Here is a 60067-nt window from a genome sequence, read left to right on the forward strand (position 1 = left end):
GCTCCGTTACACTATATGATGATTATAATTTTTGGATGCATTGCTAAATACAACTCATACAACCTATAAGGGATTCATTTACACCATTTGAGATATAAATCAGTACATGCTTTGAAATAGACAAACATAAATGATTACATGATCTAAATCTATAGTTTAACAAATTAAATTCTTCAATGCTCCCATGACAGGTTTTTGAATCTCCTTCGATTCCTTTACATGGACCTGAAAAATATTAATGGAAGAGGTGAGCACGAAGGCTCAGTAGAAGTCGCCTAAGGTGTCAACTTTGGACTCCTTGGAGTCACACAACATATAACAGGATAAGGGAGAACTGTGATCGTACTTGGGGATTTCTTAACATTTAATTTACAAACTAATCCCAATAGTGGTAATTTAGCATTTTAATACAAGTATGCGTAGAATGCAATGCAATGACTCGTGATTCCCAACCTTGGACTCAACCGATCCCAAACTAAAACCTTTACTGGCCCTAAACTTGGTCTCTATCGGCCCTAAACTTCCCATTTAAAGAAAAACGCTAATCGACTTTACCGAGGTGAGATTGATAACTATCCCTAGTTCCAAATCCAGCAGACATTTGGGGCCTAGTATCAACTTTTTCAAATCCTACACCAGAACGCGTTCCCTCTAGGTCAAGTTTGCACCGGAATCGTGAAATCCGATTCATTTTCATAAAAATCATTTTAAAATACTTTTCTTATTCCCATTTCCCGTCGTGTCATGCATATACATCAATCTCATCATTTATTTTCACTTTCATCAACATAACAATAATAGAATAACCATAGCATTTTTTTATAACATTATCATTACATGGCATTGACTAGAAAATGAACATAAGTATGGCATTGTTTATACATCAACTTCAAACATGCTCATCATAGGCTTCATATCATTACAATCATGATATTTTCACACATAGTCATCACTTCTACATATAAGTAGCAATACAAGCTCCTGTAGCATGAATTAACATATTTTTCATCACAACTAGCATGCTTAGAACACATTGTCACATAATCATCAACTTAATCATATACTTGTCATTCAATAATGAAATTCAAGATGAATCATATAAGAATACTCAAATAAAAGGTAAAATATGAAACATTAGACAACCCCTACCTTAAATAAGCTAACCAAACAAAGCCTTAAGGAATCCTTAATTTCGAACTTTTCCAAACCTTAGCAAGACCGGCCTCAAAAGATGGCCCTCGGCATGTAGAAGAAGACTCCCTTCTTGACTTTCTTCAAAATCACACCCTAACCGTCTCAAATATAACTTACATGTATGTGTGTAGAGATATAGAGAGAAAATAAGATTTTTAGAGAGAGTGTGTGTGGAAGGAAAAATCCCCCTCCAATGAAAGTCATCCACGTCAACAATAAGGAAATATATTCTTTTATTTGTTAATGGATTGTAAGAAGCCCAACATAGTTTAAGCCCAAATAAAACCGCTACTAGCCCAATCTTGCTAAATATGACGTTCTCAGCCTATTTAGCTCAGCCGATCCAAGATATATCCGGCCCAATTCCGTATATGCGAAACAAGTCCTATTACGCTAAGGATCTTGCATAAAAGGAAAGTCCTACAAAAGGAAGAATCTTACAAGGGAGATAATGCGAAAAAGTCAGTACACTAATTAGAAAGGAATTGTATATGGAATTAATTGGAGGACAAGCAAGGCGAGTTCTACCATAATTTCACCATCTTTTTGTATATAAATAGAGGCTCGGACCTCCAGTAAGATCATTGAGCATTATACGCTTTTCTCTGAGTATTATAATTGCTTATTTTGAGTGAGTTGTATTTTTCTTTTTATTTCTTTTAATAGAGAAAAATTTTGCACCTACACTTTGGCGCCGTGGGCACCGTATAGAAATATACTCCCACTTTTGTTTCAAATCAATTCTCTTATTACGATCTGGAATGTCAAATGGAGGATCTGCAACAACAGCTGATCAACAGATGGAGTTGATGTAAAAGATGCGAGAAGAATTCTTGCACCAGTTCGAAACACTTCGTCAGGCGAACAAAGCTAGTATAGCCCAGATTGCGTTGCTTCAACAACAAAATGACACCCTTCAAATGGCAATGGCTTAGTTAACACCACAGCCACCACCAGGTGATACGGCAGCGCCTCCCCCCATCCAAAACATTTTTCCAGTTAATGAGCCTCAAGCCAATGGGGCATGGCCCAAAGAGGCTTGGCCTAACGAAGTTCAGCAAGAGCAGAGGACAAGAACCGAGGCGGTATATTCGGACAATCTCCTTCATTGTATGTAAGACGAATAGGCCGAATCTAGCCATAAACTTACGGTATCGACTAATGGTATTCCGGATGGAGCTGGCGTCCAAGATGCCTTTAATGAGAAGAGGTTCCTAAGGATTCAGACTCTCGCCGAGATGACCAAAGAGTATAAGAACTCTTTGGTGAGGACTCTGTTCATCGACGACATATACCTCGTTGATAGACCTAAAAAGTTTACCATGCCTTCTTTCACTTAATTTAAAATAACAGGAGATCCTTCTTGTCAACTCGACCACTATGCACAGAAGATGGCTCTGGACGATCACAATGATCTGTTTATGTGTAAGGTTTTTCGACTACTCTAACGGGAGCTGCACTAGAATGGTTCAGGAATAGGCCATACAAATCCACCCCGGACTACAAAACTTTATGTGCTATGTTCCTGGCACAATATTATAGAAACAAGAAACAGAAGAAAACCATCGCTAGTCTCTTCACCATAAGGCAAAAGAGAGGAGAAACGCTACAGGATTTCTTGTCCAGGTTTAACATAGAAGCCTCGAAAATAGCAGATTGTCATTCTGCAATAGCAATAGAAACATTCAAGCTTGGTATGATTCAGGGAACTAAGTTCCATACCTCATTAGTTAAATATTCCCCTCCAGATATGCAAACTCTCAATGTTAGGGCATAGATCTACATACGACTTAAGGAGAACGTGGCTCACCGAGCACAGTATGCCACCCTCGTGACGGTGGAAAATAAGCCTCGGGAAAAAGTTGCAAGCTCAAAAAGTTAAAAAAGCTAGCATGCCTCGACACCGGTCGTTCAGGTACTTGAAAAGAAGCAAAGGACAGAGGAAAGGTTTACACCTCTCTGCACCACCTTGGCTCGGCTATTCCAAGAAAACAAATCAAGATTCGCAGCCCCTCAGCCAATGAGGCAACCCTTGGAGCAAAGGGACAAGAGCAAGCATTGCGCCTACCATAGGGATTACTGGCATACAACGTAGATCCCTAAGGCGACAAGTGGAAAACATGATAACCAGGGGTGAGCTAGTGGACTATCTCGCGCCAAAGGAGCAGGTAAGGCCTAGGGAAGTCAATCCTTGAAAAGTAGAAGGAACCCAAGTAAAAGTAATTCATGCGATACATGGGAGGTCCGAAGATGATCGGGAGTCGGAAGAGGTATACCGATCCAGACTAAGGATAGCCCACAAACTAAGGAAATTGTCCTCGATAAATACTATCACTTCAAGTAGTATCAGTATTGGGTTCGGCGATGGAGATTTATCTAGAGTTCAGCTTCCCCACGAGGATCCACTTGTCATTAGTCTTCTGGTGACAAATTGCATGATAAAAGGGTTTTGATAGACCCAGGTAGTAGCGCCAATATTATCACAAAGACGGTCTTTGAGCAGCTGGAGATCTCGTCATCATCAATTCGGCCCACCTCCGTCCCTTTATGGGATTTGATGGCGCGAAGGTGGACCTCCTTGGGGTAATTGACTTATCCGTCACTGCGGCAAAAAGGACACTGAAGGAGAACATTGTTCTAACAGAGATCTATTCGTCTTATAATCTCATTATGGGAAGAGGCTGGATACACCGAATGAATGGGGTTCTATCTACCCTTCATCAGGTGATGCGATGCTTGTCTCCAGACGGTAAGGAGGTCATTAATCTTTGGGGAGATCAAGTCGCCGCAAAAGAATACTACATGCTGACACTAAACGAAGCAAAGAAGATGAACAAACAGCCTCAACCAGATGCAATTCCTAGAGGTACGTCTAAATAGTAATTACAGAGCCCTCTGCCCAAGTATCTTAAAGCAGAGAAGGAAGCCGAAGTTGCGAAACCTACCAAGGAATCTCTCGAAACCGTCAAAGTTGTCCTCGGCTGTCATGCCCCTAGACCATAGTTTCGGATTGTGAACACAACACACAAACAATCATAGTCTCAAAATCAAGAATATCCCTGTAACCTATCTCAACCACACATCCACCTATCTATTTCTCTTTACAAAATAAGACTGAAAATAAATAGATAAGATGCAAATATTACAACTTTAAAGTTTTAAAGTCTGAAAGAACATTTATTACACACCAGGAATATTCTAAAGAAATATAATACAAAACATAGTCTATTATGCGGAATAAATCTTTGTAGTCTATCAAATGGAATTTCAAGCCTCCAAAGTCCAGAAAAAGTGAAAATAATAGACTTATAAGATCTCCAAATTACTTATAAGTTTTTCTGAAAGATGAAGTCTGATTTATATTTAAAAGACTGACATGGCCAATCCATCTCACGAATGAGTGATTATTTCAGGATATTTTTGGGTCTGTTTGGTTAGTCAGAATTTGATGGTAGAAAGTGAAAGGAAAAGAAAGCGAAGTAAAGGAAAAAAAAAATTTTAATTTCTATTATGCATTTGGTTAACATGAATTTTTTTAAAGAAAATTATGAGAAAATATTGTTTCATTAGTTTGGATGGAAGGAAAGTAAAAAGAAAATGATTTTATATACAAAAACTACCCTTACTAATTTAATATAAATAAATAAATATATATATATATATATAAGATTGGGTTATGAGAAAATGATTATATATATATATATATATATATATATATATATATATATATATAAGATTGGGTTATGAATAAATAAATATATATGTGTGTCCAAAATACAAATTTGGTAATTGAATAATTTTTTATTTTTTTATTTTTATTTTAAAATTATATATTAGGACTCTACTAGTGTATGAGTGTAATTTTAAGAATCATAAAACTGAAATTTAATAACATAATTTTAATATATCAATGAAGAAAGAAATGAATGAATAATCAATTAATAATGGTATAATAGGAAATCAAAATATAATTATACAACTTTCGTGGGAAACTAAAAATTTTTAGTGTTTTTCTAGAGAGAACATTTTCAAAAAAATCAACTATTCTTAAAAAAATTCGTTAAAAAATTTAAAAATTTTAAAAATTTTCTGTTACTTTTCCTGCTAACCAAACTAACCTCTTATCATTTTCCAATCTATAAAAGATCGTGCTTCCTCTTTTCGGCAGGCTGCAGCCGTGTCCGTCCGGCCACTGTCCCACTCTCTCTCCACGACCCCACCACCGTTTCTGCCGCCATCGACTCTCTCTCACAAGCACTACTCTCTCTCTGTCTGTCTCTCTCAAAAGTTTCTCTCTAATTATACAAATTGAGAAGGCTTCAACACTTCTCTTTCTACACACCTTCCTCTCTCTCTGTTGTTGTTTTTCCCCAATTCTGGAATCAAATCACCTACACTGGTCAAAGCTCTGCCATTTGGACTGATCGAGGACAAGACCAGACCAGACCATTCTCGGACTGGAAACCAACCTCTGATCCGTCGCCCAAGATGTGGCAACGAGCGTTGAAGTCTAGGGTTTTGCAGATGTCTGTGTTTGAAAGGGGATTCATTGAAAGAACAACACATAAGCTTGTGGTCTGAGATCGAATCGTCATCCACTGTGAATTGTTAAAATGAGAGAGTGATAAATTAGTGTTTATATTGGTCTTGATAGTGAATTGGAGTGGAAATTATTGATTCACTTCTCAACTTTTCAATTCGTATATACACACATCAAATCTACCAATTTCTAGGGTTTCAACTTGCTGAGGTCAGTATAAGCCTTTTCGATTCCTATTTTTTTATTTTCTTTTTATATTTTAAAATACTTTGATTCATTCTCTGATCGTGTACTACATTTTGTTAGTATACCAAACAAATTGTAGGGTTTTAATTGCTCTGATCGTGTACTACATTCTGTTTGGCATGTGCTGTACATAAACACACACAGACGCACAGAAATGAAGATGGAGAGAGAATCAAATGAATCAGTGCTCTGATTCGGGGTTTTGGGACCAGCTCGATTTTCAAATATATAGATACATATATACACATATATGTATATATAATAGGTCTAAGGGTACTGTCGATAAATTTTAGACGGTCAACTAACGATTTGGGGTTTTGTTATTTCTTTAGAGAGAAGAAACTACAAAGTTCAATGTGTTTAATGCAATTAAACCAAGAACAAATCAATAAGCTCTTCACTCACAAGTCCCAGTTGAGTTGAGAGAGGTTGAATAAAAATCGAAGTGGGGCAGTCGGGCTAGAGCTGGGTGTGCCTTTTGACCCATATTCGACTCCACATTCAAACGTCGAATCACTTTTTTTTAGGTTAATTTCACAGACACCCCCCTCAGGTTTAGCCAAATATCACCCTCAAACGTCTTCCGAAAATAACTATTACTAGCATCACAAACTTTTCTCTGTTTTTCATTAACACACGATTAGTTGAACTGTTATGACACGATGTAAACTGACTTAATCACCCTTTGAATTTGTCAAACCAACCCTTTAGTTTAGCTTAAAGAATTAGATTAAAAGACTAAAATACCCCTAAAAAGTTGTAAAATTACAAATTACATATATATATACACAGACATATATATACACACATTACACACAGAGCTATAAAAAAAACAGAGGATCATTTACTTCCAACAATTGGAGACATCAAAGATAATAATTACATGGAAAGAGGGAATGTGCTTCCAAAATGCATATATACTCATAAGAAATGCAGAGATGATGAAACAAGTACAGACCATAAAGCACAATTCTTAATTAAAAGAATTCAACAATTATATATATGAAAAGAAAAGGGTTTAGTTCACCTCACTTCACCCAATTCAGAACTTCTTAGCAAATCCATTCCTTCACATGCGATTGATACATTCCACCCCAAAAACTTGTATTCCATCCCTTCTAATCATTGTTTGAACTTAAGAACAACCCATTTAAAAACATTGGGATATAAATAGAAATACAGACTACCTTACCAATAAAACGTAAAGTACTCTCATTTTTCACTATTTAAAGAAATACAGACTACCTTGCCAATTAAGGGGTAAAGAACTAATCCGCCGCCGCAACCCACACAGACATCCACCATCGCTGTCACCGCGGCCGCCCACACAATCCCAACGCATCACCAATCGTCGCCGCCACCACCCACACAATCCCAACCCAATACCCATTAGGGTAGAACTGTGAAGTCCATCTTATTCATTGATCTCCGTAAAACTCCATCTTACCCATCAGTTGCAATGTTTGGGTTGGTAGGTGGGTGTGGGGTATAATGGTCATTTAGGTAATATGATATTTTGGAATAAAAGAGATTAAAAAATTAGGTGTAAAGTTGTCTTTTCCCATGTATTTAACAGAACATTTAACGGAAAGTTAGAAATGGACCCAAGTGATAGTTATTTTCGAAAGATGTTTGAGGGTGATATTTGGCCAAATTTGAGGGTGTGTCAGTAAAATTAACTCCTTTTTTTTATATATATAAAAAAGAGTCTCAACATTTACATTTTTCACACTCAAAACAGAACGGAGTGTAATTAGCTTTAGGGATTCTAATTTTGTTATCAGCAAAAAAAATTCATGCCATATCTCTGAACCCATTGTTCATAGTTATTTGTACTCCTCTCCTATATATATATATACATAATTATATATGGGAATTGTTAGCTTCACTGATTTGATAGATGTATCAACAATCTTTGAGTTGTTTATCAGGAACATTTAAATCAGAGACATGGTGAAGGAGCACTTGGTGTCACATTTGCGTGCTTGTCTCAGTCAATTGAAAACAAGTTTTGAACATTGTCTTGGTAATGCTGATAATTATGCAAAGGTACTATTTACTTGAACCAAACCCTAGCTTCATCAATTTTGTTTTCTTCAATTTGTTTTTTAAGATAATTTTCACTTCATAAGATATAGACTGACATATGCTCTGTGTACCGCTTTCCCTAATTGCAAATCTATCACAATGTAAAAACATGCAATAACAGGTTATTGATGATTATTGGGTTAACTTATTTATTATATATACAGAAATTGAACCCATGAATCCATTTTCTATACTGCAGCCACTGGTAAAAGTTGGAAGTCATCAACACAAATGATGGTGTAAGATTAGTGTTAGGATTTCGTAAAGTGCAATCCATTTCGACTTCTCAATCTCATTTTGTAGTTCAATGATGGATTCTAGACATATATTAGATGTAAAAATCAATTGGACAGTCAAACTCCAACAACATGTTCAGACATGCTATAGATGTACCCTAGTATCTTTGGTGGACTTAATTAGCCTTCTATGATAAGAAATCTTTGATAATAATATCAGTTTGTTTAAACCTTTTCATGAGCTATTGACGTCCTTGCTGTCATATTTATAAAAACTTTTTTATGGCATAGAGGAACAAATCCAAGGAGGATTGCGTTAGTAAACTACCGGATGAAATGCTGTCTTCCATCATCTCGTTTTTGACCCTGACAGATGCTGTTAGGATGAGCCTAGTATCAAAAAGATGGAGACATATTTATGCATCCATGTCCAGCCTCAACTTCGATTTGTATACCATGTTTAGCGCACCTGATGATTGCAATTCTCAGCAACACTGTTCACATTTTTGCTTGCATTACAGGAATACATTTGTGCAAAGAGTAAATCAGTTCTTACAGCTTCATTCTGCTCCAAGGATAATGTCCTTCCGTTTTTCATTTTGCTTTGTAAGGGAGTTTGCTGGTGATGTTGATCGGTGGATCAGTTTTGCAGTTAGAATGGGTGTTGAAAAACTAGATCTGAACTTTGCATGCAGGGATTCCATTATTGTTGGTAGCATGTTCAGTGACAACTATAATGAGATGTATAATTTGTCCTGCCAACTTCTCTCTGAAGCTTCTAAGTTAAATCACTTGTGCTTAAGCTCCTGCACCTTGCAACTAGAATTCGGTTGTTTTAACAATCTAATTTCCCTTGATTTAAATCAAGTACCTTTAAGCTGCAATGAATTGCAGATGATCCTCTCTAGATGTTTGAAGCTTGAATGGTTGGGAGTGAGACGCTGTCCTGTTCCAGGTAAATTATGTATTTGTGGCCCATCCCTCAAGTTTCTGGAAGTATTCTGTTGTGCAGGCTTAAAGGAGATTGAGCTTTCTGCAGTCAACCTGACCACTTTTGAATTTTCTGAGATCTTAGAAACGAAGTTCTCTTTCTCCAATGTTCCCAAGCTGGAACAAGTGTTTTTTCGTGGTTATTACTACGATGCCATTGATTCTATATTCAGTGAGCTTACCAGAGATCTTCCTGAGCTCAAAATTCTATCACTATCCATGTTTACTCTCTATGTAAGAAGCTTAGCAACCTTCTTCCTGTTGCTTTCTTTAGTTATCAAGTTTTTGCATCATATTTATGATACTGCTTTTCATGTTAGGTACGTTACCCAAAATGGCCGACCTCATTTAGCAAAGTCAAGCAATTGGAGTTGTCTATTAATAATGATTTTGAGCCTGATCTTTTAAAGATTACTCCAATTCTAAGTGCTTGTCCCCTTTTACAGAAGTTCCATATAATGGTGAGTCACTACAACTCGTTAGTGCTATTGATAATTGTTTCTTTTATGGTGCAATGCTTCTAAATAAATTTTGTAGTTGTCTAATTTGTGTTATTTTTTCATCTCTCTCTCTCTCTCTCTTTCACACACACACACACACACACAAAAGCATGCTCACACAGAAACATCTGCGTTGGACATTGATAATTCTCGACACTTCATTCACATGTTCAGAATTTAAAAATAAATTTAATTATTGCAGGCTCTTAGGTAGACCTGTCAATTGATAATTCTCGACACTTCATTCACATGTTCAGAATTTAAAAATAAATTTAATTATTCCAGGCTCTTAGGTAGACCTGTCAACGGATCGGATTTGGACCGGATCATGGTCAATCCGATCCGAATCCGATAAGCATAATGAGTGATCCGATCCGGTCCATTAATCCGACGGATTTTTATTGAGTCAATCCGTATCCGATTTGTTTGATTATCGGATGTCCGATCCGATAGTCCGATCCAATACACACTTGCACAAATCAACAAAAAAAACCACACAGATTAGGGCATCTTGAAAACATAGAAACCTATCAAGTTCTATTCGTAAACAATAGAGGTACTATAGTACGAAATTTCAACATCACAAATACGAATTGGTGTAATTCAACATATAATATATATATAATGATTCAGACGGAGTTAGCTTGAAAGAGCTCGGTTTGAATATCAATTTCAGTGTTAAATCTCACACCATGTGTACGCACTGATCTACTGGTTCACCTTGTAGCCTTTTGGTTGGGGCTTAACTCTTAAACCACTGGCAAGGCTCGAAACTGGTTACACATAGAAGGGAAAATTTAATTACACCCCAGATTACTTTGAGGTATTTCAAAATACCTCTTCTTTTTTTAACTTTCAAAAAATATATATATATATATATGAAGAGGAGAGAAGTGAGATCGGATGAGAGAGAAAAGAAGAACACTAACTTGAGAGGAGTAATATTTTGCAGCCCGTCACCGATCGATGGGTTCATTTTTCTGATTTGTGTTGCAACTCTGCTACGTGGGAGTGTTTGGGGAAATCGTGGTTTTGGGGCAAGGGTACTGTGAGTGAGAGAACAGATAATGTTGTTGTGTGATATGGGTTAGGGTTTTGATAGATTAAAGGAGGAATGGGCTTGGGAATAAGAAGTGGGCTTGAAGATGAGTTTTGGGCTAGACTCATTTATATATATATATATATATATATATATATATAAAATTTTAATTCGGATTGGATTATTATCGGATCGGGTCAATAAAATCCATATCCGATTTGTTAAGATAAACGGGTTATCGGATTCGGATCATAAACGGGTTATCGGATTTTTTGTTCAATCCATATCCGACTAATCGGATCGGATTCAGATCAGAATCCGATCCATTGACAAGTCTACTCTTAGGTGACACTTTCGGAACCCTTGGCTGACACTCTAGACAATCCCGAACACAAGTCTTATATAATACGAACATTTCTAGAGTAACTATGTTCAGCAATCTTTGAAATATATCAGCACGTCTCAAATTGAAAAGTTTTTTTCTTTAAGGAAGATTGACATAATATACATGGCAACAAGTTAAAGCATAAATGATAACTTTTTTCGGATAGGACAAAAACATAATTGTAATAACAAAATAGTGAAAGAGTAGCATATATAATATAACAAATTAACTATCATTAGAATATTTGCATAACTCTATCTTCTAAAATATGTCACAGTAACCCTGCTATCGAAATTAAAAATGAATAAAACTTCTATAATAATCTTACTCAATAGATGTGTATATATTATATATGTGTGTGTGTGTGTGTCCATGTCATATGTGTCATACTTTTTTAAGGTATAACGTGTTGATGTATCCATGTTGTATCGTGTCCGTATCTATACTGCTTAGGTGTAAATTCTTTCTGGCATGAACAATAAACATGGGGTGCAATTATTAGCCTTTTAGCCCTGGTAATTTGGTACTAGAGGGTCGAAACAATCTGTGATGCTTTTTATACATATACTATGTGTGGATTACAAAATGACTTATCAAAATAATAATAATAATAAAATATGTGTAGATTACAAAATGATTCCACGTTGCATGATCCATTCAACTTAAATCCTCGTAAATGTAGATTCCATCGTATACAATTTGATTCCACTTTGCATGATCCATTCAACTTTACTCCTTGTGAATGTAGATGAGATCATACACAAGACGTAGTGAAGAAAGCACGAAGGAGCCCCCCAAATGTGTTCATACTCAACTGAAAGAAGTAGAATTTGGTGGATTTTCCGGCACCAGGAATCAAATTGAGTTTGCTATATTTTTGCTGAAAAATGCCATCTCCCTGGATAAGATGATTATTGATGTGCATTATAAATTGTATTTTGGATGTGGCAAGTGGAAAAATGGATGTATTTCTACTTGGACGGAAGATAAACGTGATGAAATCCATAAACAATTGCAGGGAAGGGTCATCTCAGCAACTGCAAAGGTGATCATCCGATAAATTTTAGATTTAATTAATGTTATAAGAGAGTATTATTTCCCTTGGTAGTTAAAACTTCTTGACCCTCAGCGAAATGGATGTCAGCTCAAAAGTTCTCCTTTTAATGTGGTGTAAATCTAATAGAACGATAATTCCTTAGAAAAGAGTTTAGCTTTTAATTATTACTATCAAATCCTTGGCTTGAGTGGTATGCCCTCCACCTCTCCGAATAATCCAGTGTCCTCCAGTGCGCACTTAAAAGCTTCCTTGGGGCATGAAAACTGCGCGGGGTGCCACTTTTTGGACCAAGAACAAAAAGAATTTGATTCAACAAGTTTGAGCCATCACTCGATATTCCTCCTTGTATTGTACTTTTGGCTTCTGTATATAATATATTTGCTTGAATGAAGGATATAAACTCTGCTGTATGGTTCCTGCTCACTGTATATGATGATGAAATATTAAATGATATTGTGTATTCACGGCTGCTGGTTTGCCAAGATTTTGCTCAACCGGGTGGGAACAGTTATTCCTCCTTTAGGCTCAACGTAAAATATTTTTTATGAAAAATATTTTTCTTTTTCAGAAAAAATATTATTTTATTTTTACTTTATCGGTGTTTGGCAAAGGTTTACATCAAAGTTGAGGTCGAGTTCATCAGGCAGGACATGTAAAATAACTTGTCTAAAATTGATGGATAAATTATTTTTGTTTATAAATATTTTACGACAATCAAATACCAAAAAATAAAAAATATGACATCAAGGATTTGTATATTCAAGCCGTCAATTTATTCAATTGTCACTTCTTTTTTTTTCCGAAGAACCCATAAAATCCTTAACACGTTTTATTAAAGGTTATTGCTCCCATAAAATCCTTAACACGTTTTATTAAGGTTATTGCTCAATGGATAACTCTATAATAAGTCTTTCCACTAGAGTGAATTTTAACAGCTTATAAGCAAACACCATTTATGCATACTCGTATGGTTTACATATGGTAAATTAATTAGGGGAGCAAATCATGCGGATTGGACAGGTTGGAGGTATAAATTGGGCTCAACTCAACTTATAATGCTTATCGGGTAGGTTAGAGGTATGACTTGGATCCAACTCGATGTGTAATGTATAATTTGGATTCAACTCAATATATAACACGTTCAACGCTATAGATTATTCAGTAATCTAATTTACTAATACACTGGATTAATATAAATATAAGACACAGCTCTTCAAGTAAAATTTTACTTGCGTATGTAGCAAATTATAAGTTATTTCTGTTGAAGTTGGGATAATATCCGCTTATTGGCCCAAACCGATCGGCATGCAAACAAACCAGGCTGATCAAGCCGGACCAATTGACCCTGATTGCAACGTAGTACGAGGCTTGGTTTGCTGGGCCAATCAGGTCACACAATAAGCCTAACATCCGGGTCATGAGAAAGTCGTGAGAAATTATGGTAATGTAAAACCAGGATCCTTTACAACAATGGTGGATATTCGATCATAACCTATAGCACATTAAGCAAAAGATCAGGTATATGTGGAATTAATCAAACACAACAAGGATAACATTGTCCAAGATTGGCATTGCAAGGTATTCAACATTGAGAGCCTGAGGAGAAGGAAGCATCAACAACATCAAGGTTTTCGCGAGAAGGAAAAAAAAAAACAGTTTCATTGGATTTTTATAATGTTGTTATACAGTTTCAGATAAAGAGAGAGAGACACAATTGCTAATCTAACTGGACTGAAACAAGATTAACGCAACAATTTGTTTACGATGGCCAAATCGAAAGAAGCACTATAAGGGCAAGCTAACTTGTGTCCTAACAACAAATAAGTAAAAACTGAAGCTTTACATTGATATTTGCTGATGTTGAGGTAAAACTGGTCTTTTTTCCAACATATCGTAGTGGAGAACAAAATTATCCTGCAGCAAATTTATGTGATCCATTCAGGGGGCTAGAATTCAATGGTAAGTACCCAAATTTGGGTGGAAATGAATGATGAATAAATTGACCAAGCAATCAAAAAAAATCCAGACCTTGCGGATTGTTTCCCACGTGTTTGGATCAAAACAAATGTAAGATGCTCTCTCATACGTGTTCGTCTTAACAAGTGGCTCCATGTTGGCAATCTTCATAAACCACAGTCGCAGCTCTCTATGATAGAACCAACCTCTGGTATAACTGCAAACAACAGGCACTCCTCTCAGCCAAAAAACTGGAACCAAGCTTTAATGGTGAGTAAAGTATGGCAAAATGCTTTTTAGGTACTGACACAATTTCAAAAATGGAAAACAAGGACACTCTAATAAATTGCATTTTGAGGTAGGTAGACATAAGGCATAGCAAAGGAAACTGGGACAAAAAAAAAACAGAAAAAGAAAGAATACAACGAACATAACACAGTTCAAATGACCAAGAGAGCATACAGTTCATTCGCAGCATGCAACTGGGCTTCGTCTTTTGGCATGCTGCATAATACCAATAACATATTATTCATTGAGTTCACAATAATAAGATTCAAGATTAACAGGAAACCATTAAGAATTGTACCTGTAAAAAATATAAAACAAGGTGTCCAATGGGAACTTTGAGAAATAAGCTTGCTGCAGCCACCACAACAATTTTAAAGAGAGGAAAATCGCCAAAAACAGAGCAGACCAACAAGAACAAAGAACAACTCACATTTAGAGTAGGTGGCTGTTTAGCAAAATAACATTGTGGCACAGTAAACTCAGGGTCTCCCTTGGCAGGCTCGTCAGACCATGGGGAACCAAAAGTCTTGTGAAGATTTTCTGTTGAGTTCAAATTCAATCCAAGTGTTGTCAGATCAATCCCGAGTGCAAGAGACGTTAGATCAGGGTCGCTCATCCTTATTACACTTAACAAACCAAGCAAACCATATTGGTCAGGAGCAGCTTGTGCAGCCTGCATAGATTTCACGCCCTGGTCCCTATATGACTGATTTACAGCAGAAATTTGCTGCAGGCGAAATTGAGATTGATTCTGGTGCTGCTGATACTGCTGGATAAGCTGATCAAATGACCCCATCCCAGAAACCGTATTTGAAGAACCATGAGGTCTTAATCCCGTGCCTGGTAGTCCGCCCGTCTGTATTAACATGACCAAACAATTCAATATGTTAAACCATAGTGATTAAAAAATCATTATGATTTGCAAGACCACATTGTAAGATAAAGATAAACGCCTAATCAGTAGGTTGACATATCAATAAAATTTTCCATTTTGAAATTGAAATAAAATAAATAAATAAAATACTCCCTCCGTCCTTGTCCATCTTTCTATTTTGGGATGTCCCAAAATACATGCACCATTAAAAATGGATGTACTATTTTTTATAGCATTCCCATACTATCCTTTTGACATTGATTTGGTTAAACAAGTGCACTAATTATGGAGTACTCCTTTGTCTTTTACAAAGATAAATTTGGAAATTCACTCTTATCAATGCAATAAAAAGTATTACCTCCGTCCTTGTCCATCTTTCTATTTTGGGATGTCCCAAAATACATGCACCATTAAAAATGGATGTACTATTTTTTATAGCATTCCCATACTATCCTTTTGACATTGATTTGGTTAAACAAGTGCACTAATTATGGAGTACTCCTTTGTCTTTTACAAAGATAAATTTGGAAATTCACTCTTATCAATGCAATAAAAAGTATTAAAAACCCACTACCATATAAAGTTGGAGTTTCCAAACACCCCAAGAATTTTGGGAATGCGGGAGTACAAAAATTATTGTTTTGTTCCATGTAGCAAAACAAACCAGTTCGACTTCCCCATGATATCCAAAATGAGTTTTTATTCTGATCATTAATTTTTAACTGCAACAAATCAGCTTCCATGACTACAGTCAGAAAGCCAAAACTCCTTTTGGGAATTTAGTAATTTACTGGCACGGCGACAGCAGTCGAGTGGCACACTTCAGGTGCTGGAGCCTGGAGTAAAAAGCAGGTGGATATTTGGGTTTAGGTGAAATATTTCTTTCATATTCAAATACCAGGAGTGAAAAGAAAACCAAAGCCCTTAGTTACATTTGCTTCATTGTATCCATACACCCCTTAGTTACATCTGCATTAAACGATTTCATACATAACACACCTGTGATTGATAGGTGGAATGTGACGATGGGAATATATCTGAGCTGTGTAAATGGAGAAGATCCTGATTGTTTATATTTGAAAAGGAAACACCACTGCTGCTGACTGATGGTGTATGTTGCTGTTGCTGTTGCTGTTGCTGCTGCTGCTGCGGACGATGAGATGAGTATGTCCCTCCCAGGTTGAATCCAGCAGATCTCCCCATCTGCACATTGATACATACAAGAATGAGGGAAAAAAGTGCATAATGCATCTGATGATACTAGCGTAACATTAAAAAATTCTCAAATCTTCACAAGTTAGCACTCACAGATAAATGCTGAGACTGCAACATAGACACAGTATTGTCATGAAGCTGTTCTTTCTGGTGCATATCCATGGTATAATCCGCATTACCACCTGGGCAAATCTAATAGCAGAGTCAATAACATGGGTCTAAAGATGCAGCTATTTGAAAATGTGTCCAACTCCTAAGCATTAGCGATGCAAAAATAAAAATTTAAGCTATTAGATTAATTGAGCCTGTCAAATTCCTTCACAAAAGCAGGTATATACTGTATATACGAGGGAACAGAAGAAAACATTTCATGCACATTATCCGAAACACGGACAAACATGCTTACCAGATAACAAGAAAATCAACAAAAGCACAGCAACAAGCACACTTAATACCACCAGAACAACTAGCCATATGAAATCAAAGTTTTAGTTGTACTTATTAGCTATTCAAATCCCAACTTGATAAATGATTCCACCAACTAGCATCAGCCGAAAAAAACAAGCAGAATCTAGTGGGAAACTCGCCCCAAAAATATCATTAAAAAATCAATAGGACAAGCTCAATCAGGTAATGATTTAAACAAACTACGTGTACCTGAACTGTGCTAAATTGAGCAGAGGAGCTGATCAATAGAGAAGAAAATTAATATAATATTAATTGTAATGGAAACCTATACACCATGCAACAATCCCCCAAAAGGATTGCTTTAGGTTCAATAGAATGAAAAGCCTTGTAACTTTTAAAAATACAATTACAATTATCTGAGTTTAAAATTACATATAAAAGAATTGTAATTCAAACAAATAGATTGTAGTGGAATAATTACCAAAAATCCAAATTAATATAAAAAGTACTGTGCCCTCTACCTGCTGTGAGTGGAGGGCCCAAAATTATTCCTTAGGTGGGACTCCAGATTAAGGAGTTACTTGCAATGCTCCTGAGAGAGATATCATTATCCCTGTTTTTATATTCAGGAATGCACTAAACCAACTTGTAAACTTTCTTCTAGTCTCTCTTTTTGGTGTCATAAATTCCTCCCCACAAAATGAAGAATTCCCACGACAATAAGAAGGATTGGGAAATATAGGAAATTTCACAAAATTCTCAAATAATTATAAAATTATTAAAAAAATCACACCCCCCAATCCTATCATGTGAGTTAAACATCATCTTCATGTCAATCAATCAGTCCTGTCTTCCCAAAAGCTCACAAAGATGACAAGATGAAGTAATTCCGATGATATCCACCAGGAGTCTTAATGTAAGTGTAACAAGAGTAAAATGCAATACCACCAGGAATCATAAAGAGACGATGGACGGTGACGGAAATAAAAGAGGAGGAAGAAGAGAGAGATCCAGATCCTCCAACCTAGATCCACCAAATGGTCCAAACCGAGCACATCCACAGAATCATAATTCAATTTCTTTGTTCCTATTATGCCATTTGACTCGCTTCCATTAAACTCATTGTGAAAGCTGGACACCCCTGAGACCAGAACCTAAGTTCTAAATATTCCCCCTATGACATGCAACATGGGCAATTAATGGTACAATTCACTCAGCTATAATGTGCTGACATGGAACTGAAATTGAGGTTCAGTTAAACAAATAATTATCCACCATAAAATCAATGAAGAGATATCATACGTTTTTAAAGTACCAAATTGTGTAGCTAGTTTTTAGCTCATAAAACTAGCATCTTTCCAATAACATGCCATACACAAAAAGTATGCAATATCATCTACCTTCAAAGTTAATGGGCACCTTTGAGAGCATAGTGGGACTGAAAGGAATAAATAAGGGACTATAACCAAAATAATAATGTTTTCAATTGCAGCCAACTATTCAGGAGTAAGATGACGCAAATTGAAACTCCCAGGAACCATTACCTACTTATCACTTCTCTTAGTCTCCAGTGCTGTTAGATAATCCAATTCAGCACTTAATTCTGAATGGACCAAGTGATTATTTAATTAAGTGCGTTTATAACGCAATTTGAATATAACTTTAAAATGTAAGCGCCACTTAAAAATGGGATAACATTTTAAGGGACAAGGACATCACTTATCACTGAATGCTGACCGCTTAAAATTCAAAAAATCTTCATTTTTAATCACCACTTAAAAACTTCAGCACTTAAAATTCAGTTCTTAATATATTCAGTGCTTAACTTTCAGTTTCATCAAACAGCACCTCCATTCCTGAGTCGACAGCAAAGAAGCTAAGGAATACACGAGAAGATTTTCTTCTTCTTTTTTTCATAATTGAGAAGATATTCTTTAAGTAGCCCAAAAAGTATAAATGTGCCTGGACACAATGGGAGACGAAACAAACAGGGAATGGAGAAGACTGGATGTGACCTAACACCTCTAGACTTAATGAAAAGCTTTTCATTTAAATCTGATTGCAAAAATCAACATGTTAAATCTATGGAAAGTCAAAAATAAACATTGATCTGTGTTGCATAAAAGATCTTGAATCAATGAATAGCCTTCTGCAGGTTTGGTTTTTTAAGAAAATTTAAAATAAAAGGTAAAAGTGCCCGGCTTTGGCACTCATTGCTGGCAGATTCTGGCATGGAATGGAAATGAAGTGCACAAATATACGACATTTTTGGGAAAGAAAATAGAAAAATAACCATCATTAAGAAAGACACATGGATAAGAGATATACAATCCGAAAACCAACAAAACCAAACAGGATACAAAACCCATAAACCCGAGCAACCTAACCCTCCAATGCCCAGCTTCTACCAGGTAAAATAAAAGTCAATGGGGAGTAAAAGCGACCCCTAACTGGCATCAACGAAAATTCTCCCTATGGGAGTGAAAACAAGACATTTAAAAAACTGAAATCCGGGATGTTAAATAACATCAACATACAAGCCTTTTTCTTGTTTTCCATCAATAATTTTTTCCCAGTCCCTAGCCTCAGACTTTGAGGTATTGCAGCATTTTACTCTTGCAGATCACATGTGTTGCACAGATTTGTAGCTTTATACATTCTGCACCTTCCTACATAATTTCCATATAGAACTCTCTAACAAGTTAACGCTCTAACAGTGGAGAAAAGCAAAACAGAAAAGAAAACAATATTAAAAATAAATAAATACAGACCAAGACACAACTATTAAGCACAGTAAGCACACATATCTCAACTAATACCCCCTAAATCTTCATAAAACAAATATATAATTCTATGAACCAATTCGTGTGCTACTGCAATAAAGGATTCAATAAAAGTGTTGTTCAGGACTATTATCCACCTCACCAACCATCATATGTTAAAGATTATATAATAGCATTACAACACAGATATAAGTTAGACCCAATATTTGATACAGATTGCATTACAACATAACGAACATAACTTACACCTGGTATTTGATTTAGATTGCAATATAAGATAAGCTGGGTCAACAAAATGTGAGCACCTTTAAATCCTGGTAAAGCCGGAAAATCTTCATTTTGGATGCTGAACTCTTGATTTTGTTGAACAATGGGACTAACACCAAGACTTTGTTTCCGCAGTGAACCTGAATTTAATTTTTGTTAGAATAATCATCTAAAACCAGGGTCATCAACAAAGAAGAACTATCAAGAAGCAAAAAGGTTAAAATTTTAGTTACCCAATTGTCCTTGAGGCCCACCAGAAGAATTGGGACGGCTGGTCAACTGAGGGAAGTCATTGATATCAAAAGGAGAACCATCATTGGTATTCACATCGTTCAACATTCCCATAGAGCTTAGGTTATTCATTGCTTGTACATGGCTTTGAGAAAGTGGGCCACCAGCACCAGGATAAGAGTTTCCTAGCATCGACATCATCTGTGGAGAAGCTGAATCCAGAAAATGTAATTTATTGTAGCTGAAGCATCATCTAGCAAATAAATAAATAACTCATCTTCTTCTTTACAGTAAAAGAAATTAATAATTTCACATGTTCTAACCAGATTAACAAATGCGTAAACAAAATTTAATTAAACATGGTGTCCACAAATGGTTAAATAGCTTTCTGTCCATTTCACAAAGCAAGAAATCATGCCCACAAGGTCAAATACCAAAGAAATATGAAAAAAGAAAAAGAACAATAATTTGAGCCTTGTTCCCACGAAGGCAGAAAAATATGATCCAAGCCAAGTAAACTTTAAGATGTAAAGAAAATAACCTCAATCACAGCTTTCTCTCCATGAAGCATAACAACAACAACAACAAAGAGAGAGAGAAGAAATACACAGTTAATTGAGGAAGAAAAATGAACTCGGTATGAACAGCACTAACAGGAATAAACGGACCTAGAACCAGCCTCAACCACATTAAAGGATATATATATAGGCAATCAATCTGACTCAGGTCATTCCAACTCCCATGGTATAAATTTTGCTCCAGACTGACTGATTTTGGAAAAATTGATGTTAATCACAAGCTTCTCGTAGGAGGTTTCAACTATTTCAGTTAGACTAAAATTATATATTGAGATTTGACAGGCCATTTGATTTACATCAAATCAATGACATTTAAGGGTAAAATAAATTGTAGTCCACAAGTAGGTGAAAACTGCCTACCCAAAAAAATTAAAAAAAAAAAAAAGGGTGAAAACCATGCAACAAGGATAATCTTCAACCACCTTAAAGGCTACAGGTAACATCAATCTAATTCAGGTCATCCCAACTCCCACAACATAAATCCTGCTCCAGCCTTACCACCATCAGACCAAAATCTTATTGTTGAAATTTATACAGATAATTACTACAAATCAATGATATTTATAACCAGGCATCTAAGAGCAGCCAGATAATCAAAACAGCCAGTGGCGATTAGTATTGGCTTTATCATGTTCAGAGAAGCACAACATATCCTACTCCTACCACCAAGATTTACCAATATAATAATGATTCTTCATGAAAAGTTGTCATTTTAGCATATCAAGAATTTTCCGCTTTGAAATATCATGCTCATATGCTCAAAATCAAAAGCCTTTGTAAACCATTCAGCACCAAATTGTCGGCTTTATCATCTCCCAAGAAACACATGATATCCTACTCCCAAAATATACTAATATGTACTGCAGATGACGACTCTTCATGAAAATTCATTCTTGCATATTAAAACTTCTCTGCTTTGATATATCATATTCATGCCAATATACACTAAAACGAGAAAAAAGCGATATTTGAATATTTTATTGTTATCTTGACAGCTGCCGAACTTCTAAAATCAAGTTCCATTGTGAAAGCCCCATTTATGGCTAAAGTCCTCTTTCTCATTATAATACTATTATGTAGATGCAACAGAATTTAATAATACTGTAAAAAATATTTTAATCATACAATGCCTTCCTGACAACTTATCAGACCTCCAAAAATGTATTAAAGATAGTATTCAGCATCCATGGGACAGTTATCATATTCTTTGCGGTTTGAGAGGAAATGCAGTCTTCAGGATACTAAAATAACTATGTCAGCAAGAAGTCCAAAAAGATCACATTATTCTTCCAAGGGAGAGTTTCTAAGTGACATAAAATGCAACATCATAACTGTAGTTGTAGCAACATTCTCTTGAACCAATAATAAAAAAAACCAATTCAATTTATAATACCTTGTTGGAGGACACCACTCATTAATCTATTTGGACCTTGCACAGTTAAATTTCCAGAACCACTATTGGAATTTAAACTTAGGCGAGAAGCAAGACCAGGAACCGTTAGTCCACCAGAATTTATGGTCCTCCCTATGTTGCCCCCACCAACTATGTTTCCAACTGAACTCGTAATACGAGGACCTGTATTTCCAAGAATCGGAGACACTCCCAGTCCTGGAACAGCATTTCGGTTACCAATTGCTGCAGAGGTTGGAAGAATCCCAGGAATAGAACCACCGACTCCATTCGTGCTACTACTAAATCCAGGGTTTCCAACAACATTCATACCTCCCCTATTTGTTACCCCTGAGTGACCATGCGAGCTACCATGAGATATCTACAAATCCACACAAAAAATGAAAAAGAATAGACACAATTGAGAACTAAAAAATAAATGATCATATAATTTATACGCCTTCATTTATATTTTATTGTCTTGTAGTCACAACATATTATATGGAAAACATATATGTCTACCTGAGAAAGACCAACAGGAAGATTGTTAGATGCAAATCGTCCACTAGAAAGGCTTCCACCAGGTTGTTGAACCCCACTTGAAGGAACACTATTTATTGTTGAATTTCTTGAAGCAAGTGTGCCTGGCATGTTGGGGACGTTAAAGCTCCCATGTATATTATGCAGCCCTTGAATAGTTCCTGTAAAAGAAGTTTTGGTATTAGTATTATATTGAATAAAATATATATAGTAAGGGGTCAATGGGTGTGTGAGTTCTTGCCAAGGAAAAAAAAATACTTCAGCATAATCCACTCACCCGTGTGGTGATAAACAGGGGAGGCCGCACCAGATTGAGCAGAAAAAGATGTAGCAAAAGATCGTCCAGTGCTGTCTGGAATATTTGAACCCGATCCGTTCAGAGATGACTACAGCCAGAAGAGTGATGATTTTGCAAGAAAGAAACAAATTAAACAAGCACCAGAGTAACATTTACGTTAATCAACTCATATCACTACCAAGTAAGTAATTGTGCAACCGGAAGCCAAAAGCTAAGATTAGCAAGACTAGTGATGAAAATAAAAGAATTCAACTACTATAAAGCATAAATTAGAAGAGAAATGCTTGAACATTTAATTTTCTAAATGCATGTCTAAGGTGTCTTATGGTCCCTTATGAAAGGTGTCATATTTATTCTTAATGAGGTACCTTAATATGCCTGTCAGGCACAGTTGAGACTCCTTCCTGCCACTCAAATTTGAAAACCCTGTGCTCCTTTCTCAAACAATTTAGAAATGTTTACAATTAAACCTCTCCTTGCGCAGAAGTTGGAGATCCCTAATCAGTGTGCTATGTCATATGTGCAGAAGGACCTCCTGCGTGCTCCTATTGAGTTCAACCTTATCTGAAGCACTAGTTGTTTGATATCTATTGGGCACCATGAAAGGAAAGATATCTTTGTGATTTTTCATGCTGTGCTACAAGTGAGGCATTTTATTGGTTTAATTTCTCCTTTACATCTAAACTTTCTTCAAGAATACCAGGTCCAAGATGTTGTAGAGAATTGCCATGTGTCTTACCAAAATAATTTTATGGGATGGAGTTTGATTGTGCATGTATTTCCAGTATTTCTCTCTTAATTCACTGTTTCTTACCAAATCCGACCTACACAGTAAAATATATCCCAAAAAAAACAAAAAAAAAAAAACAAAAGCTGACACAAAAAAAAAGTACACATCTAAACACGGACACAGGAGAGAGAAAAAAATATATATGTATCATTTTTTATATCCTGAGTGATAAAACCCAATATCATACCCAAATATCAGTTAAGCGTGCATAAAACAAATTAATCCAGGTTGAGTTTCAATAACAACCAAGATATCAAATATATCACAAATATTGCAACAACTTCCTAGCTATATGCAGTGATTACAAAGAATTCTTTCCAGTATTCATATTATTCCCAATTTAATGCTGAATTCCAAATAATTCCAATGGTCACAAATGCCAGTATAATCATGATGCATATATACCAACACAGAATGGCCCCCATTGTACAAAACTAACCCAAAAAGACACAATCTTAAAGACTATAAGAATAAGATGAATCAACAAACACCACATATTTCCATCACATTTGGTATCCAACAAGTGTGGAGAATAAAAAGAAAAAAGAAAAGAAGAAAGAACGCAATAACTAATTCCCAAGGCATCAAGACATACAATGTATTCATTCATTGAAAAAACAACCTAACAACAAGGCTAAAACTCTGGCATCATTGTTATATAAAGAGGTCATGTAAAGAAGAGACAATACATTAAGTAGCCCTGACATCGTATAAATGTCAAAAAGTCATGCAGGTAATTGTTCTTTGCTGAACAGCAGGTTTATGTTGTCTTCCGGCAAATTGAAAATATTCTGAAATTTGAAGCTGCTCCCTGTGTAACTAACCTATAATCTGAAAATACAACAGATTAGAGAAACAGGTCAAAAGCATACTTATAGGTTGCAACCAAATGCAAGCACAAGTTATAACATGCAAAAACAAACAAGAGACTGAAAGTAAGAGAACAATTAAATGAAATGAAAAGGCCACAATATACACATATATACACACAGACGAGAGACGGAACGCAAGTGACAAGTCAAGCATAAAAACAAAAGGTGTTGTCCACCTACATCTACTAACAGTATTGAAAATACATGACAATGATGCCAAACATTGAATCAATCCTGCATAGCACTGTTCTTGATAAAGTTCAGCTTCCAATTGCACTTGTCCCCATCTGAACTGATTTGAATGGAAGGCAGCAAGTCCATGGGAAATAAGATAATATGTTACAAATGTGGTAAAGAAGGCCACAATTCCTCTGATTGTTGAAAGGCAGCAAGTTCAAACAACCAGAGTTCATTCTGGAAAGGATCGTGTTCAAACCTGGGCAAAAATGCAAAGGATGATCTGAAGCCAATTCCTTCCATTAAACTACAAAGGAATTCTATTTCAGCATTATCAGTCCCTTTATCAAGGAGCTTGCTCAGTTCGGGAATACACAAATGAGTTCTATAAGATGAGAACACGAGTGCAGTTGGCTGAGACAGAAACACAGGTGATTCATCGTTTTTTAATGGGATTAAGGCCAGGCATAAGAAAGCATGTGGAATTACAGCCTTGTTGGACCTTAGCAAGTGCTGTTCAACTGGCAACGAAGGTTGAAACACAACAAAATCAGTCCAACAACCATTCAAATCAGTTCAGAAGGGGACAAGTACAATTGGAAGCTGAACTTTATCAAGAAAACATGAGTCAGAAGGCTGGAGCAGCAAACAATGCTATGCTGGAAAATAATACAGCACATGTTGCCTATGGACCTGGTCGAGGCCAGGGATGTTGAACGACAAATACTACTACTGCGAGTAGTAGTACACCATTTCAGTCCATGGGAAACAAGATAATATGTTACAAATGTGGTAAAGAAGGCCACAAGTCCTCTGATTGTCGAAAGGCAGCAAGTAACTTGCTTATCAATGAAGGTGAATCAAACAACACAGAGGGTCGATATGATGAAGGTCTGCTAGAATTTGAAGAAAATGAATTCATATTTGAAGATAGAGAACTTCCAAGTCTGGTGGTACGTCGAGCCATGTTAACACCAAAACAACCAGAAGGTGATTGGAGGCGAAGTAACATTTTCAGAACTAAATGTGCACCTCACGGACAACTTTACAACGTCATTATTCGTGGAGGCAGCTGTGAGAATTTAGTTTCCAAGGAGATGGTTACAAAGCTGAAACTAGAGGTGCATCCACATCCAAAGCCATATAAGATAGCTTGGTTCAAGTAAGGAGGTGAAGTAAAGGTGACAGAACAATGTCTTGCTCCTTTTTAAATTGGGAAAAGTTATTCAGATAAAGTTTTGTGTGAAGTGGTAAATATGGAGGCTTGTCATATGTTATTGGGTAGACCATGGCAGTTCAATAACAAGACTGTCCACCTTGGTAAAAAGAATGTTTGTGCCTTTTATAAGAATGGAGTTAAGGTGATCCTGGCTCTAATGGAAGATGAAGACTTTCCTAAGTCCAAAAAGGGGAAGGATATGCTTGCTTAACACCGCGGCAGTTTCTAAGTGAATTTGAGGATAGTGGAGTTGCATATGTGCTGCTGGCCAAGGAAAGAAAGGAGGAACTGCAAGAAGTACCGGCTGAAATTGACAAGTTGCTGAATGAACTAGCTGAAGTTTTCCCTGCTAACTTGCCTGCAGGATTGCCAGTTTGCCACCACAAAGGAGTATCCAACCCCATATTCGTGATCTGATTTGGGATGGATTCTTGGTGCGACATACGGCCAGATGTTGTTCCAATGCAAAAATCAGATTACTTCAGACCTTGGTTCATGATTTATCTTCAAGCAAGTTTTGAAGATTTCACAAGAGAGCTCTGAAAGTTTGTTCAAAGTTATTCTTTGTCAGTAACAGAGGCTTATTGTGATTTGATAAAGCAAGGAAAAGAAGAAAGAAAGGATGGAAGGCTTTACTCGGGCTCATCATTGATCGTTGTAAATTGTTTCAAACTCAAGGTTGAGTTTTCTTCAAGGAAGAGGGTCTGATGCAAATCAGTAAAGGTACTTTAGTCAGGATTATGACAGTCAATGGTGTCTCAGAAAGTATCTAGTCAAAAGTCTATTTAGCAAGTAATTATGATATGGGAATCTGAAATTGTTATGGGAATAGCAGAAGTCATTATTAATGACTTGTGGGTAGTTTGAAAGTCAGTTTAGGAAAAGTAAGTGTCATTAAGAGTTGTCTTATAAAGGCGACAACCTCTATATGTTTTGTATTCAAATCTTTCTCAATATAATTTGAGTTATTTTCAGAGTATAAACAGTTCTTAAGGCTTTTTCCCAGATTTCCCTTTGGAAATCTGGGCCCGACGGTGATTGGAGTATTCCTAGTCTCCCTTACAGTTGTAAGAAGACTTCTTCCTTTTTCTGTTTGCTTCACAAATGCAAGCACAAGTTATAACATGCAAAAACAAACAAGAGGCAGAAAGTAAGAGAGCAATTAAATGAAATGAGAAGGCCACAATATACACATACATATATACACACAGACAAGAGAGACGGAATGCAAGTGACAATTCAAGCATAAAAACAAAAGGCGTTGTCCACCTACATCTACTAACAGTATTGAAAATACATGACAATGATGCCAAACATTGAATCAATCCTGTAAGTACCTACAATCTAATCCACCACAAATTCATCACTCCTCATCCATTTTCCAAGTTCAAAACAACATGGCATCATACTTTCCTTCCAATAAATATGTGCATCATTTCTTACATATAATACATCATAATTTCCTTCCAGTGAATATTAGCATCATTTCTTGCATATAATACACCAAAAAGAAATATCACTTATCACTTCCCAGCAAGCAGATTACAAGTTACTTCTTGGATATTAGATATGCATGCATATAATTGCATTAAAATCTAACAATCAAATGTAACCATAACAAATTTATCTTGCCAACAATTAGGAATCTTCAGCAGTGGCATACAAAAAAAAAAAAAAAAAAGGGTAAATTTGGTTACATCAGAAGGAACATTCCAACTTCTGACAAATAAAAGGTCATATGAAAAAGAGAAATCCAAATTAGATCATGCCACGGCCTTCCTCAGTATTTGACAGTTGACACAAGTTGCTGAATAATGATCTGCTTGAAACATAATGCCCTTATCTATCTACCAATCGTGTTATTAAGTGGGAGATGATATAGGATTCCAAGCCTTCTCCAAAAGAAGGAACCACCCACCAAATATATATATATATATATAAATAAATAAATCTTAAGTGATTGGAACTCACTCAGAATGAGCCTCAAAAATAATATATATATCCACCGCTAAAATTTCCAGATTACATGCAACTGTATGAACTTCCACAATTATGAATTACCACGTATTAAGCTCCAATGCAGTTCCACAAGAAAAATTACTCACAAGGTACTAACTTCAACAAAATCCTCAAAAATTACATCCATAAATATAGTAAAAATTTATACAAAAATAATAAAAGGTAGAATGCAAATGCCCCTTTCGTTAAGTATCCACATTTGAAGGACAAAAAATGAATTCAATGAAAAAAAATTAGGCAGTACTGCTGCACAAATAGCACCATGCTACCACCCATTCACACAACCAAAGAATGTCAACCACCAACCACTTGAATAGTATAAAAATGCAACCACGCAGTCTCATTGCTAAACAGACACAGTACAAAAGCCATAAACAATTTTTCACTTACTATAGCAAAGAGAAATAAATAAACGGATACTTCAAAATTCGTCAAGAACAACATGTTATTGATCGAAAGGAAATTCACACACACACACACAACCAAAAAAAAAAACACAAGTTTTGGTATAAAAATGAAAACAGTAAAGCTAGAAAAATAAAATGTATAGTGGTTCAACAGTTTCAGATACGTTCACACACAAAGAACCGTTACAAATCAAAATTCACATAAACTACATATTGACATAATTCACCAAACCGTAGATAGGAAATTCCGGTTATTTAGAAATAAGTCGATCCCTCTCCAAGTCCCGAACCCTAAAATATATTGCCACGAATATAATTCTAGGGTCAATATATATAGATACAGGTACGTATATATAGAGAGGGGGTTTTATGTGCACTTACCAGAAAGATCGAGGAAGAGTCAGATCTGTGAGAAAACAGATGAGCTACTGATCTGAGTTTGTGACGATGAGTCGAAGAGAGAGAGAGAGAGAGAGAGAGGAGAGAGAAAAAGACCCCAAATCCAAGCCCCCACTAAATCTTAAACCACGGTTTAGTTTAGACGCGTCCTATGGGCTATCGCTATTCGCGACTGAAGCGTTTTTGCACCACTCGTGTCTACAAACTCTAAACACATTTTGTTCTAAAATCTTCATCAATTATATAAAGTGATTTGCTGATTTCTAATATAAATTTTCATATAAAACGAGTGCCTATATGTAATATTGTACGAGTAAATCTTATACAAAAAAAAAAAAAATATATATATATATATATATATATATATATATATATATATATAATGATGATAAAAAGATAATTGATATTAGTTGTATTTAGTGTTAGACAATTGTTTTTTTAAAAGGTAAGAGCAAAAGGCTAATCAAAGTTTAGGTCGAATATTCACTTCTAATATGCCCAGTAGATTTATCATTGGACTAAGGTGTTTTTTAATCTTTAGGTCTGGAGTTCGAGTCCCTGCTGAGTGTTCCTTATAACTAGCATTTGTGGACAAAATTAAACAAGGCAAGTGGCATTTATAAATATTGAACAATGAGCCTTAAGAGAAGTACAACGGCTGCCAGAATGAGATAGTATGAAACATGAAAGAAGGTGGATGAAGGGTGCGTGCAAAGTATTGAGGTTCGATTCAATCTTGTTCTTGCAGTGACTTGTCCGATCCGGGTGGAAAGGCGTCCTTCTGGGTTTTCGGGAATTAGTCGAATTGTTAAGGACCCTTGTGTTCGTGCCTTTCTGAATATTCCGAGTTAATATATAAAATTAAAAAAAATTGGTGGAATGACTTAAGATAAAGCGTTGGAAAATGTTTTTAAAAAGCTTTTAAATTTAAGTTGAAACATCCGGCATAATAAGAAATAATGAAAAAATAAATTTATAGAAGTTAAGAAAAACCATGATACATAGGAAATAAAAAATTCCCACTAATATAATTATGTTTTCATTGACATTTGAAGGAATAGAAGGTGTATACATAACAATGAATAAAGAAAATTTATCTGACGATAAAAAGTAAGGATAATAATGATAATGATTGATGATATATAAATATATATAAAAGATTCCCTTTATAAATTATTAAATTGTGTCATAAGCATCAATTTCTATGGATTTTTTTGTTTTTTCGGAAAGCTAATTTCTATTGAGTTGCTTTTGCTGGTTAGTTGTGTTTAATTTTTGTAAGAGAAATGAATCCACATCATTGACCATATATTCCAAATTTTCAATAGTCTAAGTCACTCAAATGATTTTGGAAAAAAAAAAAAAAAACACTTAATTACTTAAAAAAAAAAAATTATTACAAGGACAAGTCACTCCTCAAATAAATTTATTAATGGATTTCAAATTAATAACATTTTTTTTTTTTTTTTGCTAATAAAAAACTAGAAATACAATCCTAAAAATATTTAAAATAGGGATTATTACATATAAATGATGGTAATGACCTATATTTACTATCTAATAGAGTCATAGTCTTATAGTTTCAAAAAAATAAAGTTGACCAAAATGCTGATGTGGACCTGAAAAAACACTATTTACCATCACTGAGATACCACTTTTAGGCATATAGGTACCACTTTTTATGCACAGAGATATCACTTTTTATGCATCAGATACCACTTTGTTTTAGGCATAGATGTACCACTTTTTTTTTTGTAACACAAAAAGTGGTACATATGTGTCTAAAAGTGATACCTCAGAAGATAAACAGTATTTTTCCATGTTTTCATATTTTCGAAATATGAGACTTTGACTCCATCAAATGATAAATATTGACCATTAACACCATCTATATGTAACAATCCCTTAAAAATATGTCTATCCAAAATTTATTAAACTAGGAAAAATTCAATTACTCTCAGACCCCTCTTTAGAGAGTGGAGTGCGCTTAGAGTACCAAGTTACGTGTAAATTAAATAATTAAATACAATCCTAAACATATTAAGGATATAATTTTTTCTTAAAATTAAATATAATAAAATATTTAACCAGTATAATCATATATTTTGTTAACTATATGATTACAAATTCAAACCCCATCTTGGAAGAGTTCATCATCTCTCCTCAATGGAGTAACAAATTTTTTTCCCGGGCTGTGAACACTCTTCAATTTCAAATTTTTTTTTTGGTTTCTAAAAATTGTGAACGATTGTTCCTATGGAGAGAGTAATTCATAATTAAGCACGATTAGAGAAAACTGTATTCTTTTGGCAGATTTTATTCCTGATTTTGCATAGTTGACGAGTACAAATTTGTTTGGTTCTTTTAGTCAATATCTACAGCTATGAAGGCAGTGGATCATGATGAGAGTTGACTTTGCTTATGATAATTGGGGGAGAGATTAACGGTGATTATGCTAGTTGGATACCAAGTAAGTCATGGACGATTTCGTGTGCGAATATGGAATGAACTCTCGGTTAGTTGCTTCCGAGAATTATTGTAATTTTTGTCCGTCGGCCTAACTGACTCGTAATATTATAATTTTTAGAAGATCGTGGAATGCATATGAGTGATCATATCAGGTTCGGAACATTTCAATTGGGTTGAATGGGATGACAATTTCTCAGTCGGATTCTGTAAAATTAGAATTTCGATTAAATCACACATTGCAATATACTTAGTCTACTAGAACTTCTAGTTCTTTAAAAGATTTATATAAAAGATTTGCAATAAAAGTAAGGAGACGCTTCAAATACCACACATGGGTTACTGGGTATAACAGTTTGATGTAGCCCATTTCATATATGTGTATCCGAGAATCTTCTTGTTATACCAAAAATGCATTCTCATGGTGCAATGTTTTGACATCATCAATTACTCCCTCTTTAAACTCAAGATCGTTGACTCATGTAGTTTTGTGCACGCTTCCCCCATTTTTTATTGCCCCGACTCGTTTGCCACTTTGCCTTGCTTGGGCCACAATCAACAAAGCATAATGCTATTATAAAGTTAATTATATCCATTTCACTTTAACAATCACATGAAAATTGCACTCGTTAGAAGCTTGATTGGGTTTTGTACAATTATAATGTTAATTAACTTTTGCAAGCCATTTATTTATAAGTGGTAAGGTTAGAATTCAAGCTACAAATATTACATAATATATATATATATATATATATACATACACACACACACATAATAGATGTTTTATCATAGTTCACGTAGTAGTGAAAACAAGACTAATTAGTTAAACAAAGAATTTCAAACTGAACGAAACACTCAAACAAGACTAATTATTTGGTTGATCTGACGTCGACTTCATTGTTACATAAAAACTTTTACATTAAAGTTCATATATTAAGCCACCCCAATGCCTTCACAATATTTGGCAGCTGAACTTTAAAATACAAGCAAGAGAGAGAAAAATAAATAAAAAATAAAAATAGAAATTAAATGTTGGTGGCATTATATTGATTTTGTTGCTCCTGCTGATCATCTGGATCCACATTAATCTCCACATTAACTTGCTCCTCAATGTTGACATTGAACTTAGTTCCCTGTGGTGGTGTGCCATTGGGTCTATTATGCATACCATTTGCCCCTACAACGCACAATATATAATTAGACTAATGCAATATATCAAAATTCAGAATTGAAAAAAGCTAAGCACATTATATATAGTTAATACATATATAGATGACACAAATCACTAATAATTAAGTGTGTGTATATATACCTGTTGCAACCACAGCGGCTCTTTTTCTTCTAGAGTTCAATACGTATGAATATCCTGCAATAGCCCAAATTACAAAGACAGATGGAATTGTGCCCCCAAGTATTGCTGGTAGTTTATTGCTCTTTTTCTTCTTGCCAGTACTTCTACCAGAAGATGGAGTGACCGGGAATTCAGATGAAGTCGGTGTAGTGTCAGTTGTCTCGCATGATTTGCCGGCTGTGCACAAGTCTGGATTTCCCGTTATCCTGTGATTCACCCAAATTTAAAAGCAATAAAGATGATTATTATATTTTTTTTGTCAAATTAAAATTTAATCATAGAAAAAAGATTGAATACTAGCATAAGGTTCTTCAAAAATATAATGCACAAAATTATATAATAAAAATTAAGCAACAAACATAGATATTGGAAGTAAAGTAAGCTTACACTAATTTTAGATTGTTATTGTTTGATAATGAAGTGGGTATGTCTCCACTGAATTTATTGTCTGCCAAATTCCTAGAATTTAAAAGGAAAAAAAAAAAAAAAAAAAAGGTTAGGACATTGGTTAATTAGTTCCTCACAAGAAAAAAAAAAAAAAAAAAATATATATATATATATATATATATATATATATATATATATATATATATATAGTGTATAGTTGTATACTAACAATTGTTTTAAATTAGGCAAGGTGCCAAGGAAGTCCGGAATAGGCCCAGATAAGCTGTTATTGTGCATATCTCTGCAATTTAAAATAAAATAAAACACACAATTAATGTATTAATTAAAGCTTAGAGATATGATATATGTAAACTTCATATTTCATATATTTTTTATTTGAACTAGCTCTCACATCGTCTCAAGAGCATCCATAGAACTAAAATCCGGAAGTGGACCAGAAAGGCCGAAGCTGCTGAGATGCCTGCAAATTTGTTTCAAAAAGGTCAATAAAAGCAAAATCAATAAAAATGGCAAAAAAAAAAAAAAAATTTGTGAAGGGGATTTACAGTGCCGTTACACGAGGACTGGCATCAGTATTACAACTGATCCATTCCCATGAGAATGGTGATGGAAGACAAGGGTCACCACTCCATTGTTGTAAATCAACCAATCCGGTTTGTAGCGAACTTAATCCTGTAACTAAATTAGCAAAAAAAAAAAAAAAAAATCAGTTCATATAATAACAAGATTAATCATATAAAAGATTAAAAAAGTAAGTACTAGTTAAACACCAACCATCATTGCTATCTGTTCCATCTGTTAACGCATCACTGACAAGATAAACTTCAATGGCATTGATGAGAGGTGGGAGTGTTGAATCGGTAGTAGGCCTCAAAGAAAATGTGTTGCTCGAAGATGAATTAGTTGAGTTGTCTTTATAGTATAATTCGAAAACATCTACATAAGGCGGTATTATGGGATCCGAAAGTGATTGATTGTTTTCGTAAAAAGTGAAAGACCTCTTTTGTGTTGAATCGAGCTGAATCACTTCGGAAAAATACATAAGAATGTAGATGGATACCACAGGAGAATTAGAGCCCAAGCTTATATAAGCTGATGAGCTTGAAGTTGTAATCGCATTTTTCATCACAGGTTCTGGAGGCTCGTCTGGTGCCTTAGTAGTTTCAATAAATATTGCATCACTACTCACGTCAATTAGTCCATTCCCAGCCACTCCTGGACCCCAAATTCGATCATAAGCATCATCCGGGAACCTGATAATTTCATAATAAGAATATATACATATAAGCAATATATATATATATAGTTAGAACAAAAGCTATGAACGTTCACAAATGAACAATAAATAACTTTGAATTCACAAAGTATATAAGCAAATTAGAGAATGTTCGCAGATGGATTCTAATTATAGGTACATATATAGAAGTTATTTATAGGTTAATTACCTGACACTTGCATTTGAACCATAAGAAACCCTATTTTTCGTAAACATGGCATAATTCGAATCAACTTGGTTGTACATATGGATGCCCAAGCTACGGAATTCAAGAGCTGATATAAATGGGAACTGGTCAGGCTTGGTTTGAGCAACACATACGCTCGTAGTGTCCCCTTTCACAATATATACTGCCTCGTAGAAAACGAGTTCGGTGCTTGAGGTCACAACTGTAGTCCAATGGTTACCATCAAATTGAAGATCAAAAGAAGGAGGAGAAGATTTTTTATCGTAGTTTCCATAGTAAAAGCTTGCGCGGACAAGAATTTGACCACCCTTTTCGGCGTTAATGGAGTAACAGTTCTTTTTCCGGGCTGTGAACACTCTCAGTGTGTCCATCACATGAGACATTGAGTTGCTCGATTGCACCACTTGGGTCACCCCATCTTGGAAGAAGTCTTTGTCTCCCGACCATGGTATCGAATTTCCATCCGTGTAAGAATCAGACGCTCCACAATCGATGCTAATGAAAACTGGAGATCATTTAACATGAAATTGGATAATTGTTAGTGAATAAAAATCAGAAAAATAAAATAAGGAAGATAATTAAAAATATATGACAAACTAATAGTATATGGTTTGATACTAAGCTTACCCTGAGCTGATATTGATGAGGCAGAGAAAACTATGACAAGCAACAATAAATGAATATCCATAATGGGATGGAGAATGAGAGATGGAGAGGGACTGCTTATTTATGGGGATGGTTTTTTAACATTGATATTGTGTTTTGATTTTCTAATATTTGAATATTGGTGAAGACAGTACATTGGTGACAAGGTTTTTGATCAAGTGGGGTTTGATGGTGATTGATTATTCTGATTCACTTTGATTTGAAAGATTGAAGATATGCGAAGACGACCAAGTCCATTTAATTGTAATTCAACTGTCATTTTTATTTTTTTTGACTTCGTCGCTAGTTTGGTCCAATAAACTAGCGAACTGCCGCGACATGTCTTGGAATAATGGAAAATGGATTAACGTAACTCCAGGGATATAGAAAAATATTTTTCTTTGATTGATCTTGTTTTTGTTTTTGCATAGTTGACATTGACTTTAATAGCTTTAGCTATCGAAGTCAACCAATTGATGGATAAAAAACTCAAAGAAACGGAATTTGCCAGTTATGGAGTATAACTCGGTACATGTAGTCAATATCTACGGCTGGGGTGGTTTATTTTGAGAGTTGACTTGTGATGAGCCAAGTCAGTCAATGGGCTGGTGATAATTTTCAATCCAACAATGATTGTCTCTTCATTCTGTGAGTAAGAATTTTTATGATGAAATGACGCGTATTTGGAGAGCCTCACTCTCTAATATCTCCATGAAAGCAGTTTGTTAACATCATCAATCACCTTCAATCTGAACTTTGCAATTTAAACCCAGTTCTTCAATAATTTAATGCTTTCCTTTAGCACGATTGTCTCCGTCATGAAGGCGAAGTTAATTGACATTAATCTTTAAGAATCATGCCATTTAAGTCTCTAAAGATAAAGCCTCCACCACTAGATTTTGATGGATAAGCTGCCACGGGGATCCAGGTGCGACCATTTTTCAGGGAGAGGTCACATGAATAACACTGTTATTATATTATTTTATTTAGTCATGAAAAAATGATTCTGGACTTGTATAACATTGTAATTTCAATATAACACGAACAAATATATCAACTCCTCCATTGAAAACTCAAGAATGCCCTTATGGTGAGAATATAGGAAGCGACTGGAACCTTCCCTCCTCCTTTGAGCCAAACTTGTCACACCCTTTCTTTTCCTTTTCTTAGGCGCTGCCATACAGAACCATCTCCAATACATTCAATTTTATGAATGTTGCTGCTCCCTGCCCCATGGCCTACATTGTCAGTTGATAGTTTGCAGGGATAGGGTTTTGGGCCTATTTTCTTTATCTTGGTGTTTTCTTTTTCATATATATTTGATCTGTTGCCAAATAGGCCCTTGGGGTATGCCTCAAGTTTTCTCTCTATATCTATATTATTTTACTAACCGGAAAGAACTTTATTTTTGGGTCTTTTATTTTGGGTAATTTATTTTTGGGTCCTTTGTTTTGGATAATTTATTTTTTGGATCTTGTCAAAAGAGATCGAAAACATTAAAAATTTGAGAGAAAGGGGGGAAGTGGCGAAAGACAAAAAAAGACAAAAGATCGTTGTATATCTAATAGACTAATTGTGTAATTTGAAAAAATAAAATAAGATCATTCACATATGAAATTAAGATGGGAGTGCGAACTTAGAAAATGGGTGTGGGAATATTGTCTTCTTAAATTTATTCGTATGAATATATAAATCTATCTATATCTATATTTATATCTATATTACTGTAAAATTGTATAGAATTTTTAATTTTCATATACACTTTAGCATGTTTTATATACCTTTTTATTTTTTTATTTTTTGTTGATTAATTCCAAAAGAAGTGGCTCATTCAAAAGTTTTCCAAAAGTCACATCTTTATTTTTTATTAATTGAAAAATAAGTGATTCATCTCAAAATTATTTAAGCTTCCAAAAGCCACATATTTTCTAAATAATATTTTTAATTTTTATTTACATTTTATAATTTTTATTATTATATTAATTAATACCAAAGTAACTCATCTCAAAAGTCAGTTTTCAAAAATCACAATCTTTTTTCAATCTGACTTTTAATTTTTATATGCACTTTAATTCTACCTTTGTATACATTTTTTATTTTGTTGATTAACTTCAAAATATTTTGTTCATCCTAGAGTATTCCAAAAGACATTAAAATACTCTAAATTTTTTTATTGGTATATTTATATATTTTGTGTAACATTGTCTGAAATTCTAGAATTGCATTGCAGGCTTCAAAATTTCTCATATATAGAGAGAAGTGAGAGCTCATTTGTTACCCACCAAACAACCATAACTCTTTTACTTTCTTTTATAAATACCACAGACTGCTATCATTTTCAAAGACCTGGTTGGTTGATATTTGTGGACATGAGACTTGTGGTTGCTGTGGAAGAGTAGGCAGTTTTGGGGCCTTCAGCTCTATTGATGAGGGAGCTGCTCATCTATGTACAATATTATTGTCCAAATGATATTGCTTATATTCATAAATAATACTCAATACTGATATTGAATGACTCTTTCCAGCAAGCAATCCAGATACTGGAGGAGATACTGAAGACATATGGTAGTAGTAAGCATTCTTCACAAGCGAGTGACTAACTTGTATTAGTTTTAAACAATAGAACTCGTCTTATTGTGGCCTTGCTTTCCTTCCTTCTCTACAATTCCATCTTCATTCTTCAGGCTTTACAAAGCTCCAACAGCATCCTGATTTACGAAACAATAGTGTAAATGCAAAATAACAATGAAATATAGTGTAAATTCGAATTGAGAAAATCTAGACGACTACAAAAAGTAAAAGCTAACCTATTTTATTTTTGAGTAATCCAAAATGTTGGTCCGATCCCCCCAACCGAGTCTACATGGCAATCTAGTTGTCAATTGATGTGGGTTCCATTTGCAGTTTTTTTTTTATAATTAAAGAAGAAAGATTATGCCAATGGTCAAGTAATAAAATAAAAATTTACGCCACAAGACAAGATGGTGACATCCACGTCACGGTATGACTGTTTTACATCCTTTGGTTTGCAAAATGATAACATTGTCATGTCATTTGTTTTGTTTAAAAAAATATGGGTGCATAAAGGAACAACTAAGAAAACTCACTTTTAACCCAAAAAAACCAAAAAAAAAAAAAAAAAACCACTAAGAAAACTCACGTTAACAAGCTCTGTACGAGCTTCCCACAAATCATCATTGCTTTTCCGCTCCTTAACGGTAAGAGCTTGATTCAGTGCTTCTAGATCATCGAGTTCCTCTTCCTTCTCTATAAGATCATTTTCAATTGACTTCATCTTCCTCTTAACTTCCACATCATCCAAGTGTTTCATTACTTGTATAGCTCCCCTCATGCACTCTATTTCCAACTACAACCTTTGCTTGGCATCAAGTTTCTTTTCCAGTTCAATAATTCTTTTATGAAGCTCTTGCTTTTGCTTCGGTCATTTGAAATCAGTCATGTAAAAGTCATAATTTTTTTTTTTTTTTTTTCCTAGTTGAGAAACTCACACACGCTGCTTCCACTGAAATTCGAACCCCTAACTTCCCTTTAGGAAGTAGGAGCCTTATACCGCTAAGTCACAGGCCTGTTGGTTCATAATTTTTTTCTATAACTCACAAATTTAATTTTAACCCGAGCAATTAAATTAAAGCAGAAAAATGGTTGGGCAAGCACCTTTTGATCTTCTGCCAACTACCCCATTTTCTTATCAGCCTTCTTTTGCTCCAAAATTGCCCTTTAGTTTCATTCTGCAGGAACAAAATCAATTTTTTTAGGAACTTATGCCTTGATTAAAAAATACTCTTTTGAAACATTTCAATTTGACCAAACCTGTCTCAAATTGGGAGATAAAATTTAATAGAGGCATTAAAATTGTTAGAATTGTTAGAAAGGTATGTGAATGTAACTTGCCTACAACGTGTCTATATATCACATTAGAGTGCAACATGTGAATGTCAACTATATGTTGTTGCAACGTGATTATACCAGTCATATACTTTAAAACATGGTAGTTGTAAGACAAACCTATAAAGGCTGGGTGCTTGCAACAACGTATCCTTTGATGGAAAACTCTATCTGTCTTTTAACGTATTTTTATGGTGATGATGTATAGTCGATCTGCACAGTATATAGTTTGGTGGTGTGTATGAACTAAAATGTCTACCAGAACTTTTGCGAAAGCCCTTCCCGATGCCTTCCCAATGACTTTTTCATATGCCTCGTTAAACCCAAGTGCTTCCCCTTCTCTTCTATGAAAGCCCTTCCCAATACCATTTCGTGTTTCTTCCCGCGACAATATGAGCATCTATATTTCCCATCTGAAATTTGCACTGTTAACACTTAACATTCTTCAACTGCTCATGATATTTATCTGCATATTCCTCCAACTCAGACTCACTAATCTCTGTTTCCTCTTCTGCCAACTCCCTCATTTTCTTATCAGCCTTCTTTTGCTCCAAAATTTCCCTCATTCTTCAAGTTCACATGTACTCTGCTGCTACTTTTTCATCTCTAATTAACAAAAAGTAAGATAAGTAAAAGGCATAAGAAATCATAATAAATGGAAAACTTCTTTAGCCATGATGATTTTATAAGGATGACAGCTTGTACTCCTGAGATAATCCTCTCACATCAAAATCATGTTAAAAATATAGTAAAAGTCACAATCCTGCAAGAAACTTGACATGAGTTGCGAAAAGCGTGTTTCTGTTTCCTTTTACGTTTTTAAATGTTAAAGTACTCCATATATTCAGATCCAAAAATGGGATTGGAAGATTGGGTAGCTTGCAAAAATAATGAACAAGTCATCTTACAGAATCCAACATTTTGAATCCTTCAATTTACAAACTTGTTTACATGAACAATCAAAATCGTGACTTAAAAATTCATTTTCAGAAAAAATCAAAACTTGGAATTTAAACCATAATATGTTAGCTAGTTGATTATCTGTCAGTGTCATATATATATATATATATATCAAGTTACAATCAAAAACATCAACCCTCCTACTCAATAAAGCCTTTTCGCACAACCCGGGGTCGGAATCATATATACATATATAGTAATTAGACACTGACAAATTATATCTAATAAGAAATAGTTAAGCTCCTTTTTTCCTCTCAACAAAATAAGACTCCTATCTCAAAACATGTCACATATCAAGAAGAACCATGCAATGCTTTAACCTAATATGCACATGAAAAAAAAAAAAAAAAAAAAAAAAGAACCAACCACCAAGAACAAAGTGAAACAGAGAACATGGTTAGAATTTGAGAGGAAAAAAATTAATATTTTTAAAATATGGAGAATAGTATTGAAAGTATTCTTTACAAAAGAACGAGATGAATTTAAATAGTACATATAATCGAAAAAATAAACATGTAATTATAAACCTAAAATGTCAACTAAAGAAATAAGAAGAAGACGGGATAGTACTGAAATTAACTACCCGAGGGGAGAAGAGATGCGGCTGCGAAGATTAGGGTTTGCAAGAGAGTTTGATATTAGGGCTTTGCAAGAGAGTTCTCAAGGAACTCCAAGCCATTATTAGAACATCTCACAGAATGTAGAGAAATAGAGATAGAACTTTACTGCATGTAGAGAAAAGTGGAATAAAGAGATGCACGTATTAATGGCGACTTTACTGCTTTTGGCCTTTCCGAGAAAAACAATTTATTGGTGCCGGGCCTGGTTCACTGAAATTTGAAGTAATATAAGAAGAGAATATACAGTTCAATTATTATTTAAAATTTTTAAAAACTCAGTTAAAGAGGTATTGAAGACTACAAAATATTGTTTTGAAAATAGATTTTTTTATAAAAATTAAAAAAATTGTCAAACAAAACATTTTTTTATAGAGTTTTATAATTGTCAATTATATGAAAGCAAAAAAATATTTTTCATAAAATTTAACCAAGGGTGTACTATATGTTGTTTAATTATCAAACAAGTTTTACTTTATTAAACTGGGGGCAGAAATTGATTGTCTTCCAATAAATATTTTATTAATTAGTAAGTTAATTAACATTTTTTTTATCCTTATAAATAACATCAATTCAACATTATTTCTTAGCCTCTTAGGGCCAGCTCTTTAGATGTAATTCAATATAATTTCTGATTACAAGTTTTTGAAATTGTTGATAAAATAAACATTGTCATATTTTTTTCACGGGAATGACACTGTATCTATGCCCATTATTATTATTATTATTATTTTAGCAAAGCAATAGGGACAGAAAGCTAAGAAACAAAAGAACATTCACGGAAAAGGGCGTCCCTTACACTCGAGGGTAAAAAAGGCCCCAAATCAGTGACAGAAGAAGAAAGAACAAAGTTAAGAGCAAATCTACACACTTCGTGCGCCTCTTGGTTACCGGATATCGGGGTCCAGTGGAGGGATAGGTCAGCGCCTATCTGAACCAGATGTTGCACATCCAAAATGATGTTTGAAATAGCTTCATCAATAAACTGAAGATGCATAATGGGTTGGCAATCTCCTTCAATGAGAACATTAGGGAGCCCCAAATCAATGCAAGTTTGGACTGCAACTCGAAAAGAGTGGGCTTCGGCAACGATTGCGGAAGGGACATTCTGAAACACAAGGCCAAAAGATCGAAGAAGATAGACTTCATGATTTCTGAGAATAAATCCCCCACCTGCTCTGTTAGTAGAAGCGTCAAAAGAGGCATCAAAATTTAATTTGATGGATGATTGTGGGGGAGGAATCCAATGTGAAGACAGAGGATGGGAAATTGGAACATGGAAATCCAAAAGGCTATCCTGAAGATAAAAAAAAATGAGAAGTTAGAGAAATCATGAAGCGCTCTATCAAGGATGATGTGGGGATTAACCCTCAAGTTGTTGAAAACCAGAGAATTCCGGCTCTTCCAAATATGCCAGCAAATAAACAAAGCCAAACTTGCACATTCAGGGAAGCATTTGTTATCATTCCAGGAGAAAGACGAAAAAATTCCATTGTATGAGGCAATTCACTAAGGTTACAGCTCAAAGATTAATCCATCTTTTATGCCATTCCATGGGAGGAGAGTTAGAAAAATCAAGACGAAGAGGGCTGAGCTTCCAAACAATTTGGGCAAAAGGGCAAAGACAGAGGAGGTGGTCAACTGATTCATTATCCAAACCACAAACGTTACAGAGGCCTTGGTCTTTAATGCCTTTGATTTTGAAAGCTTAGTTGACTGGAAGACGACCATAAATGGCTTGTCAGATAAAAAAATGAAGCTTTCTCGGAGTCTTGATTTTCCAGACATTCTTCCAAATGAGCTTAAGATCCGTTTCATAGCTGCAACCAATGCCTTGATGACTCGGGGTGGGATTGATAATGGAAAGAGCAGCGTTGCATGCTGATTTAACAGTGAACTGGCCATTAGGAGTGAGACCCCAAATCTTAGAATCAGGTCTGTTCAGAGAGCTTAGGGAAATCTGAAGGATACGAGCACTATCTTTAGGATTAAAAGAGTTGAGCACCACAGAAGTCTTCCAAGATCGACTTTGGTGGTTGATGAGATCGGCAACCGTATGAACATTACCACCAACGAAAGCTGAAGTAACCTTGAAGCTGGAATTTCCCGAGAGCCAAGGAGCATTCCAGCAATTAATCGATTTACCATCACCAATTCTCCATTTAAGGCCTTTCAAGATGATCTCTTTAGTCGCACTGACGATTCTCCATACCCAAGAGTGCCCCGGAGAACATGAAGAACCGAGGAAACTGCAATTCCGAAAGTAGCGCTGCTTGAAAATTCTAAAAAGCATAGAGTCATTTCCGACTTTGAATTTCCATGCTACTTTGGCAAGAAGAGCAATGTTAAAAGCCTCCAGGTCTCGAAAACCCAAGCCCCCATTCTATTTGAGTCGCACATCTTACTTTAGCTAATCCACTTAATTTTGCTGGATTGTGATTTGCCGTTCCACCAAAAGTTGAGCATGTTGCTTCTAATTGAATTAATGGTTACTTTAGGGATTTTGAAACTTTGCATGGAATGGTTGGGGAGGGAAGAGATGACCGATTTAAGTAAAACCTCACGGCCAGCCTTGGACAAGAATTCGCCTTTGAGAGTCTTAATTCGAAAGGAAGTTTGGTTGACCAGATAGCTGAAAGTGGATTTTTTGGATCTACCCAAAACAGAAGGTAAGCCTAGGTATCGATTGATCCAGTCAACATTAAGGATATCAAGAGCTCTTCTAAGTTGATCTCTAAGCTCGATGCTTATATGTGAGCTGAAAAACAAGCTGGATTTGTCAAAATTTACAACTTGTCCAATGAGAGAACCATATTTAGAGATGATGGTTTTCAGATGCAGCGCTTGGGAAATGTTTGCCTTACAGAAAAGCAGAGCGTCGTCAGCAAAGAACAGGTGGTTGATTGGATCATAACCTCTACCGATCGACACACCCTGAATGTGATGATTTCTCTCCGCATCTTAAAAAAGAATTGAAAGCCCTTCAGTACACAACAAGAAAAGGTAAGGCGACAGAAGGTCGCCTTGCCTAAGACCCCTTTGGGGAACGAAATTATCACCACTTTCCCCGTTAATCACCAGAGAGTACGACACTGTTGATAAAAATTCCATTATGATTTGAACCCATTGCTCTGCAAATCCGAGATGCAAAAAGAGGCGTTTCAAAAAACTCCATTCCACTCTATCAAAAGCTTTGGACATGTCAAGTTTAAAGGCAAGGTGGCCTAACCGCGGCTTGGTCTTCATGGCATAGAGGAGTTCATAAGCCAACATAGCATTATCATGAAGAAGCCGACCTGGGACGAAAGCAGTCTAATTTTCACTAATAAGAAAAGGTAGAAGCTTTTTCAATCTGTTGGCAATCACCTTGGAATTTTTTTTGTAAATTACGTTGCACAAAGAGATAGGGCGGTAATGTATTTTGGTTGGGTTTCTAATTTTGGGAACGAGAACTATATTTGTGGTGTTCAGTGATTTCAAAAGATGACCACTAGAGGGGAAAGAATTAAAGCCTAAAACGAGATCATAGCGCAACAGGTTCCAATTTGATTGGAAAAATAGAGGGGTGAGACCATCTGGGCCAGGAGCTTTGAAGGGACCCATTGATTTAATTGCTGAAAGGATCTCATCTTCAGTTCCTGCACTAAGAAGGTCAGAATTCATCTCCGGAGAGACCTTCGAAGGAACAAGGGACCAAAAATCATTATCTAAAGCAGAGCCCTATAAGGAAAAGATAGATTTAAAATAAGTTTCAGCAATAGTGCGCACACCTTGTTTGGAATCACACCATTTTCCGGAGTCATCTTCCAATCCCAATATTGAATTTTTACTTCACCGAATTTGAGCCTTACAGTGGAAGAAAGCAGTGTTGCAATCTCCATGCTTGAGCCAGTCGATACGTGACTTTTGCTTCCAAAATAACTCCTTATCTCTCAAAGCTTCCCTGAGCTGCCTTTCAATATTGCAAATTTCAGATCTATTGGAAGCTAGCCCTTGTTCCTTAAGCATCACCAATTGGCTTTGAAGAGTTTTAATCTGAATGTGCGAATTAGAGCATGAGCGAGAACTCCATGACTTGAGAGAGGCTTTACAGTGCGCAAGACGTTGCTTTAAGCAAAACTGAGCAGACCCAATAACAGGAAAAACCCAAGCATTACTAACAACCTGATTAAAGTTTTCTTGCTTGACCCAGCGAGCGTCAAAATGCCACTGTTTTTTGGTTGGTAAAAGAGAATCATTCAGGCATAGGAGGAGAGCACAGTGGTCTGATTCTGTAACCATAAGGTGAGCTAGGGAACAGTGCTTGAATTTTGAATGCCAGTGGGATGTGCAGAGGGCTCTATCAAGCCGGGCCATGATAAAATCTTTCGATTCTCTATTGTTCGCCCAAGTGAATGGGAACCTTTTAAAACCCAGATCAGAGAGACGAAATCCGAGATAAAATTCCAGAAATCCTTAAGCATCCAATTTTGAGTGGTTTGACCTCCCCGATTCTCATCTGGATAAAGAATATAATTAAAATCACCAAGGAGGATCCAACTAGCTCCCAGTTGAAATTTGAGGCTGTGGATGTAACGCCATTGCAAGGCTCGTTAACTATCGGAACATGAGGCATAAATGACTGTGAGAAACCAACTGTCACTACCAGAGGAGCCAAAAACCTCACATGTAATCTGAAAAGTGGTACAGTCAATAATCTTTATATCCCAAGCATTAGAATAAAACAAGGCAAGACCCCCTGATTTTCCCACTGATGGGATAACAAACATTTCATATGCATCAAAATACCTTTTTATTCTTCCCAAACAGTCATCTGAATTTTTTGTTTCCAATAAACAGAAAATGGGTGGGGAATGGAGGGACATTAGCCTCCTCAATTGGGAAATTGTCCGGGGGTTCCCCACTCCCTGACAATTCCACACCATAACTTTTATTGGGGGAGTTGGGGCCATTCACGGCTGTTTTCCTCCACCGAATTACATGGTTCATCAACAAAATGAGTGATTTCTGTGTGTGAAGCAGAGAGAAAATCATCTTTGTACTTCTTATGGGGCTGAGTGATTGCATCTTCGGAGGGGAAGATTCGTTTTGTTACACAAAATGTGGGAGATGGGGTTGGAGAGGGAGAAGAAGAAGAAGAAATAAGGCGAGCTCTCCGCTTCCAGCACCTCTGTATTGAGAGGCCCTTAGTGACTGGGGTTGTAGAAAATGTGAAAGGGGCATTAACCAGTGAGGTTGGAGGGAGGATGGAGGACTAAAGTATTGGATTGGGTTGGAACTGGGTTTGTGATAATGGATTGGAGCTGGGAGTGGGTATTTGAAATTTCATTACGGGGCATAGAGTGGGGTTTATGCAAAGATTGTGGATCTGGTGAGAGAGGTTGTCCTTGAAAAAAATTAGAGTTGGACTTAAAGGGGTGGCTGAGAAATAAAAGGGGATTTGGTTGAAGAGAAATACCTTCGGGACTAAGACAGAAAAGCCCAAATGTGTGAGGGCCTGACATTTGTGGGCCGAGTAGAGGAGTGTCTAGAAGGGGTGTGTCACGTGGTGGAGCTGCATCCGGTAACGGTACAAGAATCGTGATATGGAAAATCTTTAAATTAAAAGCATAAAGTTGATACAAATTTTTTATTTCAAAATAATGTTGAGGTGGCATGTTCGATATTACCATAACACTGGCGTGATTGGCATTTTTGATATATACATATTGACTGTTTTTCTAAATTAAGCTTTTTTTATTTTTAATTTTTACATAAGAGTAATTTTTTGTTTCAAAAGACAGTTTTCATACTTAATCACGCCTTACGAGATTGGAAAAAAATTAGTAAATAAACTTCCTTAATCTCATTATTATTTTCTTATTTGCCTAAATGAAGATAATCTATTCTCCTGGTTCATCCTTTTTATTTATTTAAATTTTTTTTTTTTTGGGGGGGGTAAATCGATGAATTTATCGGATTTGTGGCCGCCGGCCTTGTCAACTTAAAAATGCCAAAAATAATAATAATAATAATATTAATGTAGCAATATAAATGTAGCAATAAGAATATTATGTGTTATGATAACTTGAAAACCATTTGTTTATGTGTATGTTTCTTGTAAATTGGGTCGAATTGGATTACAAGAAAATTGTAAAAACAGAGTTCTATCCCTCTCTCTCTCTCTCTTTCTCAACAAAAAATGTTTAATAATATATTTGTATATTTAATTCTAGTATCATAATGATGTAATTCTGAAATATGTAGTTCCATATATGAATGCACAAACACACACACTAGGGATGGCATTGCCAGCCCCACCGGGGCCCCGCCCCGTTTATAATGGGGATGGGGATGGGGTAAATTGTGAATCCCCGCCGGGGCCGGGGCCGAGGATGGGGTAAACCCGCCCCACCCCGCCCCGATTAAATATGAAATTACTAATATACCCTTATATATAATAATTTATTACTAAATTATATTAGTATATATAAGAACATTCTAAGTTGTTTAACCCTAGCTACTTTCATTATTTGTATATTGTGTGGGTCGGGATTATTTCTTCTTCCCCTTAGCTTTCTCTCTCACTCTACAAAACACTCTCTCTAGAGTCTAGACTTCTCTATATCTCCTTATCTATAACGTCTTCTCTTATACATATATACATACACATAATGATTGGCCGGTTGCTTTGTTGGTTTCTTTCAACCAAAGATGCAGATACAGATCCATCACCACTGTTAAAGTCGCCTCCTCTTCTGCCACCAGTGGACTTTACTCCGCCAAAAAATTCGATCTCACAGCTGACAACGTCCACATCGTTCTAGACGATGTTCGCCCTTATTTGATCGCCGATGGTGGAAACGTCGACGTTGTATCTGTCGAGGACGGTGTCATCTCTTTGAAATTGCAAGGTTTCTCTATTCTATTCTAAATATTAATTGCCTCTTCATTCTTCCACTCCTCTGTTCCAATTGGATTTGAATTCAATTGATTCATTTTTTTATTTGGATTTGAATTGAATTGATTTCATTTTTTAATTTGACTTGATGATCGGAACAATTAATGAGTTTTATCTTTTATGATATGGGTTTGGCCTAATTTTTTATTTTTTAACAACAAGAATAAGAATTTTATATATGCTAGTTAGAAATACCAAATCAAATGATATCAATTTATGTTGTTTTCCTGCTCCAAAAAAATGTTTTTCGCTTTGTTATAACTTGGCTGTGCAAAAATTTTGAAACTAAGAAAAATTATGGGGCCAGGGCCGGGGATAGGGTGTCGGGGGCGGGGGCGAAATTTTAAGCGGGGATGGGGGCAGGAATGGGGATTGAAAATGGGGGCGGGGATAGGGATGGGGATGGGGATGGGGAATGAGATCCCCGCCCCACCCCGCCCCGTTGCCATCCCTAACACACACACACATGCATATATATATATATATATATATATATATATATATATTGTATTTTCCTTGAAGACAAAGAATTGTTGGCACATGTAGCTACTAATACTTTTGAAATGATAATTACCGGGAAAAAAGAAATCAAAAAATAAAAGAAAATCTTTTGGAGATTGATGTAAGATTGCAATCTCTTAAAAAGAAATAAATAAAATAAAAAATTAAGCAATGTTGTTGTAGATGTGATTAAGAAGTCTTAACTTGCTCATGCTGTACTTATATTATGTGTCACACCCATAAAATCCTCCATCAAATTCCAACTTAAAACCAGTTTATGTGGATTGCTTATCATTAAAAATGGTGACAAAATTTGGGTAATTCTATTTATAGAATGGGCATCAACTAATTAAGTGTTTTTAAAGATTGGAATTTGTTTAAAAGAAGTGCAGTTCATGGCACTTTGGTTTTTGAAAAATCTAGTTTATTAAGTATTGGTGATTTCATATGTGTGTGCGGGTGCTGGTTTTGATTTATGCTAGTTAGGACTAAAATGTGATAATGCGGAACTTGTGATTTCATTTACTCTGATACTGATCATTTGTTTATGTGTATGTTTCTTGTAGATGTGTATGTTGCTTGTAGGCGCGTATTGAGTAGACAAAGTCGTATGGTTACCTTACCCCACTAGAACATTCTCAATTGCAAAGACAATGAAACACTTCAATAGCCACTTATCTACCCTGCCTTGGACACACTTAGTTTGGTCCAAAAACTCAATACCCAAGCACTCATTCACTCTGTGGGTGGCCATACAGCAAAAACTCCCAACCCTTAATAGAAGGTGCACAGGCCATATCAATGCCACACAATGTTCTCTCTGTAACTCCCAACCTAAGAACCACAACCACATTTTCTTCGAATGTGAGTTCATAAAACCGTTATGGATATTTATCCAATCAAAATGTGGATTCCACATCAAGCCATCCTCATTGCCTAACCTTATCAACTGGGCATCACATCATTGGCGTAGCAACTCAGGATTCTACAACAGCTCAACCTCAAAACTAGCTTTGGCTGCTCTGGTCTACAACAGATGGATGGAGCGCAATAGAATGATCTTTCAGAGGAAGTTTCAGTCCCAAAACACTCTGCTACATCAAACATTGGACATGATCAGGATGAAACTCATATCCTCAGCAGTCTCGGACTCTGCAAGGCGTGTTATTAAGGAATGGGACCTCCCTTCTTCAGTTATTCGTCCACCGGCTAAACCACCTGACAGAATTTGAAAGGGATTTGGGGGAGTTCACATCTTCCATGCTCACTGCATAGTGATTCAACCTATATTGGTTTCTTGTTTCGTACTAGGCTGTCTAGGCTGTGGGCCTGTTTAGGCTGTCTCTTGCTTGGTTAGCCTGGTCTAACTTTCAATGTAAAATTTTCCTTTATCAATAAATTTATCTTTACCTTTCAAAAAAAAAAAAAAAAAAAAAAGGCTATATCAGATGAGGAGAGGGCCTCCCACCGTCCATCGAATGCTAAGAAGAGAAAAAGCACAGCATCAAAAAAGCAAGAAATAGGCAATCCATTGCCAGTTATAGTTGAAGCTGTTAATGAAGCAGTTGAAAAAATTTGGGGTTGTGGGCAACGTGCTCGTTGCATATTAATGATACTTCTGATAGTGTTGGCATTTCTATTGGTGCCACCGTATGTGTCATATCTAGATGAAGGGAACCACCTCAGCCAATTGGGTTCTGCAGGTAAGTTTGCTATTGGTTTATATGGGGACATCGCTCAACCTAAGGTGACAACCGCTGACAGAAATTCCATCATTGGCATGGAAACCAGGTACAAGAACAGTACCATGACTAGTGTTTTCGCGTCATCAAGGTGTCAACCTTCAAGCCTCCTCGGTCTCATGATGAGGATAGCAAAGACCTTGTTGCGACATAGGACTTGTGGTTGCTGTGGAAGACGAGGCAATCTTGGGGTTTACAGAAAGTCCGGTGGTGGGTTACACAACATTGGCATAGAGACTAGCAATAAGAACAGTACTCTGACTAGTGTTTCCGCATCATCAAGATGTCAACCTCCAAGCCTCCTTGGTCTCATGATGAGGATAGCAAAGACCTTGTTGTATTGATGACAAATTTTTCTCAGTTAGCTGCCCATTGTACAATATTTGGTCGAATGGGCTATGTTGTTTTTACATGCTGACTTTATTATGGTTACACCGACGAGCTGGGTTATGGTCCAAATGACGCTTCGTATACTCGTAAGAATACATAATACAGATGAATTAGTCTGAAGACATATGGTAGAAGGAGGTACGTACAGTAAGCCTCGACTTTTAAATTTTAGATGAGATGGCATATATAATTAGATTGTTTGTATTAGTTTTAACCGATAGACCTCGGCTTAAATGTAGCTTAATGTGGCTATGTTACCTTTTAATTTTTCTTTCCTTCTGGTTTATACAGTTCAGCTCTATGTGGGATTGTTTTGTAAGGGTCTTAATCCTAAGGACTCCTCCATCCCTAGTATCACAAGGCACCGGTTATAGTTCTAGTGCATAACCCCATGACCTTAGAAGTGAGGTTTCTTCAAAATAGCACTAGTTTTGTTGGTCGCAGAGACCTCTGGGTTTTAGCAGGTGATAGATTTTGATTGTTCCTTCGGGGTCTTTAATTTATAATTGTATGTTATGCTATGGTAATTTGTGTGCACACTAGGTGGGGAATCTTGTTCTTATATATCTATGTGATGGCTTGTATGTAATCTGAAATGTGGCTTAATGTGGTTATGTTACCTTTTAATTTTTCATTCCTTTTGGTTTATACAGTTCAGCTCTGTGTGATTGTTTTGTAAAAGTCTTAATCCTGAGGACTCCTCCATCTCTAATATCACAAGGCACTAGTTATGGTTCTAGTGTATAACCCCATGACCTTAGAAGTGAGGTTTCTTCAAAATAGCACTGGTTTTGTTAGTCGCAGAGACCTCTGGGTTTTAGCAGGTGATAGATTTTGATTATTCCTTCGAGGTCTTTAATTTATAGTTGTGTGTGTTTGAATATGCTATGGTAATTTGTGTGCGCACTAGGTAGGGAATCTTGTTCTTATATATCTATGTGATGGCTTGTATGTAATCTAAAATGTGGCTATGTTACCTTTTAATTTTTCATTCCTTCTGGTTTATACAGTTCAGCTCTGTGTGATTGTTTTGTAAGAGTCTTAATCCTGAGGACTCCTCCATCCCTAGTATCGCAAGGCACCAGTTATGGTTCTAGTGCATAACCCCATGACCTCAGAAGTGAGGTTTCTTCAAAATAACACTGGTTTTGTTGGTCGCAGAGATCTCTGGGTTTTACCAGGTGATAGATTTTGATTGTTCTTTCGGGGTCTTTAATTTATAGTTGTGTGTGTTTGAATATGCTATGGTAATTTGTGTGTGCACTAGGTGAGGAATCTTGTTCTTATATATCTATGTGATGACTTGTATGTAATCTGTTATCCTGATCAGTGAAGGAAATTTACCCCACCTAATGTAACTCAAGTATCCCAACCGCTTGTGATTTATTCATTTGAACACATTTCCACTCTCAGCCTGCTTCAGTGTTGCTTTCCTTCCTTCTCTGCAATTCCATATTCATTCTTTAGACTTCACAAAGCTCTAACAGCATCCTGATTTACCAAACAATAGTGCAAAAGAACAATGAAATGTAGTATAAATTCAAATTGAGAAAATCTAGACAACTAAAACATGATGGCCAGTCTTGACAAAAACAATCTTGCCTTATGTAGGGTTCAAATGCCAAGAATATTTGAAGGAGATATGATGTTTTTTTTTTTTTTTTTTTTTGGTTTACACATTTAAGATTTCTTTTCTAGAAAAGAGCTTTCCATAAACAATTGAAGTGACAAATTAATCATTGGTCTCTGTGTTTAGTTTCTTTACAAATTCCATTCGTTCTAACACATAATTTTCATGGAAAACTCTTTTTCTAGAAAAAGAAGCCTAAATGTGTAAACCAAAAAAAAAATAGATCATACCTCCTTCAAATATTATTGGCAATTGAATGATGATATCTAGGACTAGAGACTTGAGAGGAAGAAGATGGTGGAAAGAGGGCTGAAGGCTGGTGCAGGAAAGAGAGAACTAGAAGATGAACCCTAGCAAAAAAATTAAAGAGAAAAAAAATAATAAAATACTGAACCCTCTTTACCTGATTTCATTCAAGGGTAGATGAGGTGTTTTACTTTTATTGGATCACATAAGAGATGAGGATATTATAGATCCTCAATTTAAGTATTGTCCAAAAGAAAAAAAAATTAAATAAAAACATGAAGAGAAATCGTGGGTTAACAATCAACGGGGAAATAACTGGGGACGAAAAAAAGGGTAAAGACCCGTATTAAGCCTTTACCAACTGTCCATGGTGATCTTCATCAACATCCGAAAAGAGCACACCATTAGATGCCATATCCATGATGATTTTCATTAGCATCCGAAAAAGTCCGCCAACACAGTGGACTTGGAGAATATTTGCAGAGATTGAACCAAAATTCATTATAAGAGTATCACATCTATTGAAAGTGAAACGTTAGAAGTAGCACAAGTTTCGTATGGTCGAAAACGGAAGGCGTTTCCCACGGAATGTCTTTGTTTATGTCTCTCAACCAATTCATCACACACCTGATCGAGGTCACGTCTTTCCATGGAATGACTTGCAACCAACTCACCACAGACCTGAACGTCAAAATATCACAGTACACCCACAACAAGTTGTACAAGATTCGCGTGCTCATACTTGGCGAAGGATGTAAAAAGGAGGTATAAACAACGAAATAGAGACAAAGCTAATGTTTTTGAGGTTTAGGTCCTGAGGCTTGTGTTTTTTATTCTGTATTTTGAAACCTTTTATAGGAAAACTTCACCGAAACATTAAATAAATATATAAAAAAAAAAGGAAAAAAATATAATTTAAAAAAAAATAATAATAACTTAAATAGTATTTTCCTCTGCTTCTCAATATGGAAGGTGAGAATTGGAGTTTCTTTAGAAACAAATGAGTTGGTGAATTTCTTGCTAATAATAATAAAAAAGTATTAATTTCTTTAAAAAAAAACTTATTTTCTACCATTTTTTGAAAATAGTAAGACTACTGCTTTGTTTAGGATTTATAGATATATATATATATATTTTGATTGCTTTTCTAAATTAATCTTTTTTATTTTTACAAAAGAGTAATTTTTTGTTTTGGTTTGTTTAGGATTTATATATATATATATATATATATATATATATATATATATGACTGTTTTTTAAAATTAATCTTTTTAATTTTTACATAAGAGTAATAATTTTTTCGGAGGTTTAATCCAAAAAGGAAACAGAATACAAAGGAAAACTTCACAAAGTATGAAAAGAAAAAAACAAATAAAAACCGAGATATGTACTATATGCGAATTATTTGCAATAATTTCTTTGTCTAAGATAATTAAGGATTTTCATTGTCTTATATTATTTTTATAACAAAAAAATTTCTTCTAAGCGTTTATATACTGAATCACCATTATTGTGTCCCAGCACCCCCTTTTATTTTTAAGGATTAAATGCTCTGAATTTATTACTTTCAGAGCAAAGTTTGAAACTATGGATATATATATGGATAATGCTTAGCTATCACTTTTATGTAATCCAATAATAAAATAAAATATTATATTTAATAATAAAATAATTCACACCTAAAAACACTATATACATTTATTCGATGGTTGATCCGAGAAAGCGGAGAAATGTGTGGATTATTTTATTATTAAAGGTGATGTATTATTTTGTTATTGGACCACATAAGGGTAAATAGCTTCATTCTACTCACCGGTGAGTAACTAAGCATTGTTCTATATATATTTAGTGTAATGTAATACTTTTTTTGGGACTGTTTTGCAGGTGAAAGTAAGAAAACGCCACCATCAAATCCCAATTGTTTTCTTTCGATTTCTTTGACAACTAAATTTGACAATTTTTCCCCTCTACTATAATGAAAGAAGTTCCAAGGGGTTCAATACGATTCCGTTAGAATCGAGAGCGATCACAACGATTCCTTAAAAATAAAATCAAAATCGTATGTGTAGGTGCAAAATTTCGCTCAACCAATAGTGATTGAGAAAAATAAAGCAACTCACTCAAAAAACAATAAAAATAAATAAGAACAGTGTATAGAGAAGCGTAAATTGCTTGATCCTTTTATTGGAGGTCTGAGCCCCTATTTATACACAAAAGGGTGGTCGAATTAAGGTAAGACTCGCATTGCTTGTCCTCCAATTCTTCCTATACAGAGTTTCTTTACAAATAGAGCTTTCCCTTTATATAACTTTCTATACGTATTACTTGCCTTGTACAGAACTTCCTATCATAGAATTCTCCTTTTTATAACAAATCCTCCTACTGATAGGATTTGTTCACTCTTGGATAACTGGGCTGAATGTACCTTGAACCGGTTGGGCTTGACCAACGAGCTAGATGTTTAGCACATTGGACTGATAATCTCTTAACTCGGGCTTATGAACTGGGATCTTGGACTAGCAGCGTTCTTAATTTGGGTTTGAGCGAAGTGGGCTTTATAAACTTCCCAAGGATAAGTTTATATTTATGATGACTTGGATTAGTCTTATTGGAGGGAGATTTTTTCCCTCCACACTTTGCCCCCAATTCCTTATTTAATTGGATTGCGGTTCCTATTAAAAAGGGAATTGAAGTGCATGGTTGTCTATTTTGCAAAAGATGGTCCGAAGATTGCCCATTGCCATTCTGCCTTAAGAGATTCCATAAGGGTTACTTTTGCTCTCATTGCGTTTCTTACGTTCTTCACTCCGTCGTCTTTGTCAGGTTAGTTCTTCGTCTTCTTCTTTTTTGATCTTTCATCATGAGCACTTCGACTACTCCTGAACACATAGAAATCATGGATTCTGAATCTACGCCTTCGTCATCCCCTACACTTATTAGGGTTCCTTCCTCTAAGGTTCCCAATCTTACTAGTTCTGTAGACGATCTGATAAATGAATCAAATATCCTTCTTCCTCAAGTCGAAACATCCACTTCTAGGTCAGATTATACCTTTACTAAGGAAGAGAGAGAGACAATTTTGTCTGTTCGGCGTATTACTTTCTCTATTGAATCCACAATGGAAGACTTCGAAATTCCCGAGGGGGTTGAGATCGTAGAATACCCCGAAGGTGCTGACTTTTGTGCCGGCGAGGGCGTCGGAGATGACGAGTTGCTCCTCTCAGTTGGGCATCTCAACGCTCTTAGGTTCCCCCTTCACCCTTTCTATCATTCAGTTTTCATTGAGTTAGGTATTTCGCCCCTTCAAGTAAACCCTAACTTTTTTTTGAATAATCTCAGCGCTCCTTGTCCGCCGAAGGCTGGAGAGTTTTGACCTGACTCTCGCTGACTTGCTAATTAGAGAAAGACCTTGACAATGATGAGAAGAAAACTTCAAACGCATCCCTGAAGGCGAAGATTGCTTCTGAGGCAAGGGATGTCTACAAGAAGCGCTTGGCTGAGTCTGTAGCTAAGGTGGAGACGTTGGAGGCTGAAGTCCAGCGCTTGACCGAGTCAATCAAAACTTGTGTCATTGCTGGGAGACAGATGCAAAGCCGTTACTCCATTTTGGTGCGCTTGTCGAGCGCAAAAGCTTACCGGTCTGGCTTCAATCAAGGCCTAAAATAATGGATCTCGATGCCTTTGATTCAAACATGGGGGTGTCATTCCTTTACGATGAGGGTCCGAAGGCTCAAGAGGCTGAGGTGCTTTTTGCTGAGATGGTGAAGGCTCACCCAGAAGATCCTTCAGGCTTATCAACTCCTGCAGCTCCTGATCCTTCAATTCCTCCAACCTCAAGCCCTACTGTAGTGTATGCTTTTGATTCTGCTCCATTCGATCCGAAGTAGAATCTTGTAATTTAATTCTTCGTAATGGAACGATATTTTTGTGATAATATAACTTTGTTTTTCAGGCTAAGATGCCTCAACTTTATTTTTCGAAATATTCATGAATGCCTTCAATATTGCATACATTTTGCTGCTGAATGGTAATATTTTGAAGTATATTACCCTGTCTGAAGTTTCCTCATTTGTTGTAATCTTAGCGTGAGGGCTTGCGAAGGTAGTATCTATAAAGTATTTTCCTCGGTATTGAGCTTGTGGAGAAAAATGCTGATCCGGACACTTAGGGTCTAAAGCGAATCATCCCTCGGCGCTGAGCTTGAGGAGAAAAATGCTGAGACGGACACTTAAGGTCCGAAGCGAATTGTTCATCGGCATTGAGCCTTAAAGGAAGTTTGCTGAACTGGACATTTAGGGTCCGAAGCAAATTGTTCCTCGGCGTTGAGCCTTAGAGGAAGTTTGTTGAGCTGGACACTTAGGGTCTGAAGCGATTTGTTCCTTGGAGCTGAGCCTGAGAGGAAATATGTTGAACCAGACACTTAGGGTCCGAAGTGAATTGTTCCTAGGCGTTGAGCCTTAGAGGAAATTTGTTGAGCTGGACACTTAGGGTCCGAAGCGAATTGTTCCTCTGTGACGAGCCTTAGAGGAAGTTTGCTGAACTGGACACTTAGGGTCCGAAGCGAATTGTTCCTCAGCGTTGAGCCTTAGAGGAAGTTTGTTGAGCTGGACACTTAGGGTCCGAAGCGATTTGTTCCTCGGTGCTGAGCCTGAGAGGAAATATGCTGAACCGGACACTTAGGGTCCGAAGCGAATTGTTCCTCAGCGTTGAGCCTTAGAGGAAGTTTGTTGAGCTGGACACTTAAGGTCCGAAGCGAATTGTTCCTCAGCGTTGAGCCTTAGAGGAAGTTTGTTGAGCTGGACACTTAAGGTCCGAAGCGATTTGTTCCTCGGCGCTGAGCCTGAGAGGAAATATGCTGAACCGGACACTTAGGGTCAGAAGATAATTATTCCTCGGCGCTGAGCCTTAGGGAAAATCGGCTGAATCGGACACTTAGGGTCCGAAACGAAGTATTCATCGGCGTTGGGCTTAAAAGGAATTTTTTGTTAATCCGGACACTTGGGGTCCGAAGCATTTTATTCCTCAGCGCTAGTCCTGAGAGGAATTTTTTGTTAATCCGGACACTTAGGGTCCGAAGTATTTTATTCCTCAACACTGGGCCTGAGAGGAATTTTTTGTTAATCCGGACACTTGGGGTCCGAAGCATTTTTGTTCCTCGGCATTGAGCCTGAGAGGAACTGTGCTGTACCGGACACTTAGGGTTCGAAGCATTTTTGTTCCTCGGCGTTGAGCCTAAGAGGAATTTTTGCAGAGTCGGACACTTGGGGTTTGAAGCATCTTTGTTAATCCGGACACTTGGGGTCCGAAGTATTATATTCCTCGGCGCTGGGCCTGAGAAGAATTCAATGAATAATTTTCAATAGGCAAGGCTGAGGATTCAAAAATGATAGGAAGCCACGAAAAAGAGTAACAGTGACTAGGAAGTCTCCCATTCGTTAATTTGGGAGACTATCTTCCACTGAAACTCTCATTAATGTGAGACAATCATAAAGATTTGTCTTGTCGATTTGTCTATTTTATCACTATTTTTCTTTTCATTAAAATAAATTTGTTCTTCAAAAATTTGTTTATAGGGTACTGGTATTGCCCCTTTTTTATGAAAAGAAAGAGATAGATGTAGCAAAATTGCCTCCCACACCGAATATAATAAAAACATTTCATACTTTAAATAGAGGGTTTAAAACTGGATTATTGGCTATAAATGGCCTTATTGGCATAAAGAAAGTCTTGCAAAATGAACAAATTTCCTAATAAAAGTACCTTTTAAGGTGTATCGCATTCCAAGGACGTGCGATTAGACGTCTATCAGCTTCGGCTAACCGGTATGCTCCCTTCCTTACCCCTTTTGTGACTCTGTAGGGTCTAGTTCAATTAGGAAACCCTTTCTCGAGGCTTGTTCTCCACTGTCACGAGGGTGGTATGTTGCGCTCGATGGGCTACATTCACCTCAAGCCGGATGTAAATCGGTGCCCTAGCATTGAGAGTCTACATATCCGGAGGGGAATATTTAACTAGGGAAGTAATTTTCATATAATTTTAGGGTATCCGATATTTATAAACTCTTAAGGTCCGAGACTTTTTGTGGGTAAGTTTGCCCCCACTTTTTGGCGCTCTGATGCCATATATAGTATAACTGCATAGTTGAACTATTTACCACTTCACTTGGGGATCGATCATTATTGCAATGCGAATAAATCAAACCCAAACATTAATCAATCTACGAACACGAAGCAAATGCAAAGTTATTCGTAAGCAAAGTTATCAGAAGCATGTAAATTGATTACAAGTATCATCTAGCAACTGATTAAAGGAAAGAAAGATTTTTAAGAACTTTTTTTGTATCGCAATTGAATTTGTAATTAGAAATTCTAATTAATATCAAGTATTTACTCGTTCTTGTTTATCAAGTACATTGAAATTACTCAATGCTTATAATTTTTAGGATTTTAAGTAATAGACCAAATAGCACAGCTCGTGCATTCAACAATGCCTTTGGCCACGGATCTTTTATTTAAGTATAAATTTCAGAAGTCAATGTAGAGGGTCAAACTTTTCTTTTAGTTGAGTAGTGATGAAGTTGTGCATCCCTTTGAAGTGTCTGAACCAACAATATCAAGTATTGTGGTCGTAAGACTCTGATCAATTATCAACCTTCAGTGAACAACTAATGGATATAATCTAAAATTCTAATTAAAGTCAATTGCGAGCGAAACAGCTAATGGATTTAATTAAAATTGCAATTATGAAAATCCTCGATGAGGGAGAGAGGGATGAATCTGTAGAGGACTATAATTGAAGAAAGAGAGACTACATAATCTGTTGAGTGTTAACAGAAGTTCAGGTGGCCTCTTTCTTATATTGTTACTCAATAGAGTATACTGAATAAGCAATTGGGTTCAAACTGAGTCATAAATCTTTATGTATAATGAGCGTCTACATGAAGAACAAACAAAATATGATTGCGTCATGTGTAAATATATATATATATAATACTGATATATAAGTATTATATATACATATATATATATATATATATATAATATGTATTTAATTTTTTTAAAAAAGATTAACCTTAACTGTAAAAATTAAAGTTGGGAACTTATCTGATTAAAGAGATTTGCATCTGATAAGGTCTGGGATGTTTGAAATGCCCGGCTGATGAGTTTGCTGAATTTTGTGGCGTTGAGCGGTAACCCAGTTTTAAGAATTTTCTGAAAGCCTTTGTTTCGCCGTCAGCCTTGAAAAAAGGAATGTTAGGAAGAACTTTGCCGACCTAAGAGCCTGACTCCCTCTGGTTCTTGAAAGACAAAGTTACTATTTATTGTTTATTCCACGTGCACTCCAATTAGCATACTGAAGCTTTGAATGCTTCAAAATGAGTCCCTCAGCAAGATGCCGAACCAAACCTCTCTACTCCTCCTTGGCCTCACCTTAAATAGACTCCTTAATTTTTTCTTGGAAGTACTGAAAGAGTCCACATCCCAAGTAATTTCACAGCTAAACAATTGAAAAAGATGATGGGGAACGCACTTGCTTACGATATGATCACTTTCCCTGACAACGAACTGCTGGCTGATGGCACTAGGCATAATTATACCCTGCATGTGACAGTGCGGTTTAATGGAAATGATATAGATTCGGTACATATCGATGATGGGTCCGTTTTTAGTATTTGTCCATGGGAGACCCTTAAACAAAACGGAATGAGGAAACAACTTCAACACAGCAGTGTGATCGCGGGTGCTTTTGATGGAGCTAAACTCCGGACGGCTGGTCAAATCGTACTCCCTCTTACAATAGGTCCCACCACATTACC

General features: G+C 36.0%; 4 protein-coding genes, 1 long non-coding RNA gene and 1 other non-coding gene across 11 annotated transcripts; 2 read left to right on the plus strand and 4 right to left on the minus strand.

The window, feature by feature from the left end:
- The first annotated feature begins 5331 nt into the window (after positions 1-5331).
- On the plus strand, positions 5332-12662 carry LOC132269496 (F-box/FBD/LRR-repeat protein At5g56420-like). Of its 2 annotated transcripts, XM_059770696.1 has the most exons (5): positions 5332-5944; positions 7912-8029; positions 8596-9528; positions 9615-9755; positions 11967-12662. In XM_059770696.1, exons 2-5 carry the CDS (start codon positions 7931-7933, stop codon positions 12276-12278), a joined length of 1485 nt encoding a protein of 494 aa, XP_059626679.1. In that variant the 5' UTR covers positions 5332-5944; positions 7912-7930; the 3' UTR covers positions 12279-12662. The 2 variants fall into 2 exon arrangements, with proteins under 2 accessions (XP_059626679.1, XP_059626680.1); XM_059770697.1 differs by lacking the exon at positions 5332-5944 and having other exon boundaries at positions 8826-9528.
- A 744-nt stretch (positions 12663-13406) lies between these two features.
- On the minus strand, positions 13407-29153 carry LOC132269497 (probable NOT transcription complex subunit VIP2). Of its 5 annotated transcripts, none has more exons than XM_059770699.1 (16): positions 28969-29153; positions 28820-28878; positions 24583-24724; positions 23083-23191; positions 22788-22966; positions 22269-22647; positions 20300-20509; positions 20105-20206; positions 16702-16790; positions 16393-16596; positions 14950-15375; positions 14818-14870; positions 14694-14735; positions 14304-14448; positions 14119-14189; positions 13407-13767 (listed from the first exon to the last, which is right to left on the minus strand). In XM_059770699.1, the coding sequence occupies exons 3-16, from the start codon at positions 24598-24600 to the stop codon at positions 13761-13763; spliced, it is 2034 nt and encodes a 677-aa protein (XP_059626682.1). In that variant the 5' UTR covers positions 24601-24724; positions 28820-28878; positions 28969-29153; the 3' UTR covers positions 13407-13760. The 5 variants fall into 5 exon arrangements, with proteins under 5 accessions (XP_059626682.1, XP_059626681.1, XP_059626683.1 ...); XM_059770698.1 differs by having other exon boundaries at positions 28815-28878; XM_059770702.1 differs by having other exon boundaries at positions 13408-13767; positions 23083-23157; positions 28815-28878; positions 28969-29150.
- LOC132272288 (small nucleolar RNA snoR35) lies at positions 23083-23163 on the plus strand. Its single transcript, XR_009470029.1, has one exon. It is a non-coding gene; the product is annotated as a small nucleolar RNA snoR35 (small nucleolar RNA).
- A 3134-nt stretch (positions 29154-32287) lies between the features above and the next one.
- On the minus strand, positions 32288-35406 carry LOC132269499 (uncharacterized protein At1g24485-like). The gene is made up of 9 exons (XM_059770703.1): positions 35302-35406; positions 34657-35179; positions 33986-34464; positions 33757-33889; positions 33603-33671; positions 33420-33491; positions 33191-33262; positions 32765-33009; positions 32288-32629 (listed from the first exon to the last, which is right to left on the minus strand). The coding sequence occupies exons 1-9, from the start codon at positions 35360-35362 to the stop codon at positions 32478-32480; spliced, it is 1806 nt and encodes a 601-aa protein (XP_059626686.1). The 5' UTR covers positions 35363-35406; the 3' UTR covers positions 32288-32477.
- Positions 35407-37964: 2558 nt separating this feature from the next.
- On the minus strand, positions 37965-40991 carry LOC132268424 (uncharacterized). Its single transcript, XR_009469294.1, has 3 exons — positions 40769-40991; positions 38995-39068; positions 37965-38027 (listed from the first exon to the last, which is right to left on the minus strand). It is a non-coding gene; the product is annotated as an uncharacterized LOC132268424 (long non-coding RNA).
- Positions 40992-41559: 568 nt separating this feature from the next.
- LOC132269745 (uncharacterized) lies at positions 41560-44605 on the minus strand. The gene is made up of 6 exons (XM_059770998.1): positions 44573-44605; positions 44375-44522; positions 43862-44098; positions 43362-43762; positions 42589-43185; positions 41560-42099 (listed from the first exon to the last, which is right to left on the minus strand). The coding sequence occupies exons 1-6, from the start codon at positions 44603-44605 to the stop codon at positions 41560-41562; spliced, it is 1956 nt and encodes a 651-aa protein (XP_059626981.1).
- Positions 44606-60067: the final 15462 nt, after the last annotated feature.

The sequence above is a fragment of the Cornus florida genome, unplaced genomic scaffold (assembly GCF_030987335.1).
Source record: "Cornus florida cultivar Cherokee Brave unplaced genomic scaffold, ASM3098733v1 CherokeeBrave_3.0.0_Hap2_Chr08, whole genome shotgun sequence".
Classification (NCBI taxonomy): Eukaryota; Viridiplantae; Streptophyta; class Magnoliopsida; order Cornales; family Cornaceae; genus Cornus; species Cornus florida.

Excerpts from the sequence above, each read along its gene's own strand:
- LOC132269496 (XM_059770696.1), top strand. The coding sequence starts at position 7,931 with ATGGTGAAGGAGCACTTGGTGTCACATTTGCGTGCTTGTCTCAGTCAA. Across the intron at positions 9,529-9,614 it reads TATCCATGTTTACTCTCTAT|GTACGTTACCCAAAATGGCC; the intron begins GTAAGAAGCTTA and ends TTTTCATGTTAG. Across the intron at positions 9,756-11,966 it reads TACAGAAGTTCCATATAATG|ATGAGATCATACACAAGACG; the intron begins GTGAGTCACTAC and ends TTGTGAATGTAG.
- LOC132269745 (XM_059770998.1), bottom strand. The coding sequence starts at position 44,605 with ATGACTCCGGAAAATGGTGTGATTCCAAACAAG. Across the intron at positions 44,099-44,374 it reads CAAAGCTCCTGGCCCAGATG|GTCGGCTTCTTCATGATAAT; the intron begins GTCTCACCCCTC and ends CTTTCGTCCCAG. Across the intron at positions 43,186-43,361 it reads TGTCCAAGGCTGGCCGTGAG|AATGGGGGCTTGGGTTTTCG; the intron begins GTTTTACTTAAA and ends CGACTCAAATAG.
- LOC132269497 (XM_059770700.1), bottom strand. Across the intron at positions 22,967-23,082 it reads CCCTGTTTATCACCACACGG|GAACTATTCAAGGGCTGCAT; the intron begins GTGAGTGGATTA and ends CTTCTTTTACAG. Across the intron at positions 22,648-22,787 it reads TTCCTGTTGGTCTTTCTCAG|ATATCTCATGGTAGCTCGCA; the intron begins GTAGACATATAT and ends GTGGATTTGTAG.
- LOC132269499 (XM_059770703.1), bottom strand. The coding sequence starts at position 35,362 with ATGGATATTCATTTATTGTTGCTTGTCATAGTTTTCTCTGCCTCATCA. Across the intron at positions 35,180-35,301 it reads CTCATCAATATCAGCTCAGG|TTTTCATTAGCATCGATTGT; the intron begins GTAAGCTTAGTA and ends AATGATCTCCAG. Across the intron at positions 33,672-33,756 it reads AGTCCTCGTGTAACGGCACT|GCATCTCAGCAGCTTCGGCC; the intron begins GTAAATCCCCTT and ends ACAAATTTGCAG.